The sequence below is a fragment of the Lampetra planeri genome, chromosome 13 (genome assembly GCF_965212315.1).
Source record: "Lampetra planeri chromosome 13, kcLamPlan1.2.h2, whole genome shotgun sequence".
Taxonomy (NCBI): Eukaryota; Metazoa; Chordata; class Hyperoartia; order Petromyzontiformes; family Petromyzontidae; genus Lampetra; species Lampetra planeri.
Genome location: NC_136119.1, coordinates 8,330,801 through 8,402,889, shown reverse-complemented (window position 1 = coordinate 8,402,889; position 72,089 = coordinate 8,330,801). Strand labels below are relative to the sequence as shown.

Sequence of the window (72,089 nt, the reverse complement as noted above, 5' to 3'; positions counted from 1 at the left end):
CAGCTAATGTGCCAATTACTTATTTTCATTTTATTACATGCATATGGTTTGTTTCCCGATATGCTTATTAATGTGTTTTGTATTTTGCATTGATGAAGGCTTATAAAGGCCTGACAGACTCAATGTCTCTAGTTCATCTAGTTCTTGCGTATGCTACCTTGTCTTCTTTTGCATATACATATATATTTTCTATAGATATTGTACATTTAAATCCATAAAATCATGAAATGTGTAATATCTCAACGATACAAACTGAGAGCACGATTTAAATTAGCATTATATCAGTTATTAATAACAAATGCACTTTTTTACATTTACATGAGTGTGAGAGCGATTAATTATAGGGTTTTTTTTACGAATCTTCACAATTGTTTGAATATACAGAGAATGTAAACACATGTTATTGAATTCACATGTAAAGAGGCCAGACAATCGTCTGAGCCACCCAGCCTCGCTCCCACTCAAGCCCAACCCCCACATCCAAATCATCGAGGTACAAGTTGAAGAAAATATAGTGCACTAGCGGGAAGTACCCGGCGTTGCCCGGGCGAAAAATATTATTTCAAAACTTCTCTTAAAAACATTACATATACATACACAGATACTAAGCTATTGTGAAAGCCCGGTGGGCCGTTTGTCCATTTCTCCACTACCAAAATTATAAGAGGCTTGCAGAAGTCAAAAAAGTTATAGAAAGTGGGGGGTAAACAGTTGATCTAAAAGGTTTCCGAAAATTGTTGACCCCCCCCCCTCAAAAAATATTCTTATCCCCACGTAGGTATATATACCTATATCCAACAGAGTAAGTAGCATCTATTGACTCTGTAGTTGTATCTACTGACTGCACAGTAGTATTTACTGAGCCAGTAGGAGCGACTGACTGTATAGTAGTATTTATTGACTGTAGTAACTACTGACCATAGTAGTATCTACTGGCCCTACAGTAGTATCTACTGACTCTATAGTAGTCACTACTAACTCTATAGTAGTATCTGCCGACTCTATAGTAGTAGCTACTAACTCTATAGCAGCATCTACTGACTCTATAGTAGTATCTACTGACTATCGCAGTAGCTACTGACCGTAGTAGTATCTACTGTTTGATAGTATCTACTGACTATAGCAGTATTTACTGACTGTAGTGGTTTATACTGACAGTTTTAGTATTAACTAACTCTATAGTAGTATCTACCAACTCGAAAGCAGTATATACTATCACTACTGCAGTGCATACCGACTATGGTGGAACCTGCTTTCACTACAGCAGCGCATATTGACTGTGGTGGTATCTGCTTTAACTACAGCAGTGGATACTGACTGTGGTGGTTCCTGCTATGACTTCAGCGGTGCATACTGACTGTGGTGGTACCTGCTACCACTACAGTAGTACATGCTGACTCTATAAAAGTATAGATCGACTCTATAGCACAAACTACTAATCTTGATTTGAAGCTTTCGTGACTGCTGGAATCCATACTCTCTGGTTCTTTCTGTAAAGTCACGTAGATAGAAAAAATAATAAAAGAAAACACACGACCTTTCGGTCGCATCACAAGCGTCTGTCTTCAGGTGAGTAAAATGCTGTCTATCTACGTGACTTTACCGAAAGAGCCAGAGAGTACACAAACTACTAACTTGAAAGTGCCGTCGTGAGGCCTAGTCCCGTGTAGAGCCCCCGGCCTCGCCTACATTGCCCAGCCGGCCGAGGTGGCACCTTGGTAGGCTGGGGGCTGGGCCGCTACCCCCCTCACCATCCCCCTGCCAGCTCTACAATAACAGTATCTAAGCGCGATAATATTAGTATCTACCGACCCTATAGTAGTAAGTGCACACATTGGGGTGGGGGGGGGGGAGAAGACATGATACTTTGAAGAATTTACCTCAGCGTTGTTTTAATTTTTTTTGCATTTTTAACGCGAAAGAGAAATTACCCTCAACCCCCTATTCCAACGAACGCGTGTGCGTTGCTCGGGGCAACCCACGGCCAGCTTTGTCGTGCGTGCGCAAATGCGTGCTTTAGCGCTCGGAGAGCGGCGTAAGGAAATACATAATAAATAGCACTACATTTCTTATTTAACTACTTTAAAGTTGACGGATGGGAAAATGGAACAGCGCTGCCTCACCACGGGGCTTATGGCGTGGTACCTGGATACTCTTTCTTAAACATAAACCCCACGGTTTGCGAGCCAAATCCTTCGCAAGTCTTGTACACAGACAGACACACAGACAGACACACAGAGAGAGAGACAGACAGACGCACACACAGACAGACACACAGAAACACAGACAGAGAGACAGAAAAAATGACGTTTATAGGTGAGATATACCACAGTGTGATTGGGGAAATAAATAACACGCATTTGAATGGTTTTTGGTGGAGATGAGCATTCATTCTTGGGTATGCCACTGATTCGGTGGGAATTGGTTTTGGATTTAATGTCTGAAAAACATTTGGAACCATTTTGGATAAATGGGTGGATCAAGCATGGATTTAAAGGTGACCTTATCAGGCGATTATGTGTATCATGAGTATAATAATGTATTTAAATTAATAAATAATTGCATCCTTGGAATATATACTGATAAATATATGCTATTTACCATTAAAATAACGTTTTATATTTGAAAACAAAATAGTAGCTTGAATAATGTATACATTAGTACAGTTTTGTGTAATACATTATTGCAGAAATTTTTAAATATGATCTAATCCATTAATTTAGATCAGATCGACGTGGATTGACTGATTGAGCTGAGCAATCTCATCCACTGAAATGTCGATCACATCAGTTCAGAATCAGGTTGGTTAGTAACTGACCCTGAACGATTGTATCCAAATACATTTGAACCATGATGCATCTCTAGTATTTGTGTCCGAAATAATCATCCAAAAAAAGCGAAATGCCTTCAGACTAATGCTTTATAGTCATGGGCTGTCTGACATGAGTTTTGGAGCTTGGGAAATGGGAGAAACATTTTCTTAAACTTTCGGTCAGGTGTGCTCAAGTGATGTCACTGCAGAAATGACTTACAAAGTAAGCCAGTGACAACACTATGACATCGGTATAGGTGTGCCTGAGTAATTAGCAAAGATTTAAACCCCTTGTGAGACAGCCCAGGAGACACATCCTCAGAGCATATGTATAGGATAACGGATATTGTTTTTTTGGTTTAATCTTCCCTGCAGATACAACATTTCTGAGACTTACATGCACAATTGGGCCACATCCTGACAGCTCATTGCAGATTAATTGAGTTCATGCTACAACAAAGCAAGTGTTCAAGATGCTTAAATATTTTTACTTTTCGATTCCCTTGGTGTTCTGTGTGTATTACACCACAAATTGAACACAATTAGTTGTTGTACATAATTGGGTAATTCTAGTTGTTTTGTACAAATTCATAATTGAAAATAGTATCACTTCAAATGCCATTCCAAAATGACATTGAGCCCAATGCAGTAATGACTGTTTACTGAAATCTGGCACTTTAGTACTTTAATGACAAAAGACAATACTCAGGCAGGTGTCTTTGGGTAATTATATTCGAATCTAAGGAGTGCCTGTTGTCTTGGATTCTCATATTCTTCCAAACCAATGGAATATATTTCAATGCTTTCGAAATATTAAGCGGTTCGTTTGAATTCTTTATTAAAATAATGTCAATAAATGGCAGTGTAAAGGGCAACAGTAAAAAAAAAGTGTCCATCAATGACCACATTCACATAGCATTCTAAAATGTTGTCGTGACACAAACCGGGTAATGGCAGTAAAGGTCTTTTCTGCAGTCTTCAAATTCCTACGTTACAGGAAAAAATGCCTCGGGCTCAGGGAACCAATCAAAGGCACCCTAACAAGATAAAATATGTGATGTGGTACATTTAACAGCTAGTGCATGACAACACAATTTGCAGGAACAGGAGCCTTTTCTTTTTTTTTTACAGGGATGGGATAAATGGGAACAGAATCAGTTAAAAAGTAGATGTCCTACGCTTCCTCATAATGGATATGTAAGTGGCAGGTAAAAACATATCCATGTTCAAATTGGAAGGTATTTCAAACTTTACTGACTAGTAAGATCACATTTTATTTCCACTGCTATTCCTAGATGGTTAAGCGTTATTGGTCGCGAAAGCCTAGGTGTTAAATTGCTTAAGTGTAGATTAGTTCAAGTCTGCAACATAACAGGGTGCTGAAACTCAGTGAATATACAGTGACGCGAGTTCAATTAACAGCCACAGGTAACATCAGTTGCAAGTGATACCTGAACTGGTCCTGGAATTCTAGTGTTAATCAACCAGTACGAACCAGCATGGTGAAGTATGGTCAAACAACCCCCATGACTGACATGGCATGGGTATGCCTTCATCCAGCAGTAGATTGACAAAAGGCTTTGAATTATTAATATCATTATAAAAGTGCCACTGGGCTTTATTTGCATTTACTTTCCATAATAATAGCACACTCTCAGTGGCTACATTGTGTGTGGGTCTACATTAAGCACTGCATATCATATAGACTTTGAACAAAAAAGGCTGCATATAAACTTTAAAAAATGCTGCTGTTGGTGTGAATGTGTTCAGATCTATTTTGTATTACTTAAAAATATTGCCGACTTACATCTGATCGTAAGAGCACTGTTTTCTCATGTGCATTACTATCACTCTTAGGCAGGGGAGTGGGGGGGGTCTTAGGGGGTAGTGGGGCAACCATAAATGGGTAGTTGATGAGGCCTCACTCTCCATAACACATTTAACACTTTCACCCTGCCTTACTTTAGCGACTGCTGCCACCGTTAACATGAGGTCAGACTACAACACCAATCCCTCAGGTGGGCTGGTTAGACACAAATACCAACTACAACATCACACACAGGTTCGCTGACTTTCACAGCCACAAATTACTTGCCAAAAGTGCATGTACATTATCGGCACATTAGTGTGGCCCAGTACCCGATTCAGTGGCATTTATTTCATCACTGGAATAGCCCCCCCCCCCCCCCCATCTTTGCACTGGTAGGTTTATCTAAAGGAGAACAGTGGTGAAGGTTGTGGAGCGGTGACACAGTGGTTTGTGTTCCTGTGCCCGTGACCTTAGTTTGATTTCTGGCCACGTCTCACATCACTTGTTGAGTGATATCTGTGGGGGAGACCTTCATTCAACAATAGACAAAGTAAACTAAATTACAATATTGTTTTACCTATTAATTACGCATATGCTGTAGCAATCCTAATATTGACACCAATACATTTAAAAAATACGCCATACGGTATATTTGTCTCTTTGACTGAAACACAACCAACATTAGAAGAATCTACAAAAGTATTACTCGTAAATACCATCGCAAAAATGTCAAATTAAATACTGTACCTTCAACATATCCAACATTCAAAATTCTGTTAAAAAATGCATGAAAAGCATAAATATTTCAGGCATTTTCCTCGTGTAAACAATAACCATCGCTCGTGTCAGACCTACTACATTGTGATTCATCACATATTTATGGGTAAAGGTGGCAGACACTCAAATTATTATGCTAATGCACAATTACCCATTCAGCCAAATCGGCAGAGAGATGGCTGTCTAATCTAGTTGAGCAACAGGAGGCACACCTTGAAAAGAATACCGCTTAAGTATAAATGTGTGCGAGAATAAAACATATGGTACAAACTGCAGAACACTTACAGCACATTTTTTTTTAAACAGAAAAATATATATTGTATTAAAAATTTGTTCATGTGTTATAACACCTAAACCTAGTATTACAAATAAAATACAAATTTACATTATAGTATCCGAATTAAATAATGTAACTGTGTTTTTTTATTATTAATTTCAATAGTGTTCAATAGGGTTAATGAAATTGATTGTTTAATGACTGGAACTGAAACTGTGAGAGAAAAAACTGCACCGGACCACAGGCAATCTTTAAGTTTATTTGCGTTGACTTGATTTGTGACATAGGTGATCCCGTTTAACCAGTTACCCAGCTATTTTACAAGGGAAATCCGTGGTGCGTAAGCATCGTGAATGTTCATCGAACATTGGTGATCATAAAACTTTACCCGAATAACTGAGCATTTAATTATCACTGGCCACATTTTCCTTGCATTTATATTTTAATGGTGTACATTAGTCTTGATTTCATGCTAATACAATGCACTGTACTTTTCATGCATACAGAACAACCATGCATTCATATATATATTTTTTAATAATTTGATTTAAAGCAATGCTTTGTATTTTTTCACTGATATCGCACGCGTATTGTTTGATTTAATTACAATTTTAGGAAGAGGTTACATCTGGTCAGAAAAATCATCAGTGGGTTAAATGGAGACATACAGATGTTGATGAGGCGTAACTGAAACTTATCACAGTAAGCCCATAATGTCAGCCCGAGTTAGGGCTGTGGGCCCCAGATATGTTAATGTTTCTGAGAGCAAATGTTCGACGTGGAAAGGATGAGATCGTGGCAATTAATTTCCACAGGCAGTAGTCGGGCATTATCATTTATTTTCTCATTCTCTTGGGATACAGGTAAGCAGAAAAGAGGTCTCGAGGGAAGAGCAAAAATCTCGAGTAGCTAAACGCTCTAGATATCACCATCTCAATGGGACCACGCAGAGCGCTATATGTTTCTTATTCACCCAGCAAGCTTTGTTACTTAAAGTCACTTTATTAATTACACCCGACATCTTATTCATTACTTCCATGTATAATTACCATATTTAATGCCATCCTTTATATATATATAAAAAAAATTCGCTCGTATATTATCCCATTAAACATACACCCTTTTGCCCATGTTATTGAGCAAAATGCAATATAACCCTGCATGGTAATTAACTATTAACATTTACCACCACTGATTCTACTTTGTTGAAAAGAAAGTTGTTGAAATGCTTGCATGCAAGAACATATTTAAATATTGTATCTTCACGCAATTTATATTGTTCATAACATGTACAATTTACATATTTTCGTTTGGAACTGAGAAGCATTGTTCCAATAATATTTTAGGTCTTAAGACAAAAATGAAATTGAGAAGCACATGCCAACCGGCTGACTTAGGTTTGAATTATTGTTTTCAGCCATGTGACAATTAAAACACAGCAGTACATTAAACACTGATGTGAAGAGAACCATTGGTGTGGAATTTGGAACATATGAGATGTGTTTCTCCAATATGCCAAAATTAAAGTCAGTTGAATAAAAAAATACAAAGAAACAAATTACGGCTGGTGTAATTGCCATTTCAAGGACTGCGTGTTTTTGGTTGCTATGGCAATAATGCACATTATCTTATTATACAGAGGTGGGGGCCCCAATGTACTCGTATTTAAATGTGCAGACGCACGGGCGCACACACACACGACGTGTGCACGCAAATTACATATTTTCATTTGAAATAAAATACAGTGTAAAAGCTTGATGATATTTCTTTTTTGCGTAGTGGTATTTAAATATGCAACTACAACAGATCATCTGACACACATTAAGTGAATGAGAAGAAGCATTGCGTGCTTCCATTTGATGTGAGAATATATACTCATACGCCGTTGCACTTAAATGCCTTTATTTCTTACGCCATCCAGTGGCATCATGCCAAACAGCCAGCACCTTGAAGAGATCCCTGTGGGACTGCGTGTCAAGTTTAGATAGAATAATCCTGTACAGCACCAAATGATGACCCATTGTGCCTCATAAATGGGCCCATGATGTCTTGAAAGGAGCAAATAACTTAGGCCATTGAAAATGCAATTCCCCTTATCAGGAGTCGTGGGCCCCAAAAAACATTTTGTGCACCATTCACTCGGGCCCTATCAGAAGCGCGAGCCACACAAAGATCGTCTTTGTGCGTCTCTGCGCGCAGGCTCAGACAACCCCTGACCTTTGCCATTTCAACACATTCCCAGGGAGTCCCCCCCACCACCCACTCCACAGCAGCGCAGGAGACAGGATTCCCATGAGTAGCAGCTGCCAAGTCGGGGAATTGCAAACTCACACGAGAAAAGACACAACACGCATACACCACACACACACACGCACATACGTGTACACACATGCCACACATACGTGCGCACCATAACACATGCACGTGCGCATGAATGCGAACACCCACACTCCACGCGCGCGCGCACACACCCACACATACTCCACGACAAAGATCCCCCTTATATACTTAACATGCTTTTGGGGCAAGTGCTGTTCGCTAGCACCTACGAAGGCCGGCACGGTACACGTGGGGGTGGGTGGCCAGCACCACGACGGACCGCATTTGTCTCCCTAGTGGCGATGTTTAAATAGCGAACAGGCACTTATTTGAGGTTGAGTCAACCTAGGGTAGACCCAGGACCAGTTCAGATAATCGTCACCAGTGTTTTCCATGAGCCGGAATCAAATTCGGGTCGCTGGGTCTGCAGCACAGCGCACTATTCGCTGCACCACCACTCCCCATTACACATACTCCACACATATGCACCAGCGCATGCAAGCACTACTCACATGCATCTGCACACAGCCACGAACCACACACAAAGACACAACTACGCGCACGCATGCATCCATACACCGGCACTCCAAGATTAACCATTATGTGGTAGTGACTTCACCACAGTGCTTTCACCAGAATAGGTGCACTTTCAGTGTCAAAGGCTTACTGACAGTTCTCGGGACAGACCACGGTGGTATGGGTTAACTCACAGATAAATTGGCAGATGCACCACCTGTACTGTGCCAACTTGCTGTGTTTTAGCCGCCTGCCACTCTGCTCATTGTTGTAGTTGTCATTCCTCTGCCTTCCATGATGCTGAAGGGCAACTGCCTCAAACCACAAAGTGGCATCTATGATGAGCCTCCTCTACAAACGACCAATCTTGATTCTGATGGGACGAGTCAACTCAATTGCAAGTCCTCCTGTATCGTATCAGCCAATCTCCTCTCTATATGTCCAAACAGAAGCTGCGTGGACATGTGATGCCAGGGCATGCAAGTTCACTGATGGAGCTATGCCCAGATCTTTCAAGGCTCCATGAGCTCGCATAATCAAAACTGATTAACATCCCAGGATGAATCGTAGGCAGACGACGTGAATGTTTCAGGTGTTCTTGTAGAAAGGTCCACATTTTTCAAGCACTGTGAAGGCTTTATTGGGGCTGAGAATATCTGAAGCTTCATGGGAAGCGACTGGCCAGGAAGCTTCCACGCAGCGTTACGCAGCAGATGCAAAGACAATGCCACTCAACAGATTTGGAGTGAGACCTCTGCTGCCAACGCATGTTGACCAGGGGCACATTGCAAAGGTATAATAAGTCCACCCCTATTTGCAACCACCCCGCCCCCCCATTGCTCGCGGCGAGTTGAGGAGCGAGCTGAGAGAAAGCAGCGGGCTCATTCTCACTTTCTGCAATGTCCCACACCCGAGAACGACGAGGCTTCAGAGGTTCAGATAACAGCTCACGTGCTATGCTGATTCGTGGTGGTTGCGGGTTACACACACACAGGAAACTATACGGACATTCACACGCACAAAATAACACAGACGCATTTCGTTATATTTTTTTTGGGTCCCGGTGATGCATTACGTTAAGTTTAAATAAGCAAAAAAAAACCATGAAGATTTATAATCAGTGAGCTGAACCCATTAACATTGAACTTCTTAAACATTATCAGAAATGTTACTTGGAATTGTAGGATGTAGGGTGGGGGGTGCAGTTGTTTTATGTGTATACGTGACGAAATATATGTTTTGTTAAGTTTATAAGCCTCATGTTGTTATTGCACAATATCACGCGCATTATCATCAAACAAGATTAGCTGAAGTCGAGATGCTGCAGACCGTCACTGCAAATAACAATGAAAGAGAATTGGTATAAATAGATGAGGGCACACAATGGGATGAAATTAATTTCAAGCAGCGGAAGAATGGTAGGAGAATGCTTAAATGCAAAATGCAATGTGATCAAGGAAACGCGTCTTCTCTGCATGCATGAGACCCCCCAATAAATCTGCAAAGTGTCACTTGACGTAACATGCTGCGGTTTAGTGATACACACAATGCCAAGGGCTACATTGTGAGCCAGGCAGCAGCTCTCTGTATGAGCTGTGGCCATGAGAAGCAAAAGCGATGTTGCGCACGCAACACGGAACGGAGTGCACGGAAGCGTCTTTGAATTCAGTGGAGTTCGATTCCAATTCCACATATTCCACCACCGGGATTCTGGAGCACTGTTAAATTTCGACATGTTTTGATTTTTTATTGACATCAAGGGGAGCACCCCCATAGAGAGGCATCAGTGGGACTCGTCTGGTCATCTCTCCGCACGACAGCCGCAGGGCACGCCCAGCAAAACCACATGGGCCCCATCCTCCGCCGCCAATCCTAACGGCGATTGAGCGACAGCTCAGCCGACAGATTGCTGTCCCGCCGGCTGCCCTACCATGGAAACGTCTGACAGCCGACCAGCCCAGGCCCTTTTGACTCACGGGAGGCTATCACTGGCGAGACAAGTCAGTCAGGAAACAAAAGGGTGCAGTTTGGCAAAGGGCATGTTTAACATCTTGGGCAGCAATATTTCAAAAATGAAGTTAAATTGCTTGGAGGATTTGGCAGCTTATATATATAAACCAACCCACAAGGCGCGCATTTTTTAAAAATGAATTCAGCGCATTTACATTTTGTGAGAAAAAAATCAACCCTCTGTCTCAACCTTTATTTTTATTTTAGGTACAAGTATATTACAAAGGTATTTAAATGTTTTGCTATGATAAAATGTTGATAAAGCAGCGCTTCCTTCCCTGTCACTGCCGTGATTTTTACTTGCTATTTATCACAAGGAAATTTAGCCATACAAATTATACAATTGTAATTGATTGCTTTTCCATCAATAAATAACTATGCAGAATTTATTACGTGTGTATTGGCTGAAGTACATGATCAAGTGTCAAAGTAACGAGATAACAAAAACATATACAAGAAGCAGATGCTTATTTGATGCTATGCATTCATAATAACATTAAATTATATTATAATAATTATAAAGAACATGGAGACCATTGTCATTGAAAATGACTGCCTGTAATGGGACAATGCCAACCCCCTTCTTCAAAAATGGCTTTGGTACAGCCACACACATCCTAAAGATGCCCACATGCACCCACAGCCACAATGTCTATGGCAATCTTATTTCAGCAGAAATGAGGTCAGGAAACAGACTGGGGAAAAGGATTCAGAATCTAGCACCAACATCTGAAAGGCTGACAGCCCGATTTTCAGATTGCTATTGGGTCTAATCAAGCATAAAATGACCTCAATCTGGAGTACTCTCAAAGGAGATGTATGGAATAACCCATAAAACATAATAATCGTCTTCAGCAGAGATGTTATATTACTTTCCCACCCTCTTCTGAACAACTATGAAGGCTATGAGACAAAGTCAGACACCGAGAGCCACCCTGCAAAACATTGGTGGTGGGCAAAGGCATCAGAAGAGCAATATTTATAATTTAACAAAACAATACATGTTGATGTTCCAGTCCTGCACACAGATGCTCAGAAGTCACGATATAAATAGCACCTCAACCTGCTCACACGAAGAATCCCCAAACGCATGTCATTAATTCCAGATTTAGTGACAGATTGTATGAGAATCCTAATGACTTCACATTTTATATTCATCAATTAGATGTTTTCAAAGTGTGTAGTAATGATATTACGCATATCGTAAGTATATTTCCCAGTTGTGCAAGAAAGGACACCAGAGCCTTATATATTTGTCGAACAGTATTAGGCAGATAATTATTAAAATCCGTTCGAACTTTGAATGACAAGCCAGGAATGTCACAACACACATATGTGTGTGTGTGTGTTTGAGGTACAAATATACACCAATTACAAATGCCATTGTATATGTGCGTCAATGTGATACATTACTTCAGCGTTGGACCTTGAAATGGAGCTGTAGTTTCGCTGTACGTGACAGTTAAAACAACTATGGAGAAGCTTTGCTCCTTTACAGTAGTATTACTACCGCTGCTACCATTGCGACTATGTTCGCACCGATCGTACAAAGTTCGACTGCTTTAGACTGATGCTGCACATGGGGTCTATGTACATGCAGCATTTGTTAATGCTGACACTCAAATGAATCCCTCTTTTTATTCAATGCTACATTTGAATTATGAGAAATCGACGTATTAATAAAATAGCACCCGATTCGGAAAGTTTGCTGCCTTTTATATTACCAACTACCAAACGTGATTAGCTTCCTTGCTTTTCTCCTGCGTGAAAGTTGAGTTAATGGGCGCTGTGATTGTAGCTGCAGTACCTGCCCGTAATCAGAGCATGCAGATCTCAGAGGTGCTGCGGAAGCAATTAAACAGTCTTGTGGTCCATTTATCATAGTATGACACATGTCATGTCCGATGGCCGTTAGCAGTGAGTACGGGGAAATCCTATTCCCTTCTATCTGCCTGCAGGACACAGTGATCTCTTATTTGGTGGGAGAGAGAGGCATCACACGCCCATTCCCGGCACAGCTGACAAGCGCCCTTTGATTGCTCTCCCTGGATCATACATAAACATGATCGGCAGGCAAGGCCAGCAATGGACAAAACCCATCACAGCAGTCTCTCGAGTCACCGGCTGCAGATGGTAATTTTGACTTTCCATCGAAAAAACAATTATCACCATCAAAGGGCTTTTGCAAATAAGAGTGCCAACATTTCAAAATTAGTAACGTATACAACACACATATTTTTTGTTAACTGCTTACTATGCTTTGCAAGCATTGCATTATTTTCTTATTGCACTCAATATGAAAATGTCTACATCTGTGAAATATTGCAAAACATTTTAAAAATATACGTATTAGCAGACTATAATGATTCTAACATGGCTTAATAACGTTAAACTCTGTTGATATTTAAATATGTGTTTCATTTAAATTAACAGCCGGCATGCAATTAACACGCTGATTATATTTAGGCAAATATAATCCATCTACTGCGCAATATAATTACTTTGTATTTGTTGGTGAAATGAGGTGCCTATTCATAACAACACAGTGATTTATTAGTGAGACCGGTTTACTATTAAAATACCAACACCAAAAAAGTCGCTCATGTTTAGGAGCTACTCAGACATCTATGTACAGTAAATAAAAAAACAGACAATTCTTGGAAACGTTGTATTTTGGTCTGCACGTTTTTAAATGGTCACATGAAATTGCATGTCTACCGCATTCATAGTGTTGTGATCATGGTAAAAGTAAAACACCGATCAAAATATGGCAACTGTAAAATGGACTATGGGAAAATATACTGTATTCTGTAAATTACATTTCACAAAACTTGAAAAAGATATAGCTCTTATATATAGTACATTATTCAAATTTACAATGCTAAGGAAATGTATCAGCCAATAACTATACATTTCTGTGACGAATGTCACCGTAAATAAACAATTTAAGTGACGTGACAAATATGTCATTTGACATTTTCCTCGTTAGCAGAACCGGTTAGTAAAAATGGATTTGGATAATTATTATTTTGCATGGGCAATTGCAACATGAAATCATGCATTATTCTTGAAGTTCAAGATTAATGCAATATATGATGGTGCATTACTAATGGGTGGCGTTCAAGTTTCTGTTATGGCTTGTTCATGAAAAAAAGTTTCCTTCCAGTAAAACTGTACATATGTTACTTGTTATTTTTTGATGCTTTGCTGACATCTAGAGGTACCATCTTAAGTGCATCACTTGAACTACCAGTCTAACCAACAGCCATGGCCAGAATGCATTATCCACTAGATTCATAACTATAATTCACCCTGAACGTTCAACTACCGTCAAAGACACCTGAAAAGCAGGGTTTCACTCTTGAAAGGAAAACACAGTTTAAGAAATTAGCAAATTAGGGCATATCATCACCAAATTATTTGCATATGTCTTATGGATAGATTTGTAAAATTCTGGTAACTTGATTCATTGCACTTGAAAACGATGTCTTTCTCTATCTTTCAAGCATTAAGGCGAAGAATGCCCTTTTCATAACCACTAATCCATGCTTGACTTCTCTGAAAGCCCATATAATCCTTGGTAAATTCAATCTAAAAAGGTTCTATTCATTCAACAGCTCAATATGTAAAGTTGAGAAGATGCAACCTTTTAGCTCAGCTTTAAGGGGCCTTGGAACGCATGTGTGCAGAAAGCAACAAACGACCACAAAATATGGTGCCCGACGCAAGACAACCTTGAATTTTCCTGCACAGATTAAACACTGTATGCATTACTTGACCGACTACTAAACAAAATTATGGTATTGTAAGAAAAGTCCCCTATTTATTTCTAGGCCTGCCAGAAGGGATTATGCCTTGTATCTTAGTTCGATATGGTAATGAACAATGGACAAATACAACTGTGCGAAACGGGTCGCTTTCGAGGGTCAATAGACCAAATATTTATGGTAAAAATCTAAATCTGCAAGAAAATTAAGTGAATATAACATACATACTTATTGTTCAATGGCATGATATGTTGTTTAATGGGCACGTGCATGTGTTTGTACGTGTTATAGAACAAAATATACATTTGTCTAGAAGATATAGACAAACTACCATGACATGAATATTTTGATATTGTCTTGTAATTACAAATATTACCACATTAACACTATTGCAGGTAAAGAACCGCAATGGGAAGGTGTTTTATGTCAACTAAAACTGCTTCTGTTCAAGCAAATGATGCTCATTCATCAGACTTTCCTTATTTTCACTTTTTCCACTGCAAATGGCAAAATGTACATTTTGAAACCCTACATGTTGAACTGATGAATTCTGGTCACAGTCACAGGGTTAACACGCTACCAATCGTAGCCATAAATAAAAAAAAACTACACCGAACGGACATCTATATCAATGTCTTCAAATGCATGCATGAATTCACAAACGTTGATTTGCTCCCCCCTCACTCACACTCTCTCCCTCTCTCACCGCCGTACCCCTATGCTCCCAAAACCCAAGCTCCCCTTTTAAGCACTATGAGGCTGAGTCCATGTCTGTCCTGCCAAGAGCAGCTTCCCCCCCCCACCCACCCATGAACGGCACTGAAGTGACAAAAAAGGCACCCGGGTTTTATTTTCTAAATAAGAGCCCACTGTGATTGCCTGGAGAGCCATAGTGGGGTCTTTATTCGCCTTCGTGACCCCATGACCCTGCGAGCGTATTTGGCAACAGCTGAAATAATGCATGGCCAGTCAGCCCTGGCCAGCTTGTCGGCTGGAGATTTCATGGGAACATGTGCTTTTATTGGCGGACCGTTAGATAAGTATATTTACAGCTTCTTTTCTCATTTTACTGCACAGCTTGCTTGCCAAAAATATGCATTTCTGTGAACTAATGGGCCATTTATGAAGACATCATCTGGGCAACCACAAGTTCAATGGCTCTTAGCACCTAATTCATTTGCACGTATGCCACGACACGTTTGGGAAACTTGACAAAAATATAAATTTGGACAGATGCAGCAGAACTCTGTAAAAAAAAAAATCCACCATGACGAGGGTTTAGACACGGCAAGCTTACCTGATATCAAAAACCCATCAGCACTTGCAGAGCATTTTTTTTTCCAGATAGCAAGCAGTACAACCAAACATTGCACATTCTTACGAGTCAAATAATAGACGTACAGTACATATGGGGCAGTTGGATAGCCTGGTGCTTAAACACATTGACCCGTGCACAGTGAGTAGTTCGATTCGCACAGCCACCTAGTAATCTCTGCAGGTAATAATCAACGTGAAATATTTTTTGAAGACGGAGACTTGTGTTGCCTCCGAAACGTCGTGATTTAATTTAGTTATTTTCATTGATTATTATTTTATTTTATTATTATTATTCTTTTTTTTTCCTACGTGACTTTACCGAAAAAACCTAAGAGTATGAATCCTTGCAGCTACGAAAGCTTCAAATCTAGAATTAAAGTGAAGTTTTGGGTTTAAAAATGGATGTAAAAATAGCCTGTGACATCCTTTTCAGGAGTATATTTACATGTGGTGGTGACATGGGCCACACCTTAAATCTGAACACAGAAATGATCTGAACACAGCAATGATCGTACAAATAAATTATCGTACAAATAAGTAAATACACGAGTTGTTACCATCCGTAAGGAATTACTGTAAAGCAAAAATATCCATGACTGAATAAATAATTAATCTTAACCACATCTCACAATGTTATACAACAGCAATGTAATATTTTGTAAGTGAACATAGGTGTATCTTTTCACGTGCAAAATGTAGACTTACAGTATATGCAAAATTCATTATCATGGGGAGTATTGAATGAGGCATTGATTTATCATTAACATCGATTATTTAAGCTTGCAATTATTTGCATCAGATTGCATGTATAAGAATTGTTGTGTTTTCATTTGCGTATGTTATAGCAATAGGTTCCTCTGGTCTTGCTCTTTCTAGAGCCTGCTATAATCACCCAAAGAGGAGTCAATTCGTGTATTGCAATGTGATGCTGAATCATGCTAATTCTTCAAAATGACCAGTGAGGCTGCGAGTTTAGAATCATAATATCATATGTATAAATTCATTATATGACATATAAACGAATAGGTTTCACCCGTTCTGGAAATAAAACATCATGGAGGTCCCATGATGTAGCTGCTCAACCCGAGCTCTCAATGTCCTGATAGTGCTTGTCTTTGTGCTGTTCGCCTTTTGGCGTCCTCTGGTCTAACACTGTTTGAGACAAGGCTCTAATGAAAGGTGTCTCTGGTGTGGATCAATCTGTTTCAAAGACAATGCATATAATATCAGAGCATGTTTTTTTGTTTGCATGTTGACCACAAGTTTATGTGGTTAATGCAGATATTATTCCTTACAAAAGGTTTAAGTTTGTTTTTAAAAATCTTAACACCTGTTTTATTGCCAGAAAGAGTAAACCCTATTCTTATATTTTGATACTGGCAAGGGAGGTCCCATGATATATAACATATATTTAAAAATTGCTATGACATTATTTTTTTATTCACTTTCCCACATTGACATTAACAATAAAAAGAACCACAAAACATTTCCCAGGTCCTCGTTGACCTTAATCCACTGTATTGTGAAAAGAAAAAACGAACTGATTTTGATCGTGCCATTATTCTCAATTGCAAACTGATTGCAGGTTGTCACTATGATTTTTAGCCAAACAATGCATATATGATTTCCTTTGCTCTCTCATAAGTGCCTACGCCTACTTCATTAAACTGGGGGCGATACATCAGCGGACAAAATGTCTAAGGCCTACTTATAGAATCGTAAACATTCATCTAGGAGTCAGCTAAATAGCGTAATCAACTGTGATATAACTGATTTGTCAATTTTACAAAGCTGCCTGGAGAGATGCAAACACACACAGGGACTGACTCCCATTTGGACAGGCAACAATGCTGTTTTATGGTCCAAAACAGGGGTATGCATGTATCTAAGATACCTCCCAACCAAGTACAGAATGTAACTTGATGGGGCTTACATTCAATTAATATGTACGTTTTTGGAGAGCTCCCTTGTCCTCAGTCTGTGCCCAATAGCCTGACTGGTCAGTCCAACCCTGGACATAAATGGTATTTACATTGAAAAACCAAAACCTTGATTATACATTTGGACTTAAAACTTTCGTGACTGCAGGAATTCATATTCTTTAATTCTTTCGGTAAAGTCACGTAGATAGGAAAATAAAAATAAAGTGAATATAAAAAAAACACTAATGTAGACTGGTTCTTAATCGGAGTGAGTGTACTGGCAGTCTATAATGTAGACTGTAGCCTGGTTATTAAGTTTGGTGAGTGCACTAGCAGTCTATAATGTATATTGTAGCAATGGCTATTAAGCTGGGTGAGTATACTGGCAGTCTATAATGTAGATTGTAGCCTGGTTCTTAACCTCGGTGAGTGTACTGGAAGTCTATAATGTAGACTGTAGCCTAACCAAACCAAAAAAAACAGGCTACAGTCTACATTATAGACTGCCAGTACACTCACTCCGATTAAGAACCAGGTTACAGTCTACATGAGTGTTTTTTTTATTATTAAAATTTTATTTGTATTATTTTTATTCACTTCATTTGTATTATTATTTTCCTATCTACGTGACTCTAGCGAAACAAACAAAGAATATGGACCTTGATGACAGTTCAATTCGTGCTCTGTGTGTTCAGCATTGACTTCACACAGTGGAATAGTTATACATAATAACAATAATAACAACGTGAAAACGTTTGAAGACCTCATACCTTCTCGTGACTGAATTTGGTTCATTGATATATTTAAATGTGTGTCGATATGTACAGTGGAATATACAACAACTAGTATGTGAGTGAAAGGATACATTTAAATACCCACACAATATAATTCAATTTCGAAATGAAGTTTATAAACTCCAGTGACAATTATGTACAGCAATTCATCATTCATAGTAATCGGTTTCGCATAATAACATCTTTGTTTTGTGTGACTCAATAAAGTGACCAGCTCCAAAATCATCTTCTTGGTTCTTTCGGTAAAGTCACGTAGAAGGGAAGTAATAAAATAATAAAAATAAAACATAATAAAATAATTATCACGACGTTTCGGCCACAACGCAAGCAGCCGTCCTCAGGTGAAGAACAGGTCTGTCGACAATACAGAGTCTGAAAAAAATTTCAGCTCCAAATTGTTTATATTTGGTAAATTCCCTTTGTCACCTCACCTCCTAGAAAACCAGTTAAAAAAAACTACATTAAAACAGAATTTGTATATTACCAGGTAAGCTACCTGGCCACACATTTATAGAAGCCAAATATTCTAAACGCACGTCTCTAAATATAGCGGACGCTATTTTGGAGAAATTCCATTCCTTGGCTGCCACTCCATCATTATTCTTGACTCCTGGTCAAAATCTCTTTGAGTGACGTAACCTGCCCAATCCCGCGTACTGTTCTCCAGTCCATGCTTTGCTCTTCACGCGTGTCGTTTTTTTAAAATAACAATTATTCTAAAAACAAAAATTCCACTTTCATAATTATGGAGTTGAATAATAAAAGTGCTCGATAAAACATTGTGTTTCATGTTGACACAACCCCAAACGGAACAGATCTTCCAAGAGGGTATTGAGGACTTGTTATGCCACATTGTATAGTAGCTTAATTCTTTGCCAGCTACTTGTACGTTACTGCTACTGTGTAAAGGTATATTCACCGTTCTCTTCGCGAAGGCATTGTACACAGCCAGAAGGAATTGGTACAACAATAAGGCGAAAAAGAGAGTAACCAGACATCATTCACATTGATATACTTTCAGCGAGGCTCACCTCCGCACAGACTTACTCTAACGATATCTAAGCTATACAGGCATGTGAATGTGTCTTACAAATAATACATGGATGCATTGCTCAAGGAAAGTAATACAGAACTACTGTATTATGGTTTTACCCCATCGTGAGCGAATCCATTTTCACGATTTAAGCTCAAAATATAATTCTCGAAATGATCATTTTGTTGCTACTTTGAGAGTTAAGCCTCTCGTGCCCGCAGTGTTTACATAAACCCATTGCATAGTACACAAGCGGAATTAAACATGCATTCCTATGTGTGCAATTCGACGCACGTACTGTGGAGCATACGAACCAATCAATCAATGAATCGATGCATCATTACACGCCTAGTTTGATGGCGTCTTGGCTGCTTTACGACCGTAAACTTAAATGCTAGTGACTCGCAGCTATGAGGGGCTCATTGAGCAGCTCGCCCGAGCTCAGTGTACAGCAAAATGTGTTACACTCAGCTGCACACATGCTGCTTTAAACATCAAAGCTGTTATAAGAAGGGTCTGATGTAGCAAGACCTTTAGTAAATCCCAAGAAGATCTATATGCCTATGTGCCTCTCGTTCAATACAGGACACTCTGCAGTTAACACCACGTGCAAGGTGTGCCTGGCTTGGCTACATGTGTGTTGTATACATTGGATTTTTTTTCTTCTGCTGTAAAAAAAAACCCCAACAAGTGGGATATATTTTATATATAAAGACGTACTTTGTTTTCTTATTTCTAAATGGTCAATAACAGCATGTTCACAAACATGGACTGACGCATGACGACTACTGTTATTAACAAAGAGTATATTGGTTTATGCAAATGCCACACGAGCTTCTCCCCCCCCCCCCTAAATTGTTTAACTTTTAATCATAAACATACATCACACTCGTAAATAGTGTCCTGATTTCCCCCCTGTCACCTGCGCGGCATACGTCGAAGAGGAGGAGTCATAACAGATTGTTCTGGGCTCCAGAGTGGACAGTAATAACTTGTGCCGGAATGGCAGTTCCCCAAAATAAATTTTGCAGACAAAATGAAATGTCTCTCCCAGGTTATTAAGATGTCAGAAGCGTGGATGGATAACATAGACATATCTAACTCTAGACAATGCAATATTCTCAAAGAGGCAGCCAGCCCTCCTCTATACAGACTTTTCTAAAGAACATGTGTAGTTCTTTTAACTTTGTAAGTGTAAAACTATGATCCAAATGCGAGTAAACATGTTTGGTTCTGATGTTGAATATAGTAGAAACAAAATTCTACTCGTATAAATCCACGCCACTTTAAGTAAACGATTCTGTTTAAGATTGATAACTAGCTTCTGGAGACACCATTAGGAATCTAGATGAGACTGTACCATCGCATATATGAACAAATTGAACAATAACTAGAGCGCGAAGTACTTGTCCAATTGCATTAGGCCACGTATAACAATAAATATGACATTTCTGCAGGGCTTTTGTGTGCTAAAGTCAGTATTGCATGTATTAAATGGGTGCTTGTGCTGTCGTTAGGGTGGTACAGCTCGCCTGTGATACGAATAACGTGGCGAAAATCAAAGTGCCTTTTGTAGAATATAGCAGAGAAAAAGTTTTGTTTCGAGGGAGAAGAGAAAATTCAAAGGTCATACAGCAGGTTGCACACTCCAGAAATCGCATGGCTGTCTAATGGATAGTTTTTTGTAGATATTTTTTTTAGCAAAGATGAGCGTGTTCAAGCACACGTGCTCATTGATTTACGGTATTTCAGGGCTCCCACTCCGGTGGCTCAGAGATGACAACAGATGGGGGCCACCGTGATCGTGTTTTGTGCATAAAAGGGTTCAATGGCAGGTCAAGCATGGGATGCGAGTATGTCTGCTGGTGAATAATGCACCACCAAAGATACAGAGATGATCAACAACACTTCTGAAACTGCAGTAAGTGCCTCGCAATCTTAATGCATATCAGAGGATTGTATACGTGCTGTACTCGAGTTAGGGCAAACTTTTAATCGTTTGGACAATATCAAGCGTTGATAACTTCAATACATAGATACAGGTGAACAAACATCTCGGTATATATTTTTTACACGTTACAGTATGCATCATAAGGGTTTTTTTTTTGCTTCTAAAATAGAAAAAAAACACACCCATTGTAAGCAATTGTAATGTAGGGCAATACATGCTGTGGCCAAGTGGGTTACACATACAATAGAGCATTAAAAGGCCTTGCGTTTATTTGAGTTAGAATGCAGGGATAAGTGTTTCTTTATACCGTGTCAGATTCTATTTTCATGAAATGCCTTAGGCAATTGAATTGTAGGGGAAATAAGGGGCAGAAATGTGTCTCTCCCGGGAGTAATCTGGCAACGAGACTGTAACACGACGGTATTACAGCGCGGTTCAATCAGGGTGAATTAAAGGTCAGCTTCAAGGTTGACTTCAGTTGAACTAAACATAGGAGAGGTCATATAAGGGTTACCACATTATTTCACGTTGAACAAAGGCTTTATTCTGAATTGCTGAAAATATTTAAATGTTGCTTTACCGCATGCTCGCGTCAAAATAAAACACATTCAATAATACCGATCTTTTGTACCATGCATCGTTTCTATGGGGGGGACTTCCTTTTTAAGGTCAACACGGTATTCATCGTGTTAAATGAATATGCAACCAGAACAACATATATTCTTAATAGTGTTGTTTGCACCAGAATGGGGTACATTTACAAACATAAATGTTCAAGTAATTCTGTAGTATAAATGGTATGCATATGTTGTCGCAAAATGCAAGTTTCAAATGTAAACATATGGTTCTTTAAACATTTCATATAAAACGTAATATTTACGTGCGTTTGGTTTTTCTAAGAACAATTTTACAAACGTCTTATAGCAATATAGCACAATCGTGTTCCATGTCCAAGCCTAGATTTTTTTTTTTACACATGAAACACTACACAAGTCCGATTGCGGGTAATTTTGTTGACATTCTTACAACAAAAATGTTGTTTTTTTTTCAAAATATCTTTAAAGGTTTTATCTTATTACAAGAGCACCGTTTTCTTACATGCATTGCTGTCACTCTCAGGGGTGGTCTTAGAGGTGTTGGGGCAACCAGACAAGGGTAGTTGATGAGGCCTCACCCTCTGTAACACACTTAACACTTTCACCCTGGTAACGTTACCCACTGCTGCCACCTTTACATCACGTCAGACGACAAAACCAACCTGCCAGGTAGACCCGTTAGAAACAAATACAAACTATTAATATTATACACAGGTTTGCTGCCAAAAGCGCATGTACATTATCGGCACATTAGTCTGGCCCAGTTGCTAAACGTGATGGACAAGAAGTTTAAGGAACAGTTTAGGACAACTGTGGAAGTAAGACAATCAGTAATGACTGGGAGGACAGTGAATACCCATATATTTTTTTGATAATAATGACCTTATAGCACTGTCAAAGGAGGATTTACACATAATTCCTGATAAGGTAGTTCATGAGAGCAGAACATTTCCAGTGAACATGAACATGAAGAAAACTGAAATGATGGAAATTGGAAGACAAGTGGAACAGGCAAAGATCAAACCTGGAGATGAAGAACGAGAAAAAATAGAAAAATACGTAAACCTTGGAGGACTTGTATTGAAGCATGGACATAGCAAAGATGGTACAGGGAAATTGAGTAAAAATTTAGTTTTTGTCAATTTCTTTGTGTTTCTCCCTTGCGATGGGACTTTGTAGGATGAACGCTGAGATGTATAAAGGCACAGGGTGACCAATAAGGTCTGAATTGGTCTGTTATAAGGCACGCACTGATAAGGGGTTGACAGGTATGGTACTGTACTACATTTTACCCACAATGTTATCGTATGGCAAAGTGGGAGAGGGAGGCAAGTGCAAACGTTGTGGACATTTTTGAATAGCATCCGACTATAATTTAATGTATAGGTCAAATAACGTACACTTAAGAGCTACAGCTGACATATGTGTCCTGCTTCTCCTCCCGCCATTCGCTATTTAAATACACCCCGCGATGTAATGCACGTTAGTTACGGCTGTCGTCACTTATTAATTGTCGTGACTGCGAGTCGTGTCATCAGTATTTCATGATAGCACATTCAAAGTTTTCTTAATGGTTGTCTGCACACATTACACGTAGCAATTCGGTGACGGTATGCTTCGGTTGGCAAAGTAATGGTATGCAAAGGTGTCTCAACATTGAGGCATCAGTAGCATCCAATTACCATTGTGAAGCACATTGTCTTAAATCGCAGTGCTGTGTGCACATTATCAACAGTCATATTGCTGCGTTCCCCGCTGCGAGTTTTCTGCTCAAGGAGAAGCAGTCAGATTCACCAGTGTCAGTCAATGCCAGGCATCAAACTACATATTATTTTTTAAAGGACGCGATGACATTACCGTTGGTTGTTTTATGCCAATGATTACGTAAGACGCTTTATGAATGCAAAATGCAATTCAGGTGATCCACAAAAAATACATCTTAGCAGTTAAAAATGCAGAATATAAGCAGAGATGATTATGCAGAGCTCGGAATTGGTTTGAACAAACAACACAATGATAATTACAAATTTAAATGTCAGTGCCTATGGCACATTAACTGTTAAAAACCTTTTGCTGACGGTGCGCGAGACTGCATGAAAAAATAATGATACAGTCAGACCCCATTTGCAACAGCCATTGACCATTATGATTGGCCGTAATGGCGTCGCTGTAAAAGGACAAATTATCAAAATGGACCGATTCCCCTGCACCACATTACACAGTGCTTAGGTCACACGTGGAAGCTTTTTCACTGCACCGGATCCACACTGTTATTAGGAGAAGAGGGTGCTGTTGCAGCATTGGGGAAATTCCGCTCGACCATTTCACTTGTAGTAAATACCACTATAATGCTGTAGATTTGAGCCTCTGTGCATACTTAACAGTTAAAAGGTTTAAGTGACCATTAGCGGGTAGGGGGGAAATCCTATCAGTGGTTATTCTGTTAAATTTATTTTATTTATTTTAATGTTGGTAATAAGGCCAAATGGCCAATATTTAGTTGAACTTCTCTTAAATAAACTTGTTACGTAGTCTATTCACCCATTTACTACACATAAAAGCCACTGATACCAACTAAAAACGTAATGAACGTTTGCATTTTCGACCACATTTTCTGAAAATGACGAGAACAATCAATGCATTCCCCCTAAAACGCACTTGGCAACTTGTATGTGTTTACAAAACACACTCGATGTCCTCTGCAGAGAAGCCACACGCAAAGGTGTATGTCAACAGGATTCATGCCTATCAATTAATGCTCAGTTTACAGTAAGTGGGCCCTAATGTGATATGCACTACAAAGCCTATAAAGTGGCAGGTGTTTGCAACCAATTCAAAGTAATGTCACCACATCACGTAAAATTTTAAGGTAATTTTCCCAAAATGAAAATAATAAATATGCATCAAACCACCTCCAAAGACCACGACAACATATGTTGTGTGTAGCAATAGAAATGGGCACATTATCATTCTCTTTCACAGTCCAGTGGCAGCTGGGAAGAGCTGTCAAGGAGACACCTGAGAGCCATTGGTGTGGCGGCAGAGAATCAGGTCCGCTACATTGTCCTTGTTACCTCCGTGTAATGGACCTGTCAGAAATCATCCTGAGCCGTCAGCAGGCCCAGCCTCTGGTAATTACACGCAGCCCCACCGCGCACATTTCCCCGCCAACAATGTACAACAGAGAGAAGCTGTCATAATAGAATGGCGCTATCACAGCTCACTCAGCCGTCACGTAATACGTCATTTAAGTAGAGGTCAATGCAGCCTATTATTCTTTACTTATCCAGACTCTTTTCTGTTTTTCTAAGAGAATCCCTATCTATGTTATGTCCGCATCAATGACTATGATGTTCAAACATTCAAAAGCCATACGTCTCTGTTGCGACTAAAATGACCGTTGTAGAAATGCCCTCTTGGACTTTTAATCGTAATTGAAAGCAATGGAAATTCATAACATCTGCAACGAGCTTCAATGAAATGCAATAAAAGCAATCATTTTACGATAATAATATTTTTTCAAATCGGCCTTAATGTAGAGTTCACTTTTATATGAATTGATCACAAGAAGAATGTTGTTTACATGTAATCAGAGTTAAAATAAGAAGCGAATGACAAATTAGTCAATAAGGGGAGCCTCCACTCGGTTGTTAGAGGGGTTGAACTGTGCGGAGAAATGTGTCCACATAAACCACAAAAATAAAAAAACGGTCACATGCTGAACGCATATTTAAACTCACGCAAATGCGTGTTCCAGTGCATGCATGCTAATCATGCTAGTTTTCAGCACAACATATATATTAGATTTAAACATACTTTTTGGAAGTACTGTAATAATGCTTTTTTTGGTCGTGTTTCGTTGCCAATATTGCATGAAACTATACAGATGCACACCTTGCTACTGATGAGCCATGTAGTAAGTTCCACGGGGATTGGTTTAAGGTTTTTAAGTTTTCATGAGAACATGTGAGGTTTTGTTGCAATGGACGGCCAGACAGACAATCTTTCTTGGGAATAGCAATAAGGAGCCTATTGGCTCCCCTTAAAAAGAACTTCGCTTGAAATATTGTACATCATATTGCACAACGGGCATCATTACATACATAGAGTACAGTGAATGTGCGTTCAATACGATTGTAATCATTGCAACAGTGGCTAGGTAGCTTACTGGACGTCTGTGAAAAAAGAGCCTGATAACTCATCGGATTCCTCCAGTTTAAATAAAGATTTTGATTGGATTAGTAGTCAGTGCGCTTCCACCTGTGTTTCTACAGTAAATAGTTTCATTTCTGCAAGTGCCTGGCGATTTGCATATGCAAATTTAGCAAGACTACAAAAGCCCTGTGGCATTATAATTTTCCAAAATTGCAGAACGTGTTTCTAGTGTCTTAGCCCAAAGCCAAAATATGAAAACATAAACTTGCACAAGCGGCTCTGCGATATCATCTACGACAGACCTTTCTCCTACTTCCTCTCATCGCATGGCAACAGGAGCACAATTGAAATGCAACTGGAGGGCAAACAGACAATAAATAAATAAAAACATCCATCAAAATGCATGCAAGCCATATATATATTAATATTGTAAATGTTCAGTTATATCATTATATATATTAAATTAGAAAAACATGTGCATATATATAGTATGGTGTGGTGCAGGGAGGAGCCGAGAACGTCTAGAGAGTTCCCAAAAGAGGCGTGGTTAAGGGCGGAGCCAGACAGGGAACAGGTGCGGTGTCGCCTGTGAACCGCAGGGAATATTCTGGACGTAGGGCGCAGCCGAGGGTGGAGCCAGGCCGCGCCGAGAAAGATAAAAGGGAAGCCCCGATCACAGATCCGGGCTGTCTGCAGGTGAAGTGGAAACCAAGCGCTATGTCTACGTCTTCGTCCCCGTCTTCGACATCGTGGGTCAGGCAGCACGTTGGTTGCTCTGACCCGATTATAGTTATCCCGTGTGCAAGAGAAATAGGTGTATTGTGGTCCTATGAACAACAAGAGTGAGAATATGTGTGTTTAGTCCCGTGTGTACGGTGTTGCGTAGAGTGTAGAATAAACGTCGTTGCCTCCTAGATAGTGTCTCTGAATGACTCGCTACACATGTACAGGTGCCAGGTGGATTGTTACACCGCAAGACTGTGCGAGATGTCGGCAGCTTGGGGAGGCCTTCATCCAGCAGTGGATTGATCATGGCCACTGTTTGATGATGATGGTGATGATGATGAATGCATGATTAAATAATTCATAACATTTTTCAATATTAAGTGTCCACGTTATGGTCAATTGTCAGGCCTACAATGTGGTATGTAAAAGAACGATTCCAAAATGCAATTGTTCTTAAAATGTGGTCAACTTAAGTTGTGCGCAGTGTAAGCTGTGCACAGTTTTTTTTCCCACACCCAACTTCTCCAGCTTAACCTTTTACCCACCTCCTTCAAATATCCCTTCTCCCAAGGATAAAAAAAAATGCATTGCATGAATGGGGTTAAATGGCTGCAAGCAAGAGCGCTCTCTTAGCTCAGTTTGCACCAGCTCTCTGGTGTATTGCATGCAGGACAGCTCTGGGTCACTCCTGCCGCAACCCAGTTCACAATTCTCCAAAGAGCACGGCAGGATGGTGCCATTAGCATGTCACTGCCATTCCGCTCAGTGGGCTGAGCTAAAAGCATGTGCGGCGTACAGTGCAAGAGGGCATGCATCTCTAGTCATACAGTGGTTTATACGGACATAAAAGCAATGGCACATCAAAAGGTGGAGGGTATATCTTTCTTGCCACTGCGATATACATTCTATTTAATTAATGGCATCACATGCAATTTCAGCATATTGCATTATATTTTGTTAATATGTATAAGTGGACATGTGGTGATGCAAACATTTTGAGATTAGAATCATTATCTTCATTATCAATCAAGAGTCAAACATTTGTCTCAACGGTGGTGGAATTTATAAATTGCTGTGGCACGGCTCAAAGTGTTATAAATATTTTAACAATGAAAGCCATCCTTGACATGTCCAAGTGGTATTTAAAAAAAATATTCTTGATAATTTAAACCAAAATAGTTGATCCCTGGCACCACATGAAGTTGTCAAAATTTGATATTCCAAACAGGACCCTGCGGGGTGGGCTGGTAGGAACGAATAACCAAAGAATATAAACATAATGTATTATTACACTTGTTAAGCCAGGAAAGCCCCACTGAGTCAAAAGGTTTTGTAGGGTCCTGCCAAGTGTTTGCAGTAGGGGGCGATGTTGATACACGGACGGACGGACGGACGGACGGACGATATAATCTATTGGTGGTCTGGTCCACTTCGTTCCTACCAGTATAAGATGTTAGTCATATCTGTCAACACACACAGGGCAGCGAATGGCTAATGTCTCACTCTGCTGGAAAATGAAGCAAGACTTGTCTTTTAAAGTTTAAGCTGTCGCAAGGTAGCTTATATGTATTTTTTTGTTTATTTTGTATTGTATGCTGAGCATTATTTTTTTACGTAAAAAGAGGCCAAGTACGTAAAAAAAACCTTCCAGACAATAATTTAGAACATTAAATGTGTTTGTAAGATCATTTTTTCTTGAGTATTTAGAATAGGGATGTCCTATACTTTGTAGGTTCACAGCCGCTGAATAGTTGCATTATACTGCCAAGCTGAAAAGTACTGGGTACACGGATAATATTACGTGCCCATGAAACTATAATTAAGCCAAGTATTGTACTTTACTGAAGACAGTTGTTGACAAAAGCTTATTTTTCTCTCCCTTCATGAATAGGTTTTGATGTAAGGGTGTGTCTTTAAAGTGCCACGACTATAATTAACTGAACAAAATATGGTATTTATATATCTCTAACTCATTTTCAAACCACAATCTATTATTTCACCGAGGACTGAAGTTACAAATAAGATGGCCAGTAGCTTCAAGGGATGTGCATGCAGCGTGCCAGTGCAGATTGATTCTGACAGTAATCGTCCCGGGAGATCAGCAATTCCATTTTAAAGGCATGGCAAATTAAAGTACGCAGCCCTTGACTTAACCTCAAAGCCTTCATAACATAGGGACACATTAATCCTTGACATGACGGTGATGCTCCAATAAACTAACGAAAGCAGTAGGCAGCTATAGAGAAGCCACAAGTCTTTAACCGGGATGGAGCCTCAAAAGCAATTGGCCTATTCAGCTCCTGCCCTTTATGGAGAAGAAACGGAGAGAGCAACCTCTTGTCATCTTAATAGCAGCAATCACCAGCCACAAGCCCAATTTCAAGACAGTTGTGGGGCACTGCTGTCATATACGGGCCAATAAGTCTCATCACTTTGTGAAAACACAACAATTCTTGCTAAAGTAGTTCGACTTGAGACTATACGTCTGCATTTAAATATATAAAGATTTATATGTTTAATCCAGCTCTAACCTACTTATTGTGACAGTGCCAAAACATTTTATTTTGCTCTGAACTTGTAAGCAAGACATCTTCAGGCGGCCGTACATCTTTGCTCAGCCAAAAGTGCCATCATTTACCAGCGGCTGAACATTCCAGCGTAGCATTTAAACTTCATCAGACCCACAAAAGATGTCGACAACAATGGAGAAACTTTAAATGTATTTACGAACAATTGCAACGTGCGATGAAGTGATAGTAACAGCGCTCAGGTGTGTCCAACTCCATCTTCCCAGGAGTTTCTCATCAGTCGACAGCACAGCCTTCACGGAGGGACACGTTTCCCTAACAGACTGTTGGGGCAAGTGCTGTTAGCGAGCACCGATGAAGGCCGGCACGGCACATGAGCGAGTAGGTGGCCAGCACCACGCCCGACCACCTTTGTCTCCCCAGGGGTAATGTTTACACGCCACACCAGGTACTCAATTGAGACCGAGTTGACCTAGGGGAGGCCCGTGACGGTTCAGATAATCGTCACCGGTGTTGGCTGTGAGCAGGAATCGAACTCGGGTGGCTGGGTTCGTCGACAAGCGCGCTAAGCACTCCACCACCGCTCCCCCCTCATCAGTCTACAGCACATCCCTCACACCAGCAACCTCTCCACATGCTCTCACCCAAGATAGTTCTCTTCCTGGGACAGAGCTTACCAAGCTGACCCCAAGGGTCTGCACAGAGGTCCTCCTCCACCACTAACAGGTATCTTTGAATATCAATAATTCATTCGTAATTAAGTAATATATTCACGTGTTTAATTCATTTCAATTAACCATTGTCTCCATGCTGGTCCCTCCTGTATTTACCAGACTGCTCAGACAAGTCAATAATAGCCAGTCTTTGAGATGCCTGCATGATTCTTATCTGGCACAATGCTTATTAACACTTCGGCATCCATCTGTGTGAGATACAAAATGTGTTTATGTCTCTGAAAATCCTTAAAATTTACTGAACACATTGTGATCAGTTTGCTACACAACTTCCTCAACAAAAATACACTGCCGTGTTATACGCAAGTTTGGCCGAAGGGTTATCGAAATGACCATAATTTGCACGAGCAAGCAAGTCTATTTCCAGGGAAGTTTCAGTTTTCAGTTTCATTTATTAGGTTTATAACCCTGTGAGCCATGCGGCTCTTGACTCGGATGCAACCGCAACAAACAAAAACATGAACAAGAAACATCTTAAAGTGACTACACGCAACAGAAAAATCCAGGAAAAATCAGCAAAGTCTTCCAGAAAAAACACCGTATATCAACGATGCGTGCAAAAATCCCAGTGCGATGCAAGTCAAACAATAACAACCATAAGTCAATTTAGATTAAAGTTATCAGGCTAACTCTGTACTACAACAAACAAACATGGCTAAACCAAAACGTTTTCAAAATCACCAAAATAAAGCTATAAAACAATGTAACAGTGATCATAGGAACTGTGATTCAAATGTAACAATAAACGATATACATAACATGTACGACCAAACTTTGCAGCCATAGCTGGCTGCACGAGTCACTCCATAACAGCAACTTGACTTGTTAAGCATGAGATGCGATTTGATTAAAACCGAAGAAGTTCCAATCCAGCACAGAATAAACAGTCTTCAGACAGTCCTCTTGCACTGTGAGCCAGGAAACTACAGAATCCATCTCACACCATACCCGATGGTTCCAAGTTCTCTCGTGACCGGTTCCCAGTCAAGCAACACGTTACCTCTGCAGTGCACTTCGTCACCAACTGTAATTCTGAATCTCCTGGCCAGCTGTTCTCATAATCCACGTCTCTCATTTCCCGACCCTCTCTCATCGGATACACCTTTGACACGGATAACGGCTTTGGATTCAGAACAAATCTGCGGCAGGAAACCCCACACTCCGCACACGTTCGCTCTGCTTCCTCTGCAGTGGGCCGTGATACAGCTGTCACGTAATGATTGACATGCATATCAACTTGGTCCATACATCTGCACGGTCCTCCAGCAAGGAGGGCACACACATCCCACGTAAACCACCACCACCATCATTGTCGTCGTCTTCATCGGCAACATTGCACACGTGAAGCACAATGTCGTGCGGGCTACATACACCCAAACAATATTCCTCGTGTAACATATATACGGAGTTTGCATACCTGTCAACCCCTTATCAATGCCTGCCTTATTACAGACCAATTCAGATCTTATTGGTCACCCCGTGCCCTTTATACGTCTCAACGTTCATCCAACAAAGTCCCATCACAAAGGAAACAAACAAATAGGCAAAAGTTGTTTTGCCCCTATTGAAATAGCCGTGCGCCGTATGGACCTGAAACTCAATTTCCCTGTACAAGAATCCGGGCAATCCATATCGTTTGACAGTTATGGGTTTGTCCTGTTCGTGGTGTGGGTATAGATAGATAGCGCGCAAAGTAACATCGCTGGCGTTCACACAATGTCATCGTACAACTCCCAATTCAACAGGGAATTTTGAATACACTGGTTGGAGGCAGCAAAATCCGAGTTCTGCAGGCACGGGCGATTATCACCTTTTGCGAGACAATTAACCTCGGCACGTTTTTGGCAGGACTATAGCTCTGCAATTAATGCATTTTAAATAACCTGTACAATATTGCAAAACACATTGGGGTTTCCATCAGACCTGTTCGATTACCCCCCCCCCCCCCCCTCTTTGTGACGTTCAAAGCCATTCACCCACACGCTATTCCCTCCCACGAGGTCCCAAACCAACACAGGCTGATACCACACAGCAAGCGGCATCTCCTCTCCGGTGACCATCGCATCGTCGTTCTGCAACCACCACCACCACCACCAACTGCTTCTGCCGTAACACCGCCTTTTCATTTGCAGACAACCAAAATGCCGCCGGGTTTTTCTTTTTCTCTCTCTCCTGTCTTCAATGTTGCCAACGTTGTGAGCGGGTTGCCATCGCCTCCTGCCGAACAACGCGCAGCCAAGGCGACCTGTTGGCACCGCAGGAGCAGCAACGTCGCTCGCCGACGAAACGGAAACATCAGCAGCGACCGCCGCCGCTTGTAAACCTCCCGGGCGAACCTCGAGTGACCTTTTGACGCAGTCGCTCCTCCGTTCACCACACGCAAGACTTCTCCGCACGACGCCTCCTCGCTAGCTGTTGTTCCGTCAAAGCAGGTTGCAAACGGCGCAGCCTCAAGTTGTGTGGCTTGATCGGCGGTGGAATATCTCCGCAGGGTCTCGCCACCTCCGAGATTTGCATTGAATCTGTGCCTTTGTTACAATACGCGTATTTACATCCTTACAAGGTAAATGAACCCATTACGGTCAATTCCCGACACCAGCAGCTAGCCTGACCATTCTCTCCCCATCCCAGCATTCAACGTGGGTCACGGGAGTTTCTCACGCTGAACAGCGTGGCAGTGCTAGGATCGATTTATCAAACAAACATTACTACAATGACGCATTTAATATTCACACGCACGCAATTTCCATGTTTAGATGTAGTAAGAGAACTGCAGTTTATGGTATTAAAAAATGAAATAAAGCACGTTACCGTCTTAGTTCATGAAAACCACGTGTGCTTTTGTTGTTGTCTACTGTGTGTGAGCATTTAGTAAATGCTCGTCAACAGTACTTACCCCAACAGTTTGTAAGGCTAAATGTGAAATCATTGTGTCTTGCATGTGCTCCCGTGCACAAAACCCTGCACGAGGGCCGTGGTGATGTCACCATCACCTTGCGGTGAATGGCTGCCGTTGTGTGATGTGTGTAGACATACGTATGTGTGTGCGCCTAATTAGGTGCTTATTTCCAAGCACTTTGTGAAGCTCACAATGCCTCTGAACCGGTTATTCATCTCTTCATCAACGGAGTGCAGCGTTGTATTGAATCGTATACTTATTGCAAACATGTTCCACGTTTGTTATGAAAATATATTTCATTCCCGACCTACTCACACCCATATATCACCTGCGTATGACAGTAGCATTACACATGTTGAATCATGGACTGCAAGAAAACTAGATTTCATTTCAAGGTATGGTTTACAATACTCTTCATTCACCATGGGAAGATGACATCACCTTACCCATTAATACCGTAGAGGGGACAGTGAACCATACAAAGGAGGTTGGGATAATGTAGGAGAGACTGACGGGAGGTGGTGTGTGTTGAATAAAAGTATTCTCTCATTGTTATACTGCTATGTGGGATAAAAAAAAACGAATTTGAGGGACATCATGAAAATGTATGGGAAATGTACAGATTTCGGTGTGGTTTTATGCGTATAGATGAACGACCAGAATATATTTTCACCCACGTCGTGTTATGTAAATTATTAAAATTACAATTGTTTGCTCTGATCTTTGCTGTACGAATAAAGATAAATGTGCTGGTGTGTGTGGCATTAGATGTGCTGTGCTCCATTTAGAAATATACATTAGTTCTACCACACAGGTTGTCAGTTGACATTTTACAACTGTTCATGACAGGAAAGTTAAATCTTGCAAGTTGCACTATAGTATCTCTTTAATATCACACATGTACTGCATATGATACATCATATTTTACTAATATTTCTGTGTGTGACAGAATAAAACACATTTTGGCTAAAGATAGCCATTAATGTGAATGCACGAGAAGTGAAAAGGTAAACATGATTTGTTCAACCATGCAGCAGCTTTTGATCGTGGAATGAAAACAAATATGGCAGACACGTTTCTGTTTATTGTTTTCAAATGTTTTCCATTCTTTTCTCTTATTATCACTTGTCAGTCTTTTTTTTGCCAAGCCTCCATGCGGGTAGAACAAGGCAAAGACACACACACACACAAAGCCCCTGGTCGCTGCATTTTCTTTTTTCATCGATAAACGGTCAGGCTGTCAGCCACAGGTGCTTTTCGCCTCCATGTTTCCCCTGCCATGCAAGACGTGCGTTACGGCACGCAAGCAATGACATTTCGTACAAAGACAATAAAATAAAGGGAGGTTGTTTTTGTGTCATGGCTTAATGTCTCGAGGTCTCATCCGTGGGCCACGGCACGGTGGAAACAGCCAGCATACAGGTACCGTGAGTTCAGTGGCAGAGCACAAGATGGGCCCCCCATAGAGGCAAGGGGAAATGCATTTTCTGCATCCTTGACTTCACCCTCCCCACCCACACACTCGCGTGGTCCCGATATGCTCCCCGCACATCAGCTCCTGCCACCCCTCACATTAAATGGCGTTAAATGACCCTTTATGTATCAACTCCCTTACCTTAGTGCTCACTTAAATCTGTTTGCTCTTGCTGATCTAATGTGGGCCACAACATTGAAGCCTGCAGGCGACGGAAATTGTAAGCGTACCCTTAATGCACAGTTGTTGTTGCGAGCAGTGCCATCGGGGAATGTGCCGATGTGGGCTGCACATGTACGCATTGTTCTACGTACAGCAATATATGTTAGAACACGTGCATCACGTTGCGCAACTGAAGGCACTTGAAAATGTGTGCGACGTGGCAAGTTAATGTGTTTCATTGACACGCATGTTGTTGATGTCAAGTGTTTTCAAACATTTGAATACGATCATCACAGCAGCTCTCTGATCCTTTAATAATTCGATCGAGTCGTTTGTTGATAATTATTCAGAATAGAGATTGTCTTTACAAAACTGCAATGTTTATATGTTAATCATTTGTGAAAACACAAACATTTTAAAGGGTGCTGTAAATTAAATTGTTTAATTACCATTTACACCACCTACAAAAAGCCACATGTATTATTTGCATAATTGAAAAGGATCACATTTCTATTAAGTTTAACAGCAAGTTAGCTGTAACATTTTATCTTTTATTCCATTAAAAGTAATGCAAAATCGAGCATTACATAAAAAACATGTTAACACAGGCTGTTAAATTTACAACATTTAATGAAAATGGAAATCCTCTTTAATATAATATTAGCAGCTCTGAGTTACAAATCTTATTAAAGCATATGAATATTATTAACTGGACCAAATTCAAACAAAAAATAATTGAACACAATGGATTCCCATTATATTCAATTATCAGCGTAATATATTCAACGAAAAAAAAGGAAATTGCATGATTAGTTTTGCACGGAAAAAATATATAGCATGAGGCAATTAATATACTTTTATGATTATAAAGGGATAGAACAAAAATACATTTGTAATGCTTACAAGTGTAACACACCACCCATACAAACTGTTGTAAAAAGTAGGCTAAATACACATAGCCTATTTTTTTGTCAGAGGAAAATAAGCATATTGTATAAATTACATCGATTACAGATGCTATTCCAGTCATGTGCATCATGTAAACCGTTTATAAATAACATCTGCGACTCATGTAGGTGTGCCATGCTCCATTGTAGACAACTACAGTAAGTTCACATCTCACATCACCTAGCCCATTACGACAATTCTGAGTTGCGCATCTCCACCACACTGGCCGGTATTCAAGTACAATTCAGAAAATGCACGGTGCCTGCTTACTTATGCATTATCAGTGCACTTTGGGTTGTCCTGTGCAGGACTCTGGGCAGAGAGAACTGGATCCGAAGCAGTCGCCACATCCCTCCAGGAGCTCCCGGAGGAGTAGATTGGGCGCCGAGTGATTGGAAGGCGCTTGGTCTTCTCTCCTGACTCCCAGGCAGAGAATGGACGAGCCGTTGGAGGTTGTTTGAGCGGCTGGAGGTGGGAGCCTCTGTTCACCCGGGAATGCGTCCCCTTCCACGGCAGCCTCTCCTTTGCCTTCACCGTGCCGTGACAAACAGACGTCTTTTAGAATTCTGCAAATGATGTGTGTTGTATCACGGTAACGTTATCAACCGTGACCGATTCTTGCCAGAAGTGGGAGTATCCACCCTTTACTCCAACACACACGAGCTGCCGATTGACTAACTGCAGGGACTATGGGAACCTCATTTGCCAGTAAAAATATGATAATTGGTTCTTTACCCTTCTATCTGGCAACAAAACTGACACCTTTTTACAAGGAGTCATGTTTGCATAGACCGCAATACCTGCAGTCATAATACAAACAAAAGAACATAACTCTGATAATGTGCACTGTCCTTGAAGTTGATTGGTCCACACCCGAGACAGCTTTCCTTAGAGCCTAGTCTCATATGGGTTGGACCAGATGACGCCAAATGGCGCCTTTTGGCGTCATCTGGTCCAACCCATATGAGACTAGGCTCTAAGGAAAGCTGTCTCGGGTGTGGACCAATCAACTTCAAGGACAGTGCACATTATCAGAGTTATGTTCTTTTGTTTGTATTATGACTGCAGGTATTGCGGTCTATGCAAACATGACTCCTTGTAAAAAGGTGTCAGTTTTGTTGCCAGATAGAAGGGTAAAGAACCAATTATAACTGCAGGGAATCCATTTATGCAGGGTAACCTACTGGACATCTGTGAAAAAAAGCTGTATAGCTCATTGCATTTTTCCAGTATAAGCAAATATGTGATTCTGACACTGCTCGGTGAACAGAGGCAGAGGAACTTAAGAAACTTGCCCGATTGTTTCAGCTGCCACATGGGCAGATAAAATTTGCATCCTCTGGACTGCAAACCCAATTGTGCTGTTACACCAGGGTGGTAGTATACCGTGTGTTGAGTATATTGTCAGAACTTTGAATAGCCAACAAACCCTTTGAACGTCAACATATGAATAAAGTAAAATAATGAATCAAAGTAATTAAATAACTGCATCATGGGAAGGCCAATTAGAGCAATGGACATTGTTATGTTAATCGCGCTACCTCCTGGGTGAAGTCATACTGACTACAGATTGTTAGCATTTGACTAGGCTAGAACCAAGCTATTCTTCGGCAAACATAAAAGCTTTCACAGTTCATGCAAAAAAATAATAAAACATTTGTAAGCTTACTTATTCAAATAAGTTACATAAACAAAAATAGGAAGTGTGTTTGTCCAGTATTCACTTGCGTGACATGTTTATAGAGGAACCGGTTTTATTTACACCTTGTTAAGTAAGAAGTGGTTAATTGAGTACAACAAATGTGGGCTCCGCATTGGCAATTAATGACGTAACTGGGCTTCCCATGATTACAATCTTCAGACTCATTTTATACTTTTCAATCATGTTTTAGTTTGTTATCCTTTCCCTGTACCTCCGATTAACATGGTTGGATATGTACGGTGCGAAAGAAGTTCAACATACATATATGTTATCCATACAATGATTTTACTTCTTGAAAGTTTGTTTGCTACCCAATGTCTACGAATGAAAAACTCGGAATACTGTGTTGTCATTCAAGACTGTCCGTTTGTCAACGTCATTAACATGTCCGTTTTCCATCTGCACATAGTGTAAAGTGTCTCCTCTCACTCTAAGTTAGTCTTTATTTTCCATAACCCTGCCTCCGAGTTGACATAATTCGCCATGCCCTATCAGGCAACAGCGCCTGGAATGAAATGCAAAGCCAGATCTTAAAATTTTTGCAACATAATCACAATTTGGTGTGTATGCAAATTGAATTAAGCATGTAGATGAAAAAGGTGACTCTAGACAGTCATAAATCACTTCATAATATGACACTGTGATTGGATAGAATTAGATATACTCAATGAAAACGAGACTATATAAAAATTAAATACGAAAAGAGTAACCGCAGTTTAATACCGATTAATTTGTAAAGACAGTGACAGCTTACCGACCCAAATGAAACGCAGCTGCATTGTCTCTGTAGGTAAGCGTTCTTACCAAGGGTGGCTGCATGTCTGAAGCCTTTGTTGAAAGTCCACGGCGGACACCTGGAGTTGCACTCTTGGATCTTGTGGTTGGTGGTGTCTCGTTGCCCTTGAGGGTCCTTGTGGTTGCAAGCAGCTGCTGAGGTAATCTTTTGCTGGCCAACCCTGCATATGTCCTACCTCCAACTTTCTCTCCGGTTGATGGTTGGCCCGTCAATGCAGTTTCGTTGTCAGTGATCACGGCGTTTGAACGGTTCACGTGCTTACGTGAATCCTGCGACAGCACTGATGTGTCCGCTTGAATTTGAAATGTTTTAGTCGAATTAATGTTCTCTTCTGTTTCAGTTTTATCTGTACAATCCAAATTAATGCCAGTTTTAAGATAATTGATTGAACTGTCTTTAGATGTCTCATCATTCTCTATGAAAAAGCCAAAATCTGAAGAGTAATTTCTTAATGTCCTCTTTTCAAGCTCTTTGAGCATCTGTCAAAGAAGAAAAAATGTGAAGAGAACACTTAAGTTTAGCAATAATTATTTTAGAATGAACATATATCTGCATATAAACGTTCTAGTCATTTTACATCTTCAACATACAACTCATGTGTGAGTTCATGATATGTTGGGACATATGGAAGCCATTTGGAGTTGGAAAAAAAACATTTAAGGAAATGCCCACAATTCACTAAATTGCTTCAAATGGAGCAAAAGTGTACATATTTTTTTAAAGTAACATGACGTCAACTGTACAAGGGCTGCCCAAGATCATGCAATCTTCTGCAATATAAACCAACAACAAAGAGCACCACGACGCATGCCATCACTTGCTTTGAATGTGGGAGAAAAAACATTGTTCCAGGTGAGGAAGGTAAGGTGTTTGCCAGCAGTGTCACCTTACCATCACAAACAAATACTTACCAGGCTGTGAGTGAGAGGCAAACCTTCTCGTTGCTTCACCTGCGCTTGTTTTGGTTCATATTCAACCACCTTGGAATTAAGCCACTCTAGGGAAAACATTACACATAATTGCATGACATTAACATTATGTTTATCCTATCACGAGTATATGTGCTGTATATCATTTAATATCATTATTATAATGATGCCCGGATGAACCAAGAGTAATATGTATTCTTTGACAGTGCTTTCCATTGACATTGCATCTGTTCTGTTGCTGAAATGTCACATTGGTCTTGGGAATCCATCCTACTTCAAACATATATTATCGGAATCGGCAGACTCTCTCATAACATAAAACAATAAGAACTCTCTTTGTAGATAACACTGCAATGTCTAAAGCACAGCAGACGCAAATTTCAAAAAGAATTGCTTCATGCTGCATCTACCATACATAGCACGATCAAAAACAAATAATGGTACTAACCACAACAAAGATAAACCCTGCCTTTAACATTACATTGTAGACCGAGTTCTGTGTGGCAGATCCTGGAAATCTGAGATGCAGCAATGGTCTCGGCTTGAGAGATATTCTTATCATCGTGATCAGTGGTGAAGATGGTATGCTGAAGCGCATTTTCCAGCAAAAGCACCTTAGCTCCCTCCCGAGCACTGCACCCACAAACCAGGCCCCTTACCTTGCCATGCCAAGCACACCTGTGTCATAAAACAGGAACGTACTATATAAAGATCCTCCGTATAGCCTTAACAGACTGTAGGGGCAAGTGCTGTTAGCGAGCACCTATGAAGGCCAGAACGGTACACGAGGGGGTGGGTGGCCAGCACCACGCCCGACCGCCTTTGTCTCCCTGATGGCGATGTGTACACACTGCACCAGGTACTAATGTAAGGCTGAGTCGACCTAGGGGAGGCCCAGGACCGGTTCAGATAATCGTCACTAGTGTTGGCCGTGAGCGGGAATCAAACCCGGGTCACAGCCAGGTTCATAACGCAGCGCGCTAATCGCTACACCACCACTCCCCACACACACACACATACGTCACTCGATGCAACCCGTAGTCGCGAGGCGTTTGAGAGAAACGTCTCACCAGAAGGACCCTCCGCCGTCAGTGCCACTGCGTGCCAGGAGCCACAGCTCACGGCTCTCACGGGCCTCCCCGCCAGGTCGACTTGACGCGCCACCCACTCTCGCCGCTCCGCTGGGCTCCCAGCGCCCATCACGTGGCTGCTCCTTCCCCACATGTACAGCTCGCCTTTGGCTAGAAACAAAGTTGTTTAAGTGTCACGTTGGTCTCGTGGTTAGGTGCGTAGCACACTTTTATAGCCCGATTCTAAATTCTGCTGCTGCTGCGAGAATTTGCTGTTGGAGGCAATTTAGCACTTTTTGAATTTCAAGTGTGGTTCAGAGGGCCTATTGAACGATTATCAAATCATCAGTGATTATGAGAATGAACATATATCATGCATATGATGTTAGCGATGTCATGCATGGCCAATTGTTACGGACATTTATTTATATATTACTTTTTTCGTGGATTGATTCATTATTTTTCAACCCAGGTTGATGAAATTGAGCATTCATTGAATAACATGGTAATACAATGTAACACATTATATAAAGAATGAATTTAAATGGTTAATTGATGATAAAGGGTGTCCATGAAGTTATAACATTTAAAATGATTATAATTAGCCATTTGAGCCAGGTCTATAAAACTATACTGACACACACACACAGGGTAGTGTGAAGATATTATCGTAAACATTGTATCCCTATGAACTTCCACATATCTGCCATGCTGTTGGCAATGCACATCGTATCAAAACATGACAGTCCCACATGTTGTGCAACCTCTTGGATGTGATTGTTTCAAATTATTCAAGCATGTACTGGTGAAGATCTCTAAGTTTTTCAGTAAAAAAAACGGGTTTTGCAGTAAAAAAACACAAAGTTACATGCATAAGAGACATGTTGCAAACATTGCCACCACACAGTTCAAACTGACATTTCTAATCCTATCATAAGGGATGATACCTTTATGGACATAGTGGATATTCCAGAACACACCAGAGAATAAGCTGACCCAACATGAAGTGTGCAATAAATGGTGACTATATAGGATGCTGAAATTTACATTGGAAGGGTTTAAACGTCTTTAGACGTGAGTGATAAGAATGCATATATGCACACTGTATATTTATTGTATAGTAAACTATGCATTCCTGCACTTTTTATATTGCTAAAAAGATATGAAATAAAAATCAGACTCTTATGTCAGCATAGTATTCGGCTGCTGCATTTTTTTGCATATATTCCTAAAACTTTTTTTGCCAGCTCTATAATTATATGTAAGCAGTTTACAATCATAAAAAACAAGGTTATCACTATACATTTTATGTACCACTATTCATGAGCCCTGGCATGAGTTTTATGGCTTTAAAATAATTAAAGTAAAGTGCAAATACGTAAGAATTGTATGCAGCCCAACACTATTCTTCGCAATTAATCCCTTGCATCCCAAGATCCAAAAAGCCAAGATAAATTAGAAGCATTAGGTAGATTATTGGAATAACTATATACTCTATGGGAATAGTTGCAAAGAGAGGAGCAAAATAAGGTGTGTTTCTATTGCCACTCTGTTGTAGCTAAAGTTCTTAAGTGGGTGGCATAAGGGAACCATTGAAACGCCATCAAATTGGCACTTAAAGGCTTGTTGTGTGAACTCGGTGCCTTTGCATCGCAATTATGTGTGGCTCCCTGTGCAAAGCTATGTGACATGCATACAAGCAGTGTGGAGCAATGCCAATTATCATCATTTGAAAGGGACTTAAAATCCCCATAGAGTCCTATAGGATTGGAATGGGAATGAAACAGCCCTGCCCTCACATAAAACATGTGTTAAAGGTGCAAACCATCACTGTGGTGCGTACTGAGTTACCCAAGCTTGACCAAATAAGCCTCATCAACGCTCTTGTTTTTCAGCGATTGTTGCGTATTGATACAACAGGGCAAGCTGGCCTGAAGATCATTGCACAGCTTGCGGGTGATGGAAAAAAATGGCTAATTTCTTCACGGTAAGGCTGCATTGGTGGAACTCACACTGCATATGGAACTACCGGGCAGTGATTCCTACAGGAGTTGTGTTTTCTTTAAATCTCGTGAATGTGGCAATTAAGTTATAACTGAACATAAAGGGGGGAAACAAAGTACTTGCTGACTGCAAATACTTCATGGATGACTCCTGCCTCCCTCCCCTCTACTGCCTCCCCATTTTCCTTGTGCCGCCCCTCCTTCTGCAACGCTTGGAAACCACCCCGAGTTTTTTGACTAACAAGTATGTTGGTCTAGTGGTCACTGTTGAAAATACTCTGCCCTAAGATTGTAATCAAATCCCAACAGTTGTGCTTACGTGTAAATGTATTATTTATTTGAATACGTTTTTTACATTGACTATGACTATGTAATGTATGTAATGTACTTCCATTCATAAGAAACCTTAAAAAATATTATCATGCAAACGACGTGCCTTATCTTTACAGTACAATTGCCCACGTTATGCCATTCAGGGTATCGGCTACATTCATAAGATGCGACCCACGCCTGATTCACACACGTTGCAGGAAACCGTGTAAGGTTATTGACGGATATTTGTATAGTGCATACAAGTCCATACAAGTAGAAAACATAACTAACTACATTACACCTGTCCCTTCTTCACCCCTGCACAAACACTGCTGGATTAAGGGCATACGCCGCTTTGTGTGAGACTCTGTGAGGCTGCCCACAGTGCTGACACACAGCTGTGATGGAGTTATGCATCGAGTGTTCCATTTTATGTAGAAGTAACACACGGCTGGAACCCAGCACTCCCTCTTCCCCTGCCACGCAGAGAAGTGTGGAGTGGCACGAGTTGGGGCTGGGGGAGGCCGAGAGGTTGGAGGGAGATCATCACCAGTTACAGCAGCGCTGTAGGCATCCCCAGCTGTGATTTGCACGGTCCGGCCATCCAGGGGAGGACACGCCAGGCGCCGCGGCACAACTGAGAACGGCACCCGCTGGCCATGCCCCAGCTGTCCCTAGAGCCGCAAGAGATGGACGGGGCCTTGAAGAACTGGGGACGTGGCGTATCAATGTGGCTGGACATTAAACACCGAGTATCCAACATTATCTTCTTGGTTCTTTCGGTAAAGTCACGTAGAATGGAAATAATAAAATAATAAAAATAAAACATAATAAAATAATTCTCACGACGTTTCGGCCACAACGCAAGCAGCCGTCCTCGTGAGAATTATTTTATAATGTTTTATTTTATTATTTTATTATTTCCATTCTACATGACTTTACCGAAAGAACCAAGAAGATGAATCCCTGCAGTCACGAAAGCTTTTAATCGAAATTTATCCAACATTTATTAGTTAAGTGAGCAGCTACATTGTGAGACAGAACAGGCAAAGGCGCAACCTTGCAATTGCTTGCTCACGCCACTGCTGGCGGGAAGGGCCTCCACTCGAGAAAGCCCTAGAGAGCCCCTCTATAGGGTATTTGGCCTACTCTTCCACGCTTGAATGCCCCTCAACAAACAGAGGACACCGGAACTCTTGATAATACATTCAAGGACCATTTTTTGTTGTTATGTGTAATAATTAATTGCCATGAACAAAGCAAATGTGCATAACACTCATGAGAAGAAATAAATACATCAAAACATGAAATGTACTCAATGTAACTTTCAATGGTCTGAACTCGAAATGTTATAGCACGCCGATTCACTTAACTAATGTTTGAATATTGCACCACAATATAGCAGCCTTCATGCCTTAAATTGAATACGTGATAATATACATATTAAAAGCATAGAATACTGTGCTTGTATAGCCAAATCGTGCTTACCTCTTGACCTGAGCCCCAGGAGTATACATTTCCATTGTCTGCAAAACAGACATATCTGGATTAAGCTTTGTCTTGCCAATACAAAAGCTTGACATTGTAACTACTGTTAAGCAATGCAAAGCTAACTACAATATATGTTAATTTACAAATGTAACAATGTTTACTTGAAGCTTTTACAGATGTGCAAAGTGAAAAAGGATCACATTCTCAAAATCGTTTCTCTGGCTCTCTCATACCTATCGAGTATATTTGTTTCCATACACTCTGCTATATCCTAATACATTGTAATCTTGCAATTTATCATTTGCATTTATATAGATGCTGAATAGTGTCTGTAATACATATGTGTCTGTGTATGGTAAACTTGAACGTTTTGGTGAACAGATATTGTTCCAATACTGTTTTCAGCGACTGGATTTGCTCGTAATTAATATTTTTTCATTGTGAATATTGCATGTCCGTGGCTTCTCTAGAAACTATTAGCCTCGTTAAATTTATTTATCTATTTACTTATTTTCGGAGAACATATTCATTTATTTGCATATATACAGTTTTTTGTGAAAATAATCAAAGAGGGGTGTTATATATTCAGTATAATATTAATAATTATGTGATGCTGTTCACTGCCTGTCTATTTTAATATGTGACTCACCCCATACGCACTCACACAACATGAATATGTATGGTCACAAAGGTCACCCTCCAGTCATTAATAATCCTGTCATCTTGCTGTATGAAAAAAGAGCTCACGCCTTTAAAAAAAAAAAGGGTCACGGTGGAATTTACAGAAGACCACGTGTACGGACAAGTGTCCAGAGCGTGGCACGCACCCATTGGCAAATGAAAAGGGTGCTTGCCTTCCACTGGCCCCGTGCCATGTGCAGGCAGCGTATTGTCCTGGCACATTGGGGTGTTCAACTCCACATGGCAAAGCCAAGGCCCTCGCCGTAGGCTTTGGTTACAGGCCTGCAAACATTTATCATCTTTCTGGGCCACCGTGACAGCGATGCAGGAGGGGTCAGCCGATCCCGGCAGCTGTACGAGGCATGGCTAATGGTGGAGAGAGACGCGCCGTCCGTAACTAGATGCTAATGCATAATCCTATAAATTACCCGCACCTCTTTAGCAAAGTGCTCGCCTGTCTCCTCGTGCGTGTGATTTGCACAATACGCCAAACGACTGGCTGAAAAAATGAAACATTGTGATGCTAAATATTGCTATCATCTATATCAAACACTCATCACTGAAACGGGCACACTTTATGGCGTTGCATTAGCTTTAGGTGAAAATTAAAATGCGTGAATAATTTACCTGAAACTGCATAAACAATAGCATCGTAAAATATTGGGTGTTTGAGTAACCTTCACAAAGACAACTAAAATGTTTGCATCCTACAAGCTTGTTTTAAGAGAATATATGCATTTTAAGTTCCAACCCATTTGATCAAACCATTTTAAATTTGAACTATTCTTATGCAGCGTATAGCAAAATCTTTCGTAAGATTCCGTATAAATACAGCAGACATGCAAGGAAGATTAGGGTTAAAGGTGAAAAGCTTCAATATATTGCAGGAAGGGAGTGGACAGAAATAACTAGGGCCAGAATTGGAGTCGTGCAAACGCGATTCAGCAGGCTACGGGGAGGAAGCGTCCCTGGTTATTAAGATGTCAAAAGCCACGAGGAATAAAATTGAAATGTCAAGCGGAGGGTGCTGCAATATTTAGGGGCTTTTTGGCAGAAGGTGAAAAATCTTTCACAAAACCCAAATACGTTCTTGTCTGTGGTGCTAGACGTATTTGCTGTTTACAGTGCATCTCAACAGAATAATATATATAAAAACAAAGACAAAGAGCCTCCATATAGCCTTTAACAGACTTTTGGGGCAAGTGATGTTAGTGAGCACCTATTATGGAGGTCGGCATGGCACACGAGGAGATGGGTGGCTAACACCACGTCTGGCCGCCTTTGTCTCTTCAGTGCTGATGTTTACACACTGCATCAGGTGCTCATTTAAGGCTGAGTCAACCTAGGGGAGACCCAGGACCAGTTCAGATATTCGTCATTGATGTTGGTCGTGAGCAGGAATCAAACTCCTGTGACCGGATTCGTAGTGCTGGTGTGCACGAACCACTACACTGGTCCCCACATATAAAAATATAAAACAAAGATCCCCCATATAACCTTTACAGACTGTTGGGGGAAGTGCTGTTAGCTAGCCAGGCCATACCGGCCTTCATAGGTGGTGATTCACAAAGATTAATTGAGTGTATACATCCATTTAACCAGCTTGCTGTGTTTCTTATATAGTTTAAAACCTCCCTCTATTCAGCAATCAGCGACGGCATCAAAAAAAGATCTCCACTTTTGGCGCAAAAAAGCTCACAGCTCTATCTGCAAATACATCTGTAAATATTTACTAGCAAACAAACCAACACCACATGACGCGAGAGCACCAGAACATGTCACTCGAGTCCGTTTAGCTCTGCTAAAGCTGCAGGAACTTAATCGGAGCCAGCCAGTCAGCCGGGTGATGTAAAGGTCAATTTCATGGCTGATTTCAGCGTACATAAATATACACAGGTCATTTCAAGTTTACCGAGTTCATCAAAGTAGTTTGTCCTTTTTCGATCGTGTTTTGGAAGCCTCCCGGTGTCTCCAATAATCTCACATTTACGTCGGCCAGTCAAGAGATGTTTTGAAATAATATCTTTTAGAATACGTTTTCTCATGAGCATTGCATTGACAATGTTGTAAGATGATACAGAGTTCTTAGGTTTTTTCGGTAAAGTCACGTAGGTAAAAAAACATTAAAAAGTAAAATAAAATAAAAATCACGACGTTTCGGAGGCAACACAAGCTTCCGTCTTCAGGTGGTACCGTCACAGCCACGACTGCTGTATCAAATACAGCCACGACAGCTGTATCAAATACAGCTGTCGTGGCTGTGACCACCTGAAGACGGAAGCTTGTGTTGCCTCCGAAACGTCGTGATTTTTATTTTATTTTACTTTACCGAAAAAACCTAAGAATATGAATCATTGCAGTCACGAAAGCTTCAAATCTAGAATGATACAGAGTACTCAATTATCCATTGATAAATGCAGCATATAAACGTAAATGAATCAACAAAACAAAGTTGTGTTATACACATTTCGTTTAACAAGGGGGATTTATATGATTAGCCAAAACCACTATTTCAACAAACTACTATCCCTTTTATCACGTGGTGTGTCAATCAAGAATTACTGAGAGGAGCAAAAGCACACAGCTTGCATTTGCGAGCTCATCCATACATTGCCATGTTCTGCTCTCGTCGCTAGAGTTAATCCAGTCTTTTGGGTCCACTTATGTGTGACAGAACAGCTCAACCACTGGCCAGTGCTTTTTAGGCCCTTGGTGCTAACGTTTTTATCAGCCTATGGAATGTGTCCCACAAGTCACTGAGCTCTTTAATATACTGTTGGAACTACAGCATGAACATGGCAACAACAAAAAACGTGCACTCATGCATATTCGTGTTATAGCAGACCGATGAACACTTGATTAAGAACGAATGTACAACTGGTTTTCTGCTTTGGGGCGCAGTGGCGACATCGTGATTCGTGCACTAAACTGAGTTCTATGTTCCACTGTGACTCCATACAGTGGTGTGTGCTATCTAAACCGGTACTGGGCCCCCACCTTCACTAACCCATGGACCAGCAGTGGTTAAATATGGTCAAACAACCCAATGACTGGCACAGCATGGGGAGGGAGGCCTTTGAGCAACAGTGGATACACAAAGGACTGTAAATAGTCAGTTATTAATTCTCCTTATAAAACAAAAATAGTAAAGTAATTAAACACATTAATAGTTATGAGCGAAAGGTTTGTAGTGCGGCCCCTTCCCAATTAGCCTTTTTGAAAAGGCCCAATGGTGTATTTCGCACAGCTGCCCATCACAAAGTTAATGATGTGATATCGTTCCAAAGAAATAGCCATCATGCAAAGGCAATTAAAACTAAATTCCAAACTCCAACAATCGCTGAACTAAACAACGTGACATAAGTAATGTGTATTTCTTTTATATATATCTAGGACTCTTTTTTTGCGAATGCAGTAAATATAACGGGAATGCATATCACCTGAATAAAGAAACAAATTAATTGGAATTTCTAACTTTTTGAAAATTACAAATATACATTTTACTACCAGCAGATACTAATGAGTTTATAGCAATATAATACTTTTAAATATTGATGTAGAACGTGTTACTATGAATTAATCAATGCAGCGATTACGAACAAAGATAATCACATGCTGGAGTTTTCAACTCTAAAACTCTAAAATAGATTTGAAGTGGTATAATAAATGGAGACATTAGGTCACACGAGCAATATTTTACAACAACAACAAAATCCATGTTTTCAAGAAGATGAGTGATATTGATGAGCTCCGGTGTAATCATCACACTCCGGACACTCGACCACACCGTGATGGAGAGGGGGAGAAACTGACCTGTCATGGCCAGACTGTGGGCGCCCCCTCCTGCCACAGCCATCACTTTGCCACAGCGCTCCATCATCATGGTCTCGGGGTTTAGCAGGTCCTGAGTCAAGCAGCCGCATGCGCGTCCATACCCCCACGCGTACAGCCTTCCACTCGCTGTTGGCACAACAGAGGATTAAAAAGGTTATATACTTGAAATAATATTGTAAACAGTGCTGTGAGATACCAAAATGTCCAGAAGCAATGCCTAACTCATCCATGATTAAAGGATGAGATAGGCGCCAAAGTGGAGAAATATTAACTACCTTGCCTGGTCTATAGGATGTCGTGGATTCGATCCCGATCCTAATGCCTGCTGGATATTTGGAGTTTGCATGCCTTTATCCCCGTGGTCGCGTGGATTTTTCTCTGGGTCCTTCACATTTCTCCGAGTCATCCACGGTTTTTCCCTCCACATTTACAAACGTGCATTCAGAGTGTTTGGCTGCTATAAAATGTCCACGTGAAAAGCCACTTTTTTGGGCTATGATTTTTTTTTGGTCAGGTCGCTTCTGAAAAAAGAGAGCTGGAAAGCTCATCAGGCCTTACCTGGTAAAACACAAATAGTTTTAGTAGTATTTTATTATTTCAAGATAAAGGTGCAGCCCTGCAATTTCTTGCTCGCACCACTGTGGGCAGAAGGGCCACCACTGGAGGGAGTTCTAGACAGCCCCTCTAAAACGTATTTTGGGCTTCTCTTCTACATTGGCCAGGTATCTTGGAAGAGATATTCAACTTAAAATTGGTTTTATTTTACTTATATAACACTATTTCACAGACATCTTATCCAGCTCAACATATATTCTCTATGCTAACACTGAAAAAAATGTCATTTGAATAATTCATGTGATAATGTTCACACAGATAAGTCACAATGGTCTTATTTAAGTGATATAACAATGCAATGTTTGGATCTATCTCTTTGAATATGGAGAACTACATTTCTCAAAGTTTATCAATTGTGGAAATTATAAGCCTGAAGATAAGCCAGGAGCAGACGACTTTAAGTCTTTTAACATAGTGTATATCCTCTGTGTTCTGACATACTTGGTGCCTTGATGATGTTACAAATCTTGACGCCTGAAAACAATGAAAGGTATACAAAAAAAAGCACTTGGTAGTTTACTTGTATGCTCAAGCTAGCTTATAGCTTGAACTCAGTGAGGCTGAAGACAATTCAAAAGAGTATCTCGATATGAGGAAAATCTCCCAAGGCAGAAGAAATGTGCAACACCCGTCCAAATGAATTGTATTCCTCAATAGTACCGTTAGCACCGAATCAATACTGTAGGTTTCTGAGAAAAAGAAAGAAAACACTTCTCAGCTGGGTAAGGGCCATCCACCAAATGACCTACTTTTTACCAGTTATATTACATGATAGGGTGGGTGAAAAACTGATAGTTTAAAAAACTCGTCAGTGTGTTGATCAATCTTGTGTTGAGTTTCAACTCGGATACAACAGCCTCATAATTGGTGAATTTCCAGAAATTGATGGTATGAGTCTCAGCCGAATATATGATGTTGAGGCTTTGTCGGCTTGTAAGGTTGGAGTCCAAAAGGAGGTTGATATCCTGTGTGAATGTGTGACCTCACGGCAAGTGACCTTGCAGGTCAACAAATGCCTTGAAGTGGAGCACTCGTGGTGACTGCCGGAAGCATGTAATCATGGCTGTTTAAGTCCCCTATGACTGAGAATGGTGACAAACCAGAGGGTAATTCAGATGTATCATGAAATTTACTTGAAATATCTACACACTGTTTTTATATATTTATATTATATATATATAAATCATGCATGTGATTTATATATATCAATCTGGATTCCAGTGTGTGTAAATGTAAGGATAAATGTACGGATTGGAAGTGGATATTCTGACATTACGTTTTCAATTACCCGCTTTGACATTTAACACTACAGTACATTCACTGTCATCGTCATCTATAACAATTGTCGATCCACTGCTGGATGAAAGGCTCCCCCACATAATTGCCATTCATCACGTTCTTGTAATTACACTATCCATCTCACTCATGAGTGCACATGAACTAATCTCAAGGTTCCATCTCCCTCAGTGATTGTCCTCTCTGGCATGTTCCTTAATTTTGGCTGCTATTCCATTATTAGCCTTGTTCTTCACCCTTCCACGCAATGTGCATTGTCCAAGCCCACCGCTAACTTGAAAGTCAAAGCGATGTCTCCAATAGGTGCGCTGTTATGTGATACTTGCGTTATGTCTTCTCAGCGTAAAGCTCAGCATGCACATCTTCCACGCTCCTCTGTGTACTTTAACGTTTTACTCCACTTTCTTTGTCAGTTTCCGATCCATATTTCATATCAGGAAAATGTTGAATCGTTGAAAATGTTCTTCTTTTGGCACACTGCTAAGTTTTCACTTTCAATTTCAGTTTGCTAAATGACCCCAACCTGTTTTGCTTGCCTTTTTACATAATCATTTTTAACCAAATCCATCTTCAATGAGTGCTATAGGTATAAGTATGCCATTGGGTTTTCCATTCCATTTGCATCCTTCCCCCAATGTTTTTCTCGTGTGTAACTTGCTCTCTGTGACCTTTTTCACTCATATTCATCTTGAGCCCATTTTTATAGTCGTATTTGTCAATTAATTATATAATCTCCGGCACTTCATTTATATTGGTTGTTATAATGAATATATCACCATTTCTGTTAATGCCTTAATTTTTGCAATACAATTTTTAAAAGATATCCTAATATTGTGAATGCAATTGGCGATATACACACATGGTTGCCTGACTTCTCTTATGAGTTGTATTTTCAAATATTCTTGCTGTGGATTTCACACCTAATGATGATTGCTTGTGTTGCAGTCGAAACGTCGTGAGAATTTGTATTGTTTTATATTTATATTATTTTATTATTTCCATTCTACGTGACTTTACCGAAAGAACCAAGAATAAGAATATGAGTTGTATTTAGTTACTTTCTGCATGCAGTCTTAGAGTAGCTGTTCCACCTTTATACATGGTTTTGATCATTTAGATATTTTGTCTAAGGCCTTTTATTGTGAGAGCGTGGGTGATTTAGTCAAATGCCGACAAAAGTCAGAAACTGATGCCGATAATCTTATTGATGGAATAGAATGTTGATATAAAATGAGTAATAATAATGTTTCGTCTTTTGTCAATATACTATTGACGTCTCCACGCTGTATTGGTTATGGGGGTTATTTGCTCACATTGCATCGCGTTGGTTATTGCGGGTCGGTGAAGGGGGAGCGGAATTGGCTTTTGACGTAGTTCACAATTGACGTTTGCTGTGGCTCGGAATGTAACTCATGTCGCCGGGTTCATAGTGCAGTGCACTTTCCGCTGTGCAGCAGCACCACCGACTGTGCATACCTCCTCATGCAACAGAAATGTCGACTTGTTCACTGAACAACAGGAAACTTTTACGTCTAAAGTCTATTAAAAAAGAATTGCTCTACATCTGTGCAATGGCACTGGCTCAAAAGTGCGGGGGGGTGGGCGGGGAGTTTGGAAAACTAGCTTCCCTTTGTTCACGGTGTGCAATAGTCACACGTTCCAAGGGAAGAAACAAACATTTTAAAGGGTAAGGCTACACCTTGCGGTCCTACGGTCACTCTATTTCAAACTGAAGCCAACATTGCCCCCTACTGATGCGTTTCTTGCTATTTCACTGCAACGGAAAATACCACGTTGTCGAATGCAACAGCGCTCGAGATTCACCGATATTGTCATGAAATGCTTTGTCATTTTTCTTGTTTACATGAAATAAAGACAACATAAATGTATTTATTTAGATTTTTCAGGCCTTCGTTAATCTACTGCTGGATGGAATGAGGGCCTCACCACGCTATGTCAGTCACAGCAGTTGTTTGGAACATACCTCACCGAGCTAGTCAGCACAAGGGTCTGAGAACATGTTCAGATATCACTGATAGTAACGATGGCCATGACTCGAACACAGGGTGCCAGGCTCGTAGGGTAGCACAGGACCACTGCACTTCCATTCGACCAGAAATATTAATCACAACTTTCAGAAAGCTCCTGTATCTACTGGGTTCTCTAGAACTCAATTTTGCAGCCGTATCCATCATACACGAATGACGTAGTAACTACAAATCACACTTTTTTTTCTACATCAATTCATGATCTATTTCAGGTTATAGCACAATCACAACAACTGTTTCAATGCAAACGATTGTATCACGTAATATTATGTAATCGTAGAGACATTCTACTTTATAATGGTTATCACGTTACCTATGTAAAACCTGGTATAAAAGGCATGTGAAATAATTTCACATAAAAAAAAATCACTACCCATTGAAGTTTTCTTCAAAACAGTCGTTAGTCGGATTATATAACGCTTGCTTAGTGGCTTTGTCTTGTTTGTGTGAGTGTGTGTTCTAAACAACATGATGCATCATGGCAGCCCTAAGTATGCCATTATTTTTGCCAGACTAAATAAAAGCTTCAACCAAGGCTCTTACCAGATGCCACGGTTGCCGACCGACCACCTCTGACTCATTTTAGCCCCCCACAACTTCCACCTCGCTCCCCCATCCTGACAGCAACAAAGATCCCCCGTATAGCCTCAACAGGCTGTAGGGGCAAGTGCTGTTAGCGAGCACCTATGAAGGACGGCACGGCACACAAAGGGGTGGGTAGCCAGTACCACGGCTGGCCACCTTTGTCTCCCTAATGTCTATGTTTACACACTGCACTAAGCACTCATTTGAGGCTGACTCGACCCAGGGGAGGCCCAGAGCCGGTTCGTATAATTGTCACTGGTGTTGGCCGTGATTTGAAATCGAACTCGGGTCGCTGGATTCTTAGCGCAGCCAGTTAACTGCTGCACCACCGGCTCCCCATCCTGACAGCGCACACTCATACAAACACACACCCATCCACCACCACAGTTAAGACTCTCCACATCCTACCCACCCAGCTAAAAATATCAGTCTCCTTCACAGTCCAATGGCTGCCGGAACAAATGTCCAAGAGACACCTTAGAGCCATTGGTGTGGCGGCAGAGAATCAGGTCCGCTACATTGTCCTTGTTACCTCCGTGTAATGGACCTGTCAGAAATCATCCCGAGCCGTCAGCAGGCCCAGCCTCTGGTAATTACACGCAGCCCCACCGCGCACATTTCCCCGCCAACAATGTACAACAGAGAGAAGCTGTCATAATAGAATAGCGCTATCACAGCTCACTCAGCCGTCACGTAATACGTCATTTAGCCAGGCAGAGGCTAACGTACACCATAATTTTCTGCTTTCACCTATTAGGAAATCACGGCCAGGTGGCCAGGCACAGGGCAAGAGATTGCTTTTGATAAGGTTATTACACCAGTGTCCAGAAATATTAATGATAATAATAAAAATTGAATTCGAAGAACTCTAGACATCCCAAATTAAATACAATATTGTACACGAAGGCTGCCCACTTTTTTCAGGAGTGATATGTTTAAAATAATGTATTTATATGGTGACTTAAGTCTATCAATATTAAATAATTTAATGAAGGGTGAAGTTATTTTTTTTTATTAACACCATCCAAGGCTAAAAATGTCTTGCACGTGACCAGGTTATGGTGTTCTATTGAGCCGATTAAGAAAAATCTGACAATATTATTGTTGCGGATTACTCGTGCATGTGGTACAGGAGTGCTGGCTTCATTATGATTTGCTCCTCACTCGTTGAGAGTCAGTGACTCACTCCCCACGTGGCCAGAAATAAAGTAGGAAAATAAACTGATTACTTTAAGAAACAATAAAGGCAGATGACACCCTCTCTCGGGCTTCACCCCCATTCTAGATAGGTCGTTGTATCGCCAGACCGTATGATGGGAACGCCTTGTGGAGGCCTCTATTCCGCAGCGGATAGATCATGGCTCACAATGAGCAACAGCTACACGTGTTCCCATTAAACACGTGACATTCTTCGTGGTTCTAAACTTCTGTGAGTAATAACTAACAATAATAATACGCCCGTCAGAAGACTTGCACGTAATAAATTGTATGTGCCCTACAAATATTTAAAAGGCATATAGCATAGAGCAGTATGGACATTTCATTGCATTGCGGCATGTGGCCAGCAGCACATGGTGCTGGTGTCTGGCTCATGAAGATGTTAGAGGAGCAGTACTCACTGCCATGTATAGATTTGCCATCTTTTTTAGATTAAGCCTGTGCCATTGATTACGAGGGCGGTTAGATGGAGGGCATTGAGGCCTCCTTTAAACACGGGGTTCTGACATGTTATTATGATTCATGGAGTCTATTTCATGACCAAATAATGTTTATCAAGGGGTGTTTGCACCCGCTAGAACGCTTGCTGTTTATCCCACTATTGGAATTCCATTTACTGGAGTTAGTGGCCATCGTTAACCCAGTTATAAGGATAGTAAAAATTATGATTCCAATTATTTACCAAGAAAAGTCTCACTGAGTCTCAAAACCATTTTTCAGTTTGGTCCTGCAATTGGATCTTTGACCAATAGCACAAAAGAGTGTTTGACACTTGATAATAAAGGCAATTAACTGAACTGTACTCAGAGAAAACCCGCGCACATGATGGGATAACAACTGAGGTTCCGCACTGATGGTTTCAATCCACAAACACATCAATTCAATAAATATGCAGATTGAGTCTATTTCCGTACTTAAATCTCATGGTGACTTCACAACCTGCAGCCCCATGCAGTCCCACATTTGATATTCTCTGGTTTGACCCTCTTTAGTTTCTGAGCTCCAACTAGGTTGGGCACAAATTACCACATTTATGGTGACTTGGCATAGCTGAAGGCTATGAATTTGTCTTGGACAATCATGTTGAGTTGCAACAAACCAATGTTATCTTATATCATGTGTAAAGACAAACAGGGATGAACTCAACTAAGTCAAGCTGTGGGGGATAATGTTGGTTTTGGCTTGTGTGATCAGGTTATTTCCACAATTTCTATGAGAAATCCAGACAGGGATTTGAAATCACAACTCTTTCAATTGCAAATAAATGCACTTTGCCACAGCTCTACCCAGCCAAAAGTTTTACGAAACTATCAAATTATTGTAATAAAATATCACGCATTTATTTTCAGAAAGAACATGTACCATGAATCTTGACTTAAAGCTTTCGTGACTGCACGAATTCATATTATTTGGGTCTTTCGGTAAAGTCACGTAGATAGGTTCAAAGAAAATAACAAAAAACGACGACGTTTCGATCGCAACGCAAGCGGTCGTCATCAGGAGGAGAAAAAAAATGACCGCCGCTTGTGTTGCGATCGAAACGTCGTAGTTTTTTTGTTATTTTTTGTTATTTTCTTTAAACCTATCTACGTGACTTTGCCGAAAGACCCAAAGAATAACATGTACCTTGTCTTGAGATAAAATAAAAAGAAAAATCACGACGTTTCGGAGGCAACACAAGTCTCCGTCATCAGGTGGGACCGTCACAGCCAGATTAGCTGATACAGCCAGATTAGCTGATACAGCTAATCTGGCTGTGACGGTCCCACCTGATGACGGAGACTTGTGTTGCCTCCGAAACGTCGTGATTTTTCTTTTTATTTTATTTTACTTTCTACGTGACTTTACCGAAAAAACCTAAGAAGATGATTCCTTGCAGTCACGAAAGCTTCAAATCTAGAATTGTCTTGAGATACAGTTGTGCGCCATACTTACGTGCGACTGCCAGGCTGTGGTTGGCTCCACAAGCCACCTGGATGACCTCCTCCAGATCCTCAATAACGCGTGCCACCACCGCCTCGTCTCTGCTTCCCACTCCCAGCTGTCCAAAAGTGTTGCCACTTTGAAGACAAATTGTTCAGAAAATGTACGTTGTTTTCTTCTTCCCTATACAGTATATACATATAACACGGCCAACATCAAATACACGTAGCTAAGGTTATTTTTGGTATAAGGCTTTCATGTTTGTTTGAAGTTATCTATATATTTTAAAAACATGTTTTCACTGTCATCATCGTCATCAAGGACATAGAATCCAGAATTAATTGTCATAAATGCTACATGTAAGATTTCCGATGAATAACACAAGTAAGCGTCTGTCGTTTTAATGACATTCTCTTTGCGAATATTTCAGATGTAAGCAGAGGAGGATTCAAACGGTTCAACATAAAAGCTCTTATTGCACCTCCAAGGAATGAATTGATCAGAAAAAAAGAATCCTTCGTCATATCAAACGTGAAAATCAAAACAGCGTATGCTAACAAAAAAAATGTAAAATGTTATTGACACTCCCAGCATGTCACATAAAAGGAGATATAGTGTCAATAGGACACACTTTACGCTAAGGCTGACACTTTCATGTCACTGTACACTTCAATGTACCAAATGCAAATGCGTGGCTTTCACGAAGCCAATAGAGGCAGCAATATCGCCAATACCAAAAAGCCTGTTCCATTAATGCAGCCCACGGGCTTATAAGCTGAATGTGATATAAAGAGGTGTGAGCCAAAGTAATTTGAAATGTAACTTTTAAAATATATTTACTATGCACAGATATGAACAATGTTATGCACACTTTTACTCTAAAAATTGTTTTATGTTTCATAATTATATCTACAATTTAAGGAACTAATATTATTACAATTTATCATACTGCATTTGTTCAAATGTAAAACACAAAAAACACATTATAGGTGACATAAATACTTTCCTCTACTGTATTTCACTATTTACTTACATTGTTTACATCAATTCACACCTATTGACTCGACCAACAATAATCGTCAGAGACCAGAGGCCTTATTTGAAAGGCATCATAAATTGGAAAAATCAAGGAGATCAAGTGTGCAGCTCTACCTTAACCTTGCAAGGTTGTAAAAGCCACCAGCCATGCAAATAAATTAGCCTTGAACCTCCTGCAGAATTTTCACAAATATTAGTCAGAGCCTCACATTTGTCTAGGATATATAGCACAATAAACAAAAAACTACCAAACTTCTGGAATACGTATTATTTATTGTACATGACATACGTGTGAAAAAGTGGCTCTTTGTCAGATCAGCAGATATAACCGAAAAGCACTAGCCTTGAATAGGAACAAAGCAAAGTCTGATGTCATTCTTAGCAATGTGCTTTTATGACCTTTATAAATACATCCATGTTCAGCTCGTAATTACTGCAAGGGGCAGGAAGCTCAAGCATGCTTATAATGATAGTTATGAAGGTAAATAAACCAAATAAAACGTTGACAGCATAACTATTCAAATATATTTAAAGGCTGGTTTCTTTGTTCACTAAAATGTTGCATACATGTGCACATTGATAACGCAACCCTAAAAGTTACAAATATATATATACAATAAGCCATGTCACATTCATGCTCTCTTTATTGCCCCTCGAGAATGGTTGTGTTGAGTTTTTGTTATTCGTGCGTTTTGTGCACCAACGCAGTATCACAAACGCATTTCGTAGACTTAAAGTTCATTTCAGAACGTTGAAATTAGCGAGTAAGAAAGGGGGGACAATTTGGTTAAGGTTGGCTCGATGAGAGACTTAGAGGCTCGGGTCTCACAACCCAGTACAAAATACTAACATTGCACTGTGGTACCGTTGTGAAACAACACTTATTTTGCACAGACGTTTTTTTTTTTGGAACATTCTCAATCCTCTTCTGTGGCTCGGACGTAAAAGGCCCCATTCTCCCCAGACCTGCAATAGCAATATTAGCTGCCAAACACTGTTATGTACAAGTGCTGGTGTGGTATAAAATTGCACCTGAAAATTCTATTCTTCGCATATTGGGGTGTCCCTCCAAACAGATGCCATTAACTACCACCACATCGGTACAGCCGTCATCTGTCTGTAAACCACCGCACGAACAACGGTAGGCAGAATTATTTAGAAATTGTGGAAACATACCACATTAAGGTTAAAGTAGTGGAGCAGTAGGACAGTGGTTAGCGACCTGAGATTGGTTCCCAGCCTCAACGAGCACAAGTGGCAGGTGAAATCAGTACCGGTCCTGACCTCAATCCCCTTCATCAACCGGCACTGACCAGTGTGGTCAAAAAACCCTCACGACCGACAGGGCGTGGAAAGGCCTTCATCCAATGGTTTATTGAGAATGGCTGGAATGTAATTTATTCGCATTTTAGTCAAACTAATGTGTCATAACAAGTCAAATTTTTTTATGCTGAGAACCGTCATAAATAGAATCTCATCAATCATTGCATACATCTACAAAGCCGGAAATGTGAGTGATTTAGTTTGATGATGAAGAGAATATATGGCATAAAAACAAATAGGCTGTGGTTCCTTTGATAAAATACATCGGTAGACATTACAAGAATGGGTTCTCTACTGACGTGACACTTGTGAGCAATGCATTTCATTCACATCTGTTCAAGATCGTTTTATTCGTAGCGTTATTGCATTAATTTATTCCGCGTAATGTACCGTCTTGAGTCTCCTCTGGGTTGGGTACTCACCAAGGGATTCACTTTAACACATCGGGTTTTTTCTCCCCCCACACTCCCACATGCCGAGCGTGACAGAGCAACTATTTGCACTAAAGCTGCTTTGGCAATCTCTCCCAGACTGTGGCTCTGTTCCAGCCCTTAATAACAGCGCATCAATTTCCAACTAAAATCATCACATGACAAAGCAGCGTCGCTGCACTATTTGTAAACATTTTTTTTCCAAGTGTGAGCCAAATAAACATACGAACCGCATTCTGCATTCCCACACACAAGCCCTGTGGCAGCCTGAATAAATGAGACATATTTGAATAATTTACGATATCCCTCTGAAAACATGTCAAATATGTTTTACGAAACCTATTTCCGGTTCATCTTAATTAAGTGTCACACTGGGGCTTGTAAAATTGTTATAAAATAGCTTATTTTACAAAATAGCTTTTGCTTCTTTTTTTTTACAATTGGGAAATCTCCAAGCAGTATCCTGGCAAACTGAAAAGGCAGCGAGCAGGAAGCACATTGAAATACCTCGGGAATATTCTAACCTAAAAAAAAACACGATTGCCTCAATAGATACTGATCGACAGATGCAACAAGCTTTGGACATGTAATATTCTTAAACTATGATCCATCTCTTGACATACGAAAGAAATACGTTCCTTAAAAGTTGTCCGAAAAGTGAAAACTCCATATATCGAACCCTATTTTCTAATTGACTTAAATTATATCATTGGAGATGCATTCCTATGGAAAAAAAAACTAGGCCCCAAGACGAAATAAAATCGCACTTAAGAATGCAGAAAATCTTTTGTTAAACACATATTTAATGGGCAATCGATAATTTTATAAAATAGGAATAATACTCCTCAAAATAAGTAGCGAAATAAAAAACACACTTTAGAGTACCTACCAGAAACATTGACGATAGTCGCGTGAGGTGGTGGCGTGAACAACAGAAAGAGCAGAAACCAAAACGAGCCAACCTTGGGCACCGCAAAGAGTGCGGGGAAACCATTACAGTGTGAAAAGTATGCCACGCAAAACTATTTACAAACTCTAGATTTGAAGCTTTCGTGACTGCAAGGATTCATATTCTTAGGTTTTTTCGGTAAAGTCACGTAGGTAAAAATGTTAAATTAATAAAAGTAAAATTAAAAATAAAATAAAAATCACCACATTTTCGGAGGCAACACAAGCTTCCGTCTTCAGGTGGAACCGTCACAGCACGACAGCTGCATCAAGTACTTGACTGAAGCTTGTGTTGCCTCCGAAACGTCGTGATTTTTATTTTATTCTATTTTTATTTTACTTTTGATCATTTTAATTTAAAAATTTTACCTACGTGACTTTACCGAAAAAACTAAGAACATTTACAAACTACTGAACAATTTTTTTTATTTTCATTTTTTTAACAACCTGGAGCAGCATGAAATTCATGCAAGGATAAACCACAGACCAGGCGGTGTTCGAGTTTTGAAAAGAAAATCGTCCCAAATTTTTCTTTGATAGTTGAGAGATTTAAAATTCTTAGAAATGCGAATTTAACGTAACCTATATGGAATTCGTTCCCTCATTTTACCTTACGTTATGGCGAAAGTCCGAATATTTAGTTGGCCATATAACGAGGAATGACAGTACCTGCTAAAAAAGATCTTAAACAGAACGAATATTTATGCTATTCAGGTATAACTATGTCATAATGTATAAAATAATTATAAATTGACAACCCTTTGTTAATCCATTGCTAGATGAAGGCTTCATCAGGTTGTTTGACCATACTTCACCACACTGGTCAATGCAGCTTACCGAAGGCGGTGATGCAGAACCATTTAAGATATCACTGCCAACGATGTTTGCTGTGGCTAGGCATTAAAAACTAAGTTTCCAGGCTCGTAGCGTAGTGCACTAAATAGCAGAGGTGGGACAAAGTCATTGTTATGCAAGTCCAAGTCGAGTCGCAAGTCATCAAATTCATGACTCGAGTCTGACTCGAGTCCAAGTCACATGACTCGAGTCCACATCTCATAGGTGGGACAAAGTCATTGTTATGCAAGTCCAAGTCGAGTCGCAAGTCATCAAATTCATGACTCGAGTCTGACTCGAGTCCAAGTCACATGACTCGAGTCCACACCTCTGCTAAATAGTGTGCCACTGATCTTCATGGGTAATGCATGAATGTACCTCGTTATTGATTTACTCACACGCTTATTTAATTACCAATTGTAAACTTTCCGTATGGGAATATATTTTTTTCATCCGTTTGCAGTAAGATTTCACAAACGCACTGTACATACATTGTGTTTGTATGTGACTGTGCATAGGTTTTTTTTTGCCAAAATAAATATTTCATCTGCAGAAGTGTTTGCCCAATTTAAACCCTTCTGTGGTAATCTTTATTCAAGTGTTTCTCTCACCAACTACCGACGCAACACTTGAATCCACTTTTCCTCAGCAAACGTGTATATGTGTTTCCAGTTTGACGCCAACAGTTCCCTAAAAAAAGCCCTACACTCCCAACAAAAATGCTCATTAGAATAGCCTGAGCATAGAGATGTATCATTTTCAGTTTTTGGGGAAAATCATTGATACCGTTTTAGGGAATAAAATTATAGCATTCAATTCACTTTGCCCCAAGGCATTCCAACTAAAAACCTGTGGTAATACTTTTATTTCGTGCAGTAAAGAGAACAAAAGATGTGGCCTAAATTCTCTTTTTTATCATTATTATTATCGGGCCCTGTTCTCCTCCCGGCCACAAGGTGCAATGCTTTGGAGTGGAAAGTTGGGATCACTGCCACAGATACCTTCAAATATTAGGGATGGTACCTTGAATAATTGTTAAGAGCAATTGTTCCAATGTTCCTGCGCATTGACCGCATAGCCTTAACAGACTGTTGGGGAAAATGCTGTTAACGAGCATCTATGAAACCGACATGTCACACGAGGGGGTGAATGCCCAGTAACACTCCTGGGTTGCCTTTGTCTCCCCAGTGACGACGTTTACGCACTGCACAAGGTACTCATTTGAGGCTGAGTCGACCTAGGGAAGGCCCAGGATCAGTTCAAATAGTCGCCACTGTTATTTGATCGTGAGCAGGAATCGAGCTCGGCCCGCTAACCGCTACACGACACACGTATATATGGACACACAATGCTTATACTCAAATGCAATATTTACTGGAGGGGAATTAATTACATTCTTCAGTAAAAAAACAATGTATATGCTGCATATGTGCAACAGGATCACATGTTGACAAAGGCCATACGTAGATATCTACCGCATATATTATCAGAGTATGTTTTTGTTTGCATTCTGATAACAAGCATTGTGGTTCATGCAGACATCATTCCTTGTAAAAGGTTTCTGTTTGGTGTTTTAACATCTTAACACCTGTTTTTTTTATTGCCATAAAAAAGGGGAAAACCCTATTATCATATTATCGTACTGGCAAAGGATGTCCTATGATGAAGATGTCTACCATCAGCAACATCATATATTTCAATCAGGGTAGCAGTTGGATGCGTTACAGGACCGCGCTGTCGACATGTCAATAGCTAAACACTTTAAAACTGAGATATTTTACGTTTGTCAAGTGGGAAGCAGATTGTTTCACACTGCATTACTGCACTGATTAATTCATGCTGTGTCAGTTCTGTTGCTAAACAGCCACTATCTCCAGAGAGCATGGTGTTGTCACGCATATGTTGGCCTCACGCAAGCAGCTTGAAAAGTTCTATAATGCCTCACTTTGTCAGTCATAATCGGCGCTTCAATGCATGCTGCCACTCTCATGAACTGCCTACTTCTGGCACCTATGATGGCATATCCAGGTATCACGCCACAAGGAAAGAAATGGGAATATGGACAGGACGTCAGAGGTGGGACAAAGTCATTGTTATGCAAGTCCAAGTCGAGTCGCAAGTCATCAAATTCATGACTCGAGTCTGACTCGAGTCCAAGTCACATGACTCGAGTCCACATCTCATAGGTGGGACAAAGTCATTGTTATGCAAGTCCAAGTCGAGTCGCAAGTCATCAAATTCATGACTCGAGTCTGACTCGAGTCCAAGTCACATGACTCGAGTCCACACCTCTGGGACAGGTATGCAATTAGGCCAACACAGAAGTATGCAATAAGTAAGACGTAAGCACATGTATCCAGACCGCAGAAAATTTAAAAGGTGAATGCATTTAAACAGCACAAGTGTAGCACATTGTATTTGTAACAGTGTGGGAAGGTTGAGAGTTCAGATCTTGGTATGACGGTTGACTCAGCCTATCTGACTTCTGGGTTGATAAAATGATGACCACTTTGTGTGAAAGTTTAACAGTGGTTGTCCTATACATTGACTCATCCCTGTCATAGGAACGTGGGATTTCCACTACTGGCTGAGGGCTGTAAATGGGAGATGAGAAATACATATACTTATTTATTATTAAAATTATCTGAATCTTTATTTAGATTGGAGGAATTCGAAGAGCTATGAAGAAATTTTTCACAGATGTCCAGCAGATACGAGGAACACAGTATTTTGTTTAATATGTGAAAAATAAAGAAATAAATTTCTATTAATATTTAATAATTAGATTCAAAGGAAAATAATACATTTCACAGTCAGTGCTCGATAAAGTTTCTGGATCAAATGGAAGTTGGAAACACACCTAGGCAAGAACATTCCCAAGCCCCCTCACCGACATTCGACTGCCTCAGCATGGGATAATTGACATAACACCACACTCAGGGTACACATTTGGATAAGTGACTTAAACTAAATCACTTTAATTCATTAGATTGTTTACAATGAGTTTCTTATTTTCAATTACGTTTCGAATCCCGTAGTCGGGCGCTTTTGTGCCGCTTGTCACAAGACGACGGCAAAACAATTCCTCAAATTTTTTTGCCGAAGTTTTTTCTTTTCTTTTCTTTCGGTGTGTGTGTGTCTGGCGAAAGTTCCCCCCGCCGCCACGGCGTAATGTATCATTTTGCGAGTCGCTCACCCACACGCGGCGACCCTGCGATCTTCAAAGAGGAAGAGGGAGTGGCGCTCACCGCATGAGACCCACTCCACCCTGCGGCCCATCAGGCTCATGTTGAGCGGATATGGCACACACTGTGGTGCAGCAGGAGGTTGGCATGAGGGATAACAAAATGAGCCACAACAAAAAGAAAGGATTTTTTCAAAAAATGCGATGCATCAAAAGGGACCATGCACGCACACGCCATCGGGGGACACTTTTACAAATATCGACCAATGGTATCCGAAGAGTACAAAGGCAATCTATTACGGAAAAATCCGGTGGTTATACATTCGTTGTAACTGAAAAACGTTCAAGCGTATAATCAATTATTAAGAAGGGAAGAAAAAAAATGAAACTTTACGATTTCTTCATATGCCCCGTTATACGAAGCAATCTACAAAACTGCTCTGTGATTTATTCTATAGGAAACCCGTGTAAACAGGTTATGGATTTTGAGTCATGGCATGTCACGTGCATATACGCCGCCTCGTAGGCTTACAAAGAACATGCCAGTCAAGCGGGAGGGGGGAGGTGTACAAATGTGTCACCAACGTCCGCACACGTGAAGAGAGATTAATGGACTGCCAGTTACAAACAGAAACTCTGACCATCAGCCCCGGTCTGCAGCCCGCAGTGAAATATCACCGCTCGTTTCACCACTGACGTGATATTCAGGTGATTTATAACCGGCAACAAAGAATAATGGGCTTAACTCAACCTCCAAAATTTATTCATAAAACCTACAATTCCAATACAAACCTCGGCATGGTTATGACAATATGTTTCGCTAAGAAACCGGTGACTTTTAAAATGCATCTTACGTACTGTCTTACGCTTTCTGCAAGAGTTGTACTTCTCAGAAAGGTAAAGCAAATGATTTTTTGCCTCTAATAAACTAGGATGTTTAAAGTCATATTCATATTTTTTATTTGAAATAAAACATAACAGGAACGCGGGAGATGTGTTTTTTTTTCAAAACCACCTCAATAGTGTGTTGGCTTTACAGCGCTGCTAAAACCCTGGGTACTGAAGCTCGATTCTTGGCCATGGCTAACATCAGCAGTGAGAGATTGCTGATGTATTCCTCTCCACCTCCACACTTTGCCAACCCGCACTTACCAACTCAACATGGGGGAGCCCTTAATCAAACAGTGGATTGGCAAAGGGCAATACATTATGACTTTATTTTTACTGTTATCAATCAATTAATGCATGCCCTTGATCATGATGAGGAGTGTCTCATACGTGTAATTCTTAACTGTTTAGAATAAAAAAAAAGAAATGAGGATAAATGCAGATGCGGCAAGCAAGGGGGGGCAGAGCGTGCACCTGATTGGCCTTGTAGTCCCTCTTCTGAAAATCATAGCCCAGCTGCGCGTAGAAGTTGTTTCCGAAGCTGAAACAGCGGCCCGATCGCGTCCACACTAAGGAGTGGCGACTCCCGCACGCGACCCCGGCCACCTCCACGTCTCCGCGGCAGCCCGAGGTCACCAGTTGCACCTCCACAGGCTCACCGCGTATGCTGCTATCACCGCAGCCCAGCCTGCGGTGAATCGTAGCCCACACGCGCACGAAAAATGAACCGCAAAACCTGGCTGAACTCTGGTCATCCTTGCAGCAGCGGCTTTCGGCGAGCCGTCAAACAAAGGCAGTTTAACTGCACCGTGCGCTTTCAGATGCGCTTCTGCGGCCGTCTGGAACGCACTTCCTTCCGATATTAGGAAGCCACTGGAGCTATGCACTTTTAAATATACGTTGAAATTGAATTTCTTTACAACTGCTTTTTAGTGTTGAGTTCGTTGTCCTTACCTCGCGCGACTCCAATTAGCACGCTTGGCTACGCTGCGAAATAAGTTCAACTTACGTACACACAGCACTCACACATATACCATGGGCTTATCTAAATGAAAAGTTACAGAAGTCTATATATTAATGTGTCCATTAGCCAGCTGACAATATTAATATGCTTCGCTTATTTTCAATGTTAAGGTTAACATTAAACACCTGGAAATGTGTCAACATATTTTTAAATGCGAACAATTATATTTTGAGCAACATGTCAAAATTAGACATCTAACTGATATGAACAGAATATGTATATTTAAAAAATCTGTAATTTGAATATTATCTTGGTCAATTCACTGCTGAATGAAGGCATCTCTAAGCCACACATGAGCTCGTTTCAATTATCCATCTCGTCGTTGTACATACGCTCGTTCAGTCAATTATTTTGACAGTAATTTTGTACGTGAAAATACATACATAATATTACATCGAGTATTTTTTTAGGAATTACATTTTATTTGTTAATCTGTGTTGGCATGTTACTTTGTTTTGTATGTGCAGAACACCTACTGTCCACTGTGACCATGCCCCCAGCTGAAAATCCTGTTTGTTTCTGGAAGAAAGGAGACATTTTTGTTTGTTAACAATGAGAGTTGATCGTCATCTTTGACACCGTTAATTTAATGTCATATTCATCACGATAAATATTTCATTGGAGCAAAACACCATAAACTCTGCAATTTATGTTTGGCAACAGCACAGACTGTTATAAAATAAGCTTTTATAAAGTTAAGGCTAGTGGTTCATGTTTTAACAATTTAGTGCGTACGTGTCTTTTTTACACAGGTCTGCATGCATCCAATAAAATAAACATGAGTTCAAGAACAAAAAATGTACACAACTGAAAGTTTTTTGAGGAAGTTGAGATATATTACTTTGACTCCACTGGCACAGATGAAAATGTTAAGATTCTCAGACTATTCATAATTTCTGCACAGCTGTTCCACACATGTTACTGCTAACCCTCCTGTATAAGGAGAAACAGAACAGACACATTACTGACCAATATCTACTCTGACTTAAAACATACCTTGAACCTCAAGCAACGGTTACAACCCAGCCGTTAATAGATGATTTCAATATAAGCAGCAGATGGTAAAATAATAAAATACAATATATTAAATAGAATGGTTAACTTCTGGTTTCACTCCAAATCTTAACTCCTTTGCAGGACACACTTTCATCAGATGGGTGCAATGTGAGTGTCTTGGTGAATGCAATGAATTATCAAATACGTTGAGCTTAAATCCATGGTAATGTAATTGATTTCCTCGCAGTTCAAGGAAAACATGTTTCACAATATCCAGCAACAGCTAAATCACTGTTCTGCTTCTCTCCCTGACCTTAAGGCCTTCTTCTAAAGATTGTATTTTACAACGACCGCATTTCAATGTGTTGTCATCTAATTGAAATAAAGGCACCAATTGAAAATAACACACACACACTTATTCAATGTGATTTACAAACGAAATCTAAAACATCATGAATGAAAATCGCCTGAATCCACTTTGCCAACTTCGTTGCTTGTACTCAATAAAGTGTAACCACTGTAGTTCTTTTGCAGAATTATGTAAAGCAGTTTTCGCATGAGAACATCTACAATGATACTGCTAGGACGCTATCCGCACCATCATGAAATACATTTTGGGAGTCTCCCCAGTGAGGAAAAAACACAATGAAGAGCACGTGGATATATTCCAGCCTACATAACTGTTATCAGTAACCGACCCAGTGGCTCACCTGTTATTATGGGTCAGACTATCGATTTAATAAGACAAAATGCCTTTGTTCTTATCAGTGATTTAACATAAATTGGCGTTGGGTATTCTATTAGGATTCAGCTGTGCATCACTTAAATGACCAATATAGTACCATAATCCCCGCATCATATGTGAACAAATGTGGTAACAATTCTTTCCCGTGTGCATTCTCCACCCCCCCCGAGTCTCGTGTCTTTCTCAGACACAAGAAGGCTGCAGCCAAGTAGGCTTGTTGTGACCTTTTAAAAATGCAAATGAGCTTTGGAAATACACGTGCTCTATGATGGAATGTATCCTATAAGGCAACTCTTTGCACAGCACAATTGCAGGTAAGCATTTATATTCACGTATCTTGCTTGTGCTTGATACCATTATGTTTTAAGGGGAATTTTGTTTTGTAAAAATATGTTACGTTCATTTTTCTATACGTGTATTACTTACTTCATTCAAATGAATGTTATACGATACTAATGGATTATCTAACGATCAAAAACGCTCTATAGCCTGCAGGTATTATTGTATGAGCTTGTAATGTCATTGTGCAAAGGTGACAAACACTGTAAGAATTATAATTACAGTGTGGTGCAGGTACATTTTTTTTTAAGATTACAAACATGTGCATTGTGTAAAACATTTTCACAAAATCTGGGTGGGAAAAACTTCAATTGGCCAATATATTAGTACAGTATTGTTATAACTATCGTAGAAAAAGTTATGTATTTGTATCCATCAATCATTCATAGTTTCTGAACAGAAATCGTACACCGTATAATTAAGAACTACAGCATAATAGTTTTATTTTTGTAAACAGAGGTGGCTTATGATTAAACAATATTTCTTGATTTTTTTAGTTTAGCCAAATCAAAATTCCTATTCCTATTAACAGAAACTATGAAATATTAGCTACAAAATGGCATTTTTTTCCTGCTCATAGTAATTATGAGCAACGTGAAACCAGAAGCTGAAACCCAATGCCTATCTGTTGTCCAGTGCTTGTGTTTGTAGCGTGTATCCACGGCTTACAGAAACGCACACACGTCGCGGTAGTAGGTAACGGGTTTGACAGATTTTCATTAACGATTCCGTGCCGTCCGTCAGGACCCCTCGGGCAGCCTGACTCTACTTCTGTCGTCGCCTGTGGAATAGGGTGCGTGAAACAAGAGCGCTTGATGAAAAGGTAGAGTGAGCACAGAGGGAGGAGGCACGAGAGGGGGGTGAGGAGGAGGAGAGGGGAGGGAGAGAGAGAGAGAGAAAAGCGTGGACTGGAGGGGGAGTGAGGAGGTCCAACAAAGAGGGACCGAGCGGCCATAGTTCACCTCCAGGAACCTCCACAAAGCCTGAGGTCATGCGCATAAAGAGGGCCTCACACGGGACAACAAGAGCAGATGACAGTTCGCCACATCACCCTAGCATAGATCGCCACGGTGGCGAAATGTTAACTACCTCGCCCGGTATACAGAAGGTCGTGGCTTCGATCACGACCCTAACGCCTGTTGTATATTTGGAGTTTGTATGTTCTCTCTCTCTCTTCCCGTGGTCGTGTGGATTTTTTTCCGCTTCCTCCGATTTTTCCCCCCACGTTTAGAATCGAAATGAGTTCATAGAGTATTTGGCTGCCTATACATTTCCACGTGATAAGCCACTTCTTTGAGCTTTCATTTGTGGACAGGTTGCTTCTGAAAAAGAGCGATATCGTTCTGTGGGCCTTACCTGGTAAAATAAATTAGAATAGGAATAGATCGACCCAACAGCTACTTCTTCAACATTGGCAAAATAACTACTGCTACTCCACTAATAGGTTCAAATATGCGTATGAATTACACCCCCATCAAAACAAAACTGGCACTACTAATTACAAAAGTGTCTTTCTTGATTGTCAGCGCTCCGTTTTTTCCAAATGTATGACTTTAAACATTACTGATCAAAAGTATGAAAAAGCTCAAATTTAATTTAAAGTATACATCTCTGCTGTGAATCACGTGCAGTGTTTTATTGCTATGTATTTTAATATAAATGCATCAGTGAAATATATTTTCGAGGTTGCATGCATTATTTAGAATACTCTTGAGGGTTTTTTTTAATCCAAGCATAAAATGAATGATTGATGAGGTATGAATGTTTGACAAGTGAAAATGATAAAAGTATATCTCAGAGGCTACTTTGTGCAATACAGTATCAGAATAAAAACTTTTTGGGGGATTAAACAATGGCCTTAAGTGCCATCTACTGGCCTCTGGCCTCTTGTGCAGAAAATAATGACAGCTTCAGGCACGTGGGCAGTCCTTGAAGCTTGCGTCATATGGGTTATTATAACGTTGTCTTACTAATCTAATAGGTTTTGACACTTTAGTTATATTATTGATATTGTTCCTCCGTATAAGTACGTATAATGTCAAAACACAACTTATACATGCATGCATTCATTTTCATTTTCCTCCTTTTTTATGTATGAATGAATCAATAATCCAATACATATAAGGTACAAATGCGATGGACAAATTCCAGAAAAATAATAATTACCAACAACTGATGCTCCAAATATGACAATTTTTAAAACAGGTCAGTAAAAAAAAACATTTCCACAATCGAAAATCACCTGTGACCACGAGGGTGTGTGTGGCACCGCACGCTATCAGCTGCACGGCTCCCAAATGCTCCGTGCTGAACTGGGGAAGCCACCCTTGGTGTGACTCCACGTTGGCTCCCTGACCATGTCCATGCTGTCCAAACTCGCCGCATCCCCACGCAAACAACCGCTGGCCCTCCAGCCTCTTGCCAGACTTCGCAGAGCTCCCATCCTCAGAGGTCCACATCTTCATGCCGTTTATTACAGTGTCTCCCATTTTCATCATAAGTCATGCCCTGAAATACAGACATCTGATGGATTGGTTTTCTTGGTCAATATACATATATTTTAACACAGGGCCAAATTTGCGTCGTTAAGGCCCTCTACCAAGATATATTGACTTTTTAAAAGCTATTAAAATAACTTTATTTTGAAAAATAAAAATAGAAGCTTCATCTCTGCAATTACGAAGCACCACGATGACGAGATATTAACTACCTCACCTGGTATACAGGAAGTCGTGAATTCGATCCCGACCCTGACGCCTATATATTAGGAGTTTGCATGTCTTTCTCCCTATGGTTACGTGGATTTTTCTCTGGGTCCCCCGGCTTTCCCTCCACATTTAGAATCGACACGCTTTTAGAGTATTTAGCTGTTATAAATGTCCACGTGATAAGCCACTTCGTCGACCTATCACTTGTGTGTGGCCAGGTGGCTTCTGAAAAAGAGCTGTATAGCTCAGTGGGCCTCACCTGCTTAAATAAATAAAAGTTCAGTTTAATTACTTTTCATGCTACTGTTTGTGGAAGGGCCTTGGCTAAGAGGACATTCAAGAGGCCCCCTCTCGAAGATAATTGGGCTAAACTTAAAAAAACAATCACTATGAATTTCACGTGTACATTTTCAGCAGTCGTAATAAACATTAAAATTACTTCACATTACTTAATATGAAGAAATGTTCAAATGCCAAAATATTTGCCATCAAAAAGTCTGAAAATTAATCTATGATCGTACATTGATAACAAATTCTTTCCTTATTAATATTTTACATATGTCATGTGATAGTGTATGTGAAATTGTTGGCATCGCAACAATAAGCATCTAGGATTATAAAGGGATACATGTTATTGCTTTAGGTATTCTAACCACTACTAAGTAAAAATTGGGTTGATAATATCCATAGTATCTGTTCTGAACTCTAAAATCACGTTACGTTGTGTGGCCTTCTGCATTACAACTTCCCTTTGAACAGTTACATATGACCTGGCGTCACACTCAGAGTATGTATTAAGCATGCTGTGTGTACGTGTTCGTACATTTCCGTGCACTGCACAAATATAAACACAAAACACATATTACAAGCCCACTCATGACAACATTCAAAACCGACAGCAACCCACACTGTACCTCATCGGATAATTTAACGGTGGGACATTTCAGTGCACAATCATGACTTACCGGAACACTCGAGGGTTATCTCGGATTGCTAATTGTTATAAGCATATTCAATAGCCTATCTCACTTGACAGGGCCCTCTAATCTCACGACGGCCGCGAACATTTGTAACCTAAGCCACTGCTTGTTGTACCACCGAATACAGTGCGTGGACACAGGCTAAGCATAGTTTCAGGCACACAAGAACACATCCTAGCAACAGATTGCCGTGGCTTTTTTTTTCTCTAAGTGCAAACTTTGGCAGCCTTCGTCGAGCCTTCAGGGACAATGAAGGCTTGTTTGTGTCCCTGTGTACACACACTGCTCTTTAGCCTCATACTCTTGGACGTTAAACACTGTCAGGGAAAAAAACAGCACGAAGATGTTGTCATTCTACAGTAGATAAAACAAGAACGCCTTTTTTTTAACACGAATGGAATAATAATCAAGTGGAGTTTTTAATTATCGACAGACGGAACAGTGGCCCGTGTGAACCTCTAGCTCATTGTAGCCAATGTGTAAGTGGACTGATCACAGCCAGGAAACAGTTTTTCTGAGATTCCTTGCAGGAAAACAGATATTTTATATTTCGATAACGCCTACTGTAACATGGGACATTACATGAAAACTGTGCAAGATCCTTTTACCTGTGATAATTAG

The 72,089-nt window shown here is 40.4% G+C and overlaps 1 protein-coding gene across 2 annotated transcripts; it reads right to left on the bottom strand.

Moving 5' to 3' along the window:
* Positions 1 to 34,910: 34,910 nt before the first annotated feature.
* Positions 34,911 to 71,608, bottom strand: LOC144722034 (putative E3 ubiquitin-protein ligase HERC1). Of its 2 annotated transcripts, none has more exons than XM_078600106.1 (13): positions 71,454 to 71,608; positions 70,023 to 70,303; positions 66,177 to 66,219; positions 65,151 to 65,364; positions 63,801 to 63,913; positions 56,043 to 56,167; positions 48,325 to 48,471; positions 43,828 to 43,865; positions 42,890 to 43,013; positions 40,025 to 40,195; positions 38,937 to 39,022; positions 38,034 to 38,504; positions 34,911 to 36,055 (listed from the first exon to the last, which is right to left on the bottom strand). In XM_078600106.1, exons 2-13 carry the CDS (start codon positions 70,276 to 70,278, stop codon positions 35,798 to 35,800), a joined length of 2,046 nt encoding a protein of 681 aa, XP_078456232.1. In that variant the 5' UTR covers positions 70,279 to 70,303; positions 71,454 to 71,608; the 3' UTR covers positions 34,911 to 35,797. The 2 variants fall into 2 exon arrangements, with proteins under 2 accessions (XP_078456232.1, XP_078456231.1); XM_078600105.1 differs by having other exon boundaries at positions 70,023 to 70,288.
* Between the last annotated feature and the right edge of the window lie 481 nt (positions 71,609 to 72,089).

What these genes read in the sequence shown, in the direction of transcription:
- LOC144722034 (XM_078600106.1), bottom strand. Translation starts at nt 70,278, where the DNA reads ATGATGAAAATGGGAGACACTGTAATAAACGGCATGAAGATGTGGACC. An exon ending in GGGACTACAAGGCCAATCAG is followed by an intron (nt 63,914 to 65,150) that starts GTGCACGCTCTG and finishes GCTGCACCACAG; the next exon opens with TGTGTGCCATATCCGCTCAA. An exon ending in CCACAGTCTGGCCATGACAG is followed by an intron (nt 43,866 to 48,324) that starts GTCAGTTTCTCC and finishes TCTGTTTTGCAG; the next exon opens with ACAATGGAAATGTATACTCC.